This window comes from Nicotiana tabacum, chromosome 21 (genome assembly GCF_000715075.1).
Source record: "Nicotiana tabacum cultivar K326 chromosome 21, ASM71507v2, whole genome shotgun sequence".
Lineage (NCBI taxonomy): Eukaryota > Viridiplantae > Streptophyta > Magnoliopsida > Solanales > Solanaceae > Nicotiana > Nicotiana tabacum.
In genome coordinates, this window is record NC_134100.1 from 6016106 (window position 1) to 6088194 (window position 72089).

General features: G+C 37.3%; 2 protein-coding genes across 3 annotated transcripts; one reads left to right on the top strand and one right to left on the bottom strand.

Moving 5' to 3' along the window:
* Positions 1–13855: 13855 nt before the first annotated feature.
* Positions 13856–17094, top strand: LOC107772402 (putative cyclin-D6-1). 2 transcript variants are annotated; one of them, XM_016591902.2, is made up of 6 exons: positions 13856–14144; positions 14229–14315; positions 14446–14541; positions 14628–14832; positions 14927–15057; positions 16451–17094. In XM_016591902.2, the coding sequence occupies exons 1-6, from the start codon at positions 13977–13979 to the stop codon at positions 16643–16645; spliced, it is 882 nt and encodes a 293-aa protein (XP_016447388.1). In that variant the 5' UTR covers positions 13856–13976; the 3' UTR covers positions 16646–17094. The 2 variants fall into 2 exon arrangements, with proteins under 2 accessions (XP_016447388.1, XP_016447389.1); XM_016591903.2 differs by having other exon boundaries at positions 14449–14541.
* A 526-nt stretch (positions 17095–17620) lies between these two features.
* On the bottom strand, positions 17621–19448 carry LOC107772403 (berberine bridge enzyme-like 22). Its single transcript, XM_016591904.2, has one exon. The coding sequence runs from the start codon at positions 19314–19316 to the stop codon at positions 17685–17687; it is 1632 nt and encodes a 543-aa protein (XP_016447390.2). The 5' UTR covers positions 19317–19448; the 3' UTR covers positions 17621–17684.
* Between the last annotated feature and the right edge of the window lie 52641 nt (positions 19449–72089).

Below are 72089 nucleotides of genomic sequence, written 5' to 3' on the forward strand. Positions count from 1 at the left end.
TTCTCTGGCAACAGGTTATGTAAGTAGGTCAGTTGCATCTGATGCAGATAGTGACTCAAGTAATGAAATCTCTTCGGAAACTTCATCTGGTGGTGAACTCTGAGTGTCTGGTAAGTTCAGCTTCTCCAAAGTTGGAAAGATTGTTTCAACTCCTCCAGATTTTACTTCTTCAGATTCACCTGCACGTGAATTAATGTTATCCTGATTCATATGTAAAACAATGTCTTCTTGAGGCATAACGGGTATAGATTGTGAGTTAGGAATGTGTTCCTCCACTGAAATGGATTGTTGAAGGAACATATCATCTGCTTCAAGTCATGTATCCTTGAAAGGGAATCTGCCTTCTTGAAACACTACATCCCTGCTCACAATTTTTTTTATTCAAGATCATACAGTCTATATCCCTTTGGTGTCTCTGAATAGCCAATGAACACCGTCTTCCTAGATTTTGGTGCAACCTTGTCACCCTTGGGCAAGGTTGTGAAATGGCATTGATAACCAAATACTCTTGAGTGATCTATCTTAAGTTCCTTGCCATACAACAGTTCATATGGAGTTCTTCCTTTCAGGACTGTTGTAGGTAGTCTATTGATAACATAGACTACAGTTTTGACACAATTTCCCCAGAATCTTATAGGAACTCCACTTTGAAATTTCAAAGCTCTTGCAACCTCCAGAATGTGCCTATGCTTTATTTCTACAATTCCATTTTGTTGTGGTGTATAGGGGCAACTAGTTTGGTGACTAATGCCATAAGAAGATAACAAACTATCACATTTTGTATTGCAAAACTCTGTTCCATTGTCAGATATTAAGTACTTGATATTGGCACCAAAATGATTGTTTATTATCAACAGAATTTTTTTCAAAACCACACACACTTCACACTTTGACTGTATTAGACATGCTCATGTATATCTACTGTAATCATCTACTATTGTAACAACATACTGTTTCCTGCCACAAGTTGGAACTTTGTATGGTCCCCAAACATCTAAATGAAGAAGTTGAAAGACAACAGTTGAATTTGAAACACTAGTTGGAAACTGTAGCCTACATTGTTTTGCAAGAGGACATATATCACAATTTTCTGTTTTTATACTACTGATCTTATTCTTTAATGCTGACAAATGCTACAAAGACCTCATTTGAGCATGTCCCATTCTGTAATTCCGCAAGACAGTTTCTGCATTTTTCTTTGTAATTGTTCCTGCCACCAATGCCTTGTTTTCTGCTTCCCTTGACTTTATTATATACAATCTTTCATGTTCTCTACCAATTCCCAATACCTTGCCACTGTAAATCCTCTGCAATACACAGAAGTCAGGGAAAAAGGCAACTAAATAGCTGAGGTCTTTGGTGAGCTTTGACACTGATAGAAAATAAAGCTTAAAATTTGGCACATAGAGAACATTATTCACTTTCTGGTTTCCTAGAATCTTTGCATTTCCTGTATGTGTGATGTTTGAAGTTTTCCCTGTTGGCAACTGTACACTTCTATATCCATCTATGATTTTAAGAGTATCTAGCAAATCTTTATTACATGTTATATGATGAGTAGCACCTGTATCTACTATCCAATCATGTTCTGTGGCATCGGACATCAATGAAACAATACCTGCTATGTTTGCGAAACATTTTGCACCTGGAGGTTTATTCAGCAATCCTATCAGTTGCTCGTACTGCTCCTTTGTCAGGTAATGTCCATGAGGTTGAGCCTCAGAATTGCTGGTATCTTCTGCATTTGCATTGTTAACAAATGTTCTACCTCCACCTACAACTTGAGTCTTCTTCTTGCTCTTAAAATCTGTTGGATATCCCACTATTTTATAGCAATTTTTCTTTAGGTGACCTTTATAACCACAATGTTCACATATTATTCCAATTTTCTTAGATTTGTTGTACCGTGGCCTCCCTGCCATCATAGTCATTGGATCATTGTTCACATCAAATGCTCCTAAAGCCCTTTGACTTTCTTCCTGAGTCACTATAGCATAGGCTTCATTTATACTGACTACAGGTCTCTTCATTAATACATTACTTCTTACATTACTGTAACTCTCATTTAGACCCATAAGAAATTGTAACAGACGCTGTTGTGATAAATGTTCAAGAGAAGGTCTAGATTCTTCATAATCACAACCTTGTTTTGGTGCTAATATGTCTAATTCACTCCACAAATCATTCATTTTTAAGTAGTACGTGGTCACGGAATCTGTACCTTGTCTCATTGACGCAATCTTTGACCACAAATAATAGATCCTGGTTAGACTACATCTGTCAAACCTCCTTTTGAAGTCATTCCACACCTTCTTTGCACTCGATGCAAACATGATAATCAGAATTAACTCATTTGCAACTGTACTACCTATTCACGACAACACAATCGCATTACACTTTTCCCATTGCTCTGCTAACTAACCTCGATACATGCTTTTCGCACAACTTCCGTCTACAAATCCAAGCTTGCTCTTTCCCCTAAGGGCTAGCTTCATTGCCCTGCTTCACAGTGCATAGTTTTCTGGTCCTCTGAGCTTAATTGGCACTAGAACTAGTCCCAGAGCATTTGATGCCTGGAGAAACAACGGATGGTTGTGTTCCAGCTGTGTTACTTCGTTTCCTGCCATTGATACAGATTTTGAATCTCGTTGCTATCAATTTTCCAGTAGCTTTGTCAATTCGTCGGAATCTCGTCGTGAATTTCGTTGGAGAACACTCTAATTTCAAGAGCGCCGCTCTGATACCACGTTAACTAGTGAGCTTTGAGCTACACAGATCTAACAGCATGGAGATCTGACAATCACCATAGTCATCTAGGGCATGGAATCTGAGAGATGAAGAGACGAAGAAGAGACGAAGAAAATGAGCGTGTATTAGAAATGGATTGTGTTAGTTACATTTGCACTAATAGTACTTCTTATAACCAACTCTTACAAACTGAACTAATTGACCCCTCTAACTTTTCTATATTGCTAAACAGACCCCTAACTACTTGAAGCTACATTTCTCACTTCAATATGACTGAAATCGGACCGACTAAAATAACCGACTGATTTTGATCGATTTTTTGAATATTAATTTTAATTATTTTATATGAGTCGGTTTCTTAAAAAATAAATTTTGCGGGACACAAAATAGTTTCCCGTATTTTTGAGCAAAAAAAAAAAATCCGACCGAAGTTGGCCGGTTTCGTAAAAAAAAATTGAAAAAATAAAATATTTTAAAATACCGACCGACTTTGATCGGTTTTATGTTCGGATTTTTGACCGACCGACTTCGATCGATTTGCCCAGTTTTGATCGAATTTCTAGTGGTGATATATGCTAAATTTATTTTGGATGAATGAAGCGTACGAATAAAAAGCCTCTGCCCTTTATGCGCCCTGCTATGACAAGGAAAGAGTAACCATAATCTTTGCATCTTTCTCTATTCTAGGTCTCAATATTTTAGAATTTCTCTTAAAGATAACATCTGAGCTTCTTGTCTGTTAGTCAAAATAAGAAAATTCCAGTGCTATTTCCTTCGGATTATTAAATTTACAAGGGACCATAGTCTATCTATAGATTAAAGGGAATAAATATATATTTTCATGATTATAACAGCTCATGATGTGATTTAAATGCAGATTTTGACATGGGAAATTTCCGATATATGACACGACAACATGGTGGGATCCTAACCTGTCTGCCTTTCTGTATACTCTATCCCAAGTTTGTGATTAAATGCAGTATATTAATTGTACTCACGTTTGTCACACAGAGAAGAAACTATTCTCTGAATTAATTCCGTGTTTTTTTAGTCGTAGGACTATGACGATTGATTAATGGGGCAGAGAGCTATATGAGAATAGGACTTTCCACTCATCATGACCCACTCCATCCGAGAATCATGTGATTGGCCTTAGCGTTTCTTTACGATTGATGATTGTAGGCGGAGCTATAATTTTAAGTTTATGAGTTCTTAGGTAAGCGAATTCAGGATTTAAACTTTATGAGTTAAGATTTGCAATTCTATCACATCTCATCTAATTTAATGAGTTCAAAATGTACTATTTATATATATTTAATAACTTTTTAAGCAAAAATATAATATTTGAGCGAAAGCTATGAGCTCAGTTGAACCATAACCGCTACACTAGATATGACTTGAATCTTGATTTTATAAAAGACGGCTTACTTAGTTATGAATTTTTTAATACATATTAAGTAGATTTTTTTTTGACGAAATACATGATTTGGGCCAAAGCTCTTAGGTTCTATCGAAACTCGTACACACTACTATAGCACTCAGATTTTAGACAGAGTCCCATATCGGCAAAACACAAGAGGAATGCTGGGTATATAAGTTAACAAGTCTTAAACCCTAGTGATGTGTTTTAAACCCGTGAGGGCCTAGGCCCAAAACGGATAATATCACTAGCGGACTGGGCTGTTACATATGGTATCAGGGTCACTCTTGTGGTAAAAATTGCACGAGGCGCCCTATTTGGTCGCCCCCATTTAACCTATACCTATTTTTTTTTAAAAAAAGTTTTAACTTGTATCCACTTTTTAAACAACTTCAATCCCATTTCTCCTCTTCCTTCTCCTCCTCAAAATTATATCCGCCCTCAATCTCTTTCTGAAGTCGCACTGCACAAATTGTATTTCTGTCAGTGCAGAAGAAATAAATAAGAAAAAATAGGAATATACAGTGCAATTTCGCATCATAAATGCCTCTCCGAAGAATATCGAAGTCTTGTTGCTTGATTGAATGGTGGCAATAGATGATATGTTAAATGACGAAGCTACATATCTTATTTGATAATGCATGGCACTAGCAACATCATATTGGTTTATATAAATTATTAAAAAGTTTCTTGCTTTATCAAATATTGATTAACAGATCCTTTGGATGGTTTAGTTGTTGAACTAATCATCTAAATAATTGGTCCGATTAGACAGTTATAAGATGAGGTATCCTTGCTATTGAATGCTTTATGTAACAGTAAAGCAGCTATTTTCATGTTTTCGTGACAGTATCATTATGAAGGGAAGAAGACTCTAGAGCTGAAGTTAAACAAAAACTTCAGCTTCAGCTGAAGTTCGCCAGTTACAAAACAAAAACTTCATCTCTGAAGTTCGCCAGTTACAAAAACAAAAACTTCAGCAATTACAAACAAAAACTTCAGCAAATAGAGAACAAAACTTCAGCTACTATGCTTAAGTTCAGCAATTACAAACAAAAACTTCAGCACACTTGGTTCAGCACACTTGCTACTTCAGTCCCGTCTACTAGAATGCTGATGTTTTGCGTGATTGCCTTTGCTACTTCAGTCCCGTATGCTGAAGTTACGCGAAAAAGTGGGTACGCTTGCAATATATTTTTGCAAAGCGGACACAAGTTAAAACGTGACCCAAAAAGCGCGTATAGATGCAAATGCCCCCTCTTGTGGCAGGGGCGGCTCAACATTGTTGGTGGCCTAAAGCAAAAATTTGATAATAGGCCTTAATTTTTTTTTACAAAAATTATATATTTTTATTTGAAGTATATTTTTCTAACTTAATTAGATGAAAAATTATTAATAATTTTCTTTAATCGAGTTATTTTAATAATTCTTTTTCAACTGATAATACTGCTAATTTGATTCAGTTAGCTTCTCGTGAGACACTGTTGATCATATACAAGATTTTATCAATTTTAATTTGGTAAAACTTCTTTCCCGGATGCAATTATTATAGTATATTTTATTCTATAAGGAATATAAGCATTAAAAAAAATCAAGTCATGTTATCTTATTAAGTATATCAATTAGAGTTTTATCTTATACTTATAATATTTTCTTTAATTCTATATAATTTAAAAAATAAGCCTAAATTATCATGTCAGAGTGACTATTGTGTTTTAATCAAGGTTAAGTCAATATTTTTATATGCTTCGGGTTATTCAAACTCAAGGGTCAATACCAGTAACAAATAATTTTTTTTTTCCTTTTTGTAAAAAAAGTTATACCTTTTAACTTTAAGATAATCAATTTTTTTATATAAAAAATAATTCATAAAATTTGTGTCAATAAAAAATGGGGCTCCCCAAATTTGGGGGCCTAAAGCCACTGCTTGGGCTGCTTTACCCTTCAGCCGGCGTTGCTTGTGTCAGCCTTGCTGATGGTGGTTTAGAGTCCAACTGAGTTTAGGTAAATCTCGATTAGACGAGACAAACCTCAGTGAAAAAAGTGAATTTTTTTTACGGCCAAACGGGCCTTAACTCATTACATATTTAGAATTATGGAATCAAAATCAATTATTTTTAAAAATTTTAGTAATTTTTTACATATATTTCTATGTTTTGTATTGAGAACGTTGGGTTCATTATGAAACTGATACTCATGTTCTCCATCCGCCATTGAATAAAGATACATATACCTAAACAAATTGTTGTGCATGAGAATTGTTCGAGTTAGTAATACGAATTAATTAAATTATATGTAATGGTAGAGTAAAGTTTTATAATTAGTATAGATTAACATATTATAACATATTAGTCATTGTTTATATATGGTTATATTAATATATATCATAAAGATTTATCTGTAATAAACCTTATAAATAATCAATTATGTAGACATTTTCCGCAAATTCATTAGAGGCCGGATGAAGAACAATACATTATATTTCGTACACACGTTGTTTCAAGTGGTGTCATCCAACAATATTTTGATGAATTTTTTTATTAGATTGTATGTATTTAATTACGTTGATGAGTTCCTAAAATTTAGGAGTATATATATGCAGGACAATGCTTAAATAATACTCCTTCCGTTCGAGTTTATGTGAATTTATTTCCTTTTTGGTCCGTTCCAAAAAGAATGACCCTTTTTTAAATTTGGTAACAATTTAGCTTAAACTTACAATTCTACCCTTAATGAGAGGTTTTTATAACCATACAAATACTCTGGGCCCATTTTTGACTTGTTTAGGACCACAAATTCCAAAAGTCTTCATTTTTTCTTAAATTCCGTGTCCAGTCAAACATGTTCACATAAATTAAAACAGAGGGAGTAATGCAAAGTAGATATTATATTAGAAAAAGAAAAAAGCCTCATTAAACCTCACAATCTTAAAACTAAACTAGTGTACTAACTCAATAATGGAATAAGAGCGCGTTTGGCTTAGCTGATTTAAGTAGCTGATAAGTATTAGGTGCTGAAAAGTACTTTTAAGTGCTGAAGCTGATTTAAAAAATAAGCAGTTACATGTTTGGATAAAAGTGCTGAAATTAATAATAAACGGCTGAAGAATTGGGTATACGAAGAGTTTTGTTTAAAAAGAATTATTTTAGGGATAAAATAGTAAATATTTTGGTCAAACCTAAAGTGCTTATAAGTTGAAATTTGATAAGTTGGGGGAGACCAACTTATGGTTTTTGGCTTATAAGCATTTAACTTATAAGCACTTTTAATTTTACCAAACGCGTAGATAAGCCAAAAAGTGCTTATAAGCCAATTTGACCAGCTTATAAGCTTAGCCAAACACCCTCTAAATCGATATAGCTAGCTTGCATAAAATTTTGCATACGCCACTAATATTAATGGTCCTATGAAGAAGATTAAATATATATATGTTCACAGTTCTAGATTGGTTGCGCTAATAATCTTTAGCAAATTTCTACTGTATTAATTAAATATTGTGCCTATTAAACATCTCATAAAAAATTAAAAAAAGAGAATTTCTTTTAGAAATGAGCACATAGCACAGTAGAGATATATAGGTGTAGCATGTGAATTCTCTGCAAGAGAAGAATAGCATAGTGGAGAGAGCTGACTGAGCAAACAATGCATTAGATTGATCTAGACCAAAATAATATCTGAAAAAAATTAGAAGCAGCCAAGGGAGTTCTTCTCCTTAGATATTATTAAAAGAAATAGTAAGCCAACGGCTTTGGCTTCGACTAAATTCGGATTCGCATTGGAAAGTTTTATATTAGTCCCCAACTGAGACGACTTCATATCCAAACGTCAAACCCGAGACTTCTGGTTAAAGATGAACCATTCCACTGAACCACTCCACCACTACCTTTGTTGGTCACTAGAACTACTTTCTATTCCTCAATAAATATATTCTAGCTAGTAAGATATCTCCTATATTTAATTCTGCTAATGTCAGACTCTGATTCATCTATATGATTATTTCTTGTTTCTTGTTCTAAATTCTTTTTAATGTTAAGTAAAAGGTTTGCGGAGGACCCCATACAGTTCAATGTTCTTTGTTTTGACCATTACAACCTTTGCAATTCTTTCCTCTTATACATTCTTCAGTAGATCAATTGCAATGCATTACCGAAGATAACATATTTAGTATGGAGGCCATTATTGACACTAGGGCAAACATACGGGTCGGGTGGGATATGAGCGGGTCGAAAACGGTTAATTTAAAAACGGATAAATTATCCGGTTCGACCCATATTTAATATGGATAAAAAACGGGTTATCTGACGGATAATATGGTCATCCATATTATCCATGGCTTCTTGAATGTAATCACTCTTGGGAGATTCCTAGTCTCCCAACCTTGAGGAGCCCCCAATTTGAGGCTGTAGAAATGTAAAAGTTAAACCCATTAATTATTCATTGGTTATCCATTTTCTAAGTGGATAATATGGTCTTTATCTACATTCGATCCGTTTTTAAAATATTCATTATTCAACCCATTTCTAGTGGATAATATGGATGGATAACTATTTTCTTTTAACTATTTTGTCACCTTTATTGACACCACAGGGCTAAACTTTCTGCCTATAATTGTTAATTAATTAACTGTTTTTGTTTTCAAGCTTCTTTTTCCAATAGTTTCATTTTATAGAATATTATTTGATAAGGTAAAACGTTTAAGAAAAAAGAAAGAAAAACTCTTGATGCATATATACCAAAAGTACATTTAAAAGTTGTGGTTTAATTTAAACATGTCATCGTTTCTGTTGAATTAAAGGTAATTTAGAATTAGGGAGTACCATTTACTACTTATATGATACAAACTTAGCACCAAATTATCTCCTAAATATATTTTTCTTACGTATTCATAATTTTAGTCTAATCCTTCAATTATGTGAATGTAATTCAATTAGTTACCCGCACTAGTTTTGTCAAATTAAAGCTAGTTTCGATTGACAAGCGTATCTAACTCGAAAAACTTACACTAGTTTGCAAATTGGCTAAAATATAAAGTGAATATGGCGATAAGCTTTACCAACTAACATTTTAAAATATATTTACATGATTAGGTTGTTTAAATCTAACTACACCAAGCATATGTTGGAAACTTGAAAGAGATAGTAATAATATATTGAAATTAGTCCAAAAAAAAAAAAAAGAAGTTTAACGTGCAAATGCCTTTTTAAGTTTTTAGTCATATACATGTACGTGGGATCTATAATCTTGAAGATAAGATAGTTAAACACTTATCAAATCACCTAAAAATGTTTACAGGTAAACCTCATTTACAACACATAAAGGTTATTTGATGGTATAAAAATATCTTATATGGCAAAAAGAAAGGTCGTCTAATACACAAAAAATTTCGTATTTACGTACGATCCGGAGAAAAGCCGCGCCCCTAAGGATGTGATATAGATAAGCTATCCTAATGATATGTAAATATTAGTAGTTGCTTTTACGGCTCGAACCAGTGACTTATAAGTCACACAGACAACTTTACCGTTATTGCAAGGCTCCCCTTCGTAAAAATATCTTGTACTGAAATGTATATAACTTAAAACTCCTAATCTATTACTACGTACTACTCCCTTCGGTCCACTTTAATTAATTTTTTGGCATTTTTTTGTGTTGCACAATATTTAATTTTTTCAGATATTAAGAATGAATTAACTTATTTTTTTCAAGATTGCCCCTAGAGTAAAGAGCCTAGGAGGATTTGTTATATTTACAATGAACAAATTAAGGTAAATACGGTCAATTTTATTGTTAATTAATATTAAAAGGTAAACTTTTTAATATATTTGAAAACAACTAAAAAATCAATTAAAGTGATTCTTGCCCTCATTGGTTTTTCCTATTTTGAAGTCGTAGCTTCATAATATCGATCTGTACTAATTAGAAGCTGCCATAATATTAAATAGGATTAGAAGCTTCTAAATACTCCATTATTTTTAAAACAAACTAGTATTAGTACCTGCGCGATGCGCGGACAACAAACCGTATGAAATTATAATTTGAGTTATTTGAATTATATGCAAATATCTTAAAATATAATCTTTTTAGATTAAAATTATCTATAATTATTAAATATTATTTAAAAAGCAGGATATGAAATTATTTCTCATAGTGGTCAACTTATATTTTTCTATATTGTAACAACTAACAACCCGGCCCCTTGATTTTGGTACACTTGCATTTTATTTTGCTGTCAAATAGTAAAGTGATCTGCGTTGTTTGAGTATAGTAGATCATATTATTCTAACAAAAAATTTACCATTACTTTATTTTTCATCTCAAAATCAATAAGTCCTATTCATCACATTTCTGCGCAATTTCTTTTTGTTCTTTACTTATAGCTATTATATTATTTATTATTTACTATTGTTATACTATCATATGATTTTTTATTAGCTTACCAGCTGTCATAATATCTTTTTAATATTCATCAATAAATATAAGATCTTTTATTCTTGAAATTTAATATATTTTTACGCTTTTATCCTCTTACTCTAAACTATTTTATCATTTAAATAAATCTTTAATATTTTTAAGTATTATTTAATTTATTTATATTTAAATTAATTTAAAGTATAAGTATCATCACATCATCACTATTTTTTTTATACATTCTCTCCTTCTATTAAAATTTTAATAAGTTTTTTACATTAAAACCTATAACCAAAATAATATCATTTTATTTTAAGCTGTAACTTTGGATTAATCTAAAATACTAATACATAAGCTCTTAGATTATTGTGTTCAAATTTTTATTGTGTTTTCTTATAGTTATTTTTTGTATTATATGCAATTAAATTTTCTTTCTAATTTATATTTAAGATACAAATTTAATTTTTAATTTTCGTTAGTAAAATTACTTGCACTAGATATTTAATTTGTATTGTTAAAATTTTCATTTTCTTCTCATAATTTAATTTTTCCTAATAAGACTTCAATTTCGTGGTCTTATTCGTGTTTGAGTGTTCTTATCATAATTTAAAAAAAGTTTGATCCCAAATTCAAATTATCTTTTCCTTTTAATTATAATATTAAATGTTTAATATTTTCTTTAATTTTACCATTATGTTATCTAATATATAATATTATCAGGTTCTATGTGACTTTTCATTAACTTGTCACTTTATTTAATATCATTATCCACTACTATCCTTTGATGTAACATATATAGATATGTAAGTTTTTTAATCTTGAAATATATATTTATTTTATTAAAAATATTTCTCAATTGTTTTTAATTATTTAAATTTATTAGTCATATTTTTAAGTATTTTATATTTACTTTATTATTAATTTAAAACTAATATTTATAAATATTATCACATTATCTCTAACTTATTTGTGTTATTGAATGTTTATAATTTTTATTTTATCTGATAGACTTGAGTTATGTGGCCTTATCCACTTTGTGACCTTTTTTTATCATAAAAGGGAAAAATGCTTTCTCATCGCAATTTAAATAAGTTTTACCTTTATTTTTTCTTTATTTGAACCTTATTTTTTCTATTATATTATTCAAAATTTAATATTATTACATTATCGTGGCTTTTCATTTTGCTTGTTTGAATTTAGTATCCATTTCTATCACTCCCATTCTAATATAATACATATATATATATATATATATATATATATATATATATATATATATATATATATATATATATATATATATATATATATATATATATATATATATATATATATATATATATATATATATATATATATATATATATATATATATATATATATATATATATATATATATATATATTACAAAAAATATGTTATGCTTTTTAACTTAAACTACTGCACTTAATTCAAATATAAATTGTAAAAAATATTTTCTTAATTATTTGAACACATTATATCTAATTGTTATAGTAGTATTTCACTATCACTTTCTTTCTCTACATAATGTTTCCAAAAATTAAAAATTGTGAAATAAAATAAAATCAATCATGTTGATCGTAAATAATTATTAAATAGGATTTTTTATTTGTGGAAAGCTTTCAAAATCTATTTAGTATAAAATTATGAGTCAATCTAAATTGATTTCCTCCATAAACTAAATTTGATCAAATCTAATTTATCTTAATCCTTATTAAATTTGTCTAAATCTATTTAGAATATGCCACTTGGCTTAATCACAATTCTAATTATTTATGGTAACTTTATTCCTATATATATATATATATATATATATATATATATATATATATATATATATATATATATATAGAGAGAGAGAGAGAGAGAGAGAGAGAGAGAGAGAGAGAGAGAGAGTTTTATTTTTCCTAATAAGACTTCAATTTCGTGGCCTTATTCGTGTTTGGGTGTCATAATTTTAAAAAAGTTTGATCCCAAATTCAAATTATCTTTTCCTTTTAATTATATTATTAAATGTTTAATATTTTCTTTAATTTTACAATTATGTTATCTAATATATAGTATTATCAGGTTCTATGTGACTTTTCATTAACTTGTTACTTTATTTAATATCATTATCCACTACTATCCTTTGATGTAATATATATAGATATGTAAATTTTTTAATCTTGAAATATATATTTATTTTATTAAACATATTTCTCATTTTTTTAAATTATTTAAATTTAGTAATCATATTTTAAATATTTTATATTTACTTTATTATTATTTTAAAACTAATATTTTAAATATTCTCACATTATCTCTAACCTATTTGTACTATTGTATGTTTTTAATTTTTATTTTATCTAATAGACTTGAGTTATGTGGCCTTATCCACATTGTGACCTTTTTTTATCATAAAAGGGAAAATCTTTCTCATCGCAATTTAAATAAGTTTTACCTTTATTTTTATTTATTTGAACCTTATTTTTTCTATTATATTATTCAAAATTTAATATTATTACATTGTTGTGGCTTTTCATTTTGCTTGTTTGAATTTAGTATCCATTTTTATCACATCCATTCTAATATAATACATATAAAAATTTAAAATTATATATATATATATATATAAACCCAAATTCAAATATGCATATCCTTCTATGTTTTAAATTGAACCGCATTTTACAAAAATTATGTTATGCTTTTTAACTTAAACTATTGCACTGAATTTAAATATAAATTGTAAAAAATATTTTCTTAATTGTTTGAACACATTATATCTAATTGTTATAGTAGTATTTCACTATCACTTTCTTTCTCTACATAATGTTTCCAAAAATTAAAAATTGTGAAATAAAATAAAATCAATCATGTTGATCGTAAATAATTATTAAATAGGAATTTTTATTTTTGGAAAGCTTTCAAAATCTATTTAGTATAAAATTATGAGTCAATCTAAATTGATTTCCTCCATAAACTAAATTTGATCAAATCTAATTTATCTTAATCCTTATTAGATTTGTTTAAATCTATTTAGAATATGCCACTTGGCTTAACCACAGTGCTAATTATTTATGACAACTTTATTCCTTTAATATATATATATATATATATATATATATAGATTATGTATGTTGAAGCACAAGTTCTTGTAAAAATCATGTACCATGAGCTATAGTAATTGTACGTTTGTTTTGTTGGGTAGGACAAACGTGGCAGGAATTCAAAACCTTTAAAAGGGTATAAATAAGGAGGTTTGGTGAGAAGCCGAAGACATAAGTTTGTTTCTTTTATTCTAAAGCACAAAAAAGGCAAAGCTGCTCTGTTTCTGTTTTCATATTCTGAAACATTCACTTATGCTTCTCTAAATTCAACTGTTTGACCGAAAAGAAAAATGAAATTCGATCTCGAGAATCCATTAACGAGCTCAAAGGAACACGAAAACGACACCGTTTCAGCTCTCTTCGCCGCCCAGTCCGATCACATGCCTTCCTTTTTTTCATTCAAATCTACTGACATTCTCTTCTCTATTCGCCACCATGCCTTTTCTCTTATTTCTCAAGTAAATACAGCTCAAAATTTCTTTCTCTAGATTTTTTTTCTCCTTTTTATCTGCAAATAATTAATTTTGTGTTGATTTTTGCAGGCACGGTTTTCTTACAATTTAGATGAATTTTCTACATATCTCGCTGTCAATTACATTGATCGTTTCCTCTCCAAACAACCAGTTCCGGTAAATCAATTTCATATTCACATACAGAATATAAATGTCTGATGTGAATGTTATAATGAGAAATTGAAATGTGAAATTTACAATATGAAAATTGAAGATCTGATATGGAAATCCTGTTTACGTACCTCAGCAGAATAAGCCATGGATTCTACGGCTTCTCGTTATTGCTAGCCTATCACTCGCTGCTAAGATGAGAAGCATCAACTTGTCACTCTTCGATTTTCAGGTAATTAAACTGTCAATAATTATAAGATAAAGCAGTTTATCTTATGATAATTTAATCTGATTAATTCAGTGAAACAATTTGAACAGAGAGAAGACGTAGGTTTAATTTTTGATGTGGAATCCATTCAACGAATGGAGGTTTTGATTCTCACAACGCTTAACTGGCGATTACGATCTATCACGCCTTTTGCGTTTCTGGATTTTATCAACTCGTTGTTTGAACTCAGTGACTCGTCTCTGAGTCAAACTCTCAAAGACCGAGCTACAGATATTATCTTCAATTCTCATTACGGTATAATGTGAAATCTCTGTTTAATTCATATTAGGAATTTATTAGCTGTATTTTGATCTTTGTTTAGTAATGTTAATTTTTGCTTTAATTACAGAAGTTAAGCTTTTTGAGTACAAACCATCGATATTGGCAGCATGGGCGCTACTTTGTGCAGCTCAGGAGTTGATTCCGCAGCAATTTTCTTTTTTCTTGGATGCAGTTTCTAAATGCGAATATATAAATAAAGTAAGACTCTCTTCTCTATTTCACTTTATTTTTAACTTTTTAATGTGCTGTTTATGTTTAGGACTTAAATTGTGTAAACTGGAAAAGAAGGTCTATAACTAGGGGCGTTCATGGTTTGGATCGGTTTTTCCCTAAAAAATAATCAAATCAAATAAGTTGATTTTTCAAATATTAGAACCAAATCAAACCAATTAAATCGGTTTTTTCTCGATCCGGTTTATATCGGTTTTTCGGTTATTTGTCGATTTTTTTCTTAAATATAATACATATACTACCAAACACATTTCGGCGACCACATTTTTAACGTAACACTATCAAATCAATTGCCCTTTGAAAAATCTATTATTTACCAAGATATATTGATGATAATTGAATCAAATAGTGATGAATAATTTAAGGACTCAATTAAAAATATATTGTTTTTAACGTGAAATAGATTCTTACACTTAACAAAAGAAAACTACTAATCAAACTAGAATGTAAAGGTAAAGAACTGTACTAAAAGTGCAAACGATTAACATTTACTATAAAATTTTTAAAACTTTGTATAAAAGTATATATATATATATATATAGGTGTAAGTGTAATTCCAAATTTAAAATAGCTACTCTTATATTTGGTTTGGTTAGGTTATTTTTTTTATTAAAATCAAAACCAAACCAAATTTGATCGGTTTTTAAATTTCAAAACCAAAACCAAACCAAACTAAAAAGTATCGGTTTTTTGGTCGGTTTGGTTTGGTTTTCGGTTTGGTTTGATTTTTCAGATTTTTATGAACACCCCTATCTATAACCTGCTGCAACCTTAGAGGGAAAATGACAAAAATGGTCCCTTATGTTTGAGAATAGGTTAAATATAGTACCTTAAGTATGTACTGAACAATTTTAGTCATTTAAGTTTGTCTTCATCAAATATTTAACAATTTATGTTGGTTAGATTTGATGAAAACAGTGGAAGAAAGTATAACACAAAAATAGCAGAAACTACAAAAATTATACCTCAGGATAGTTCCCGCTAATTTTTTTTCCACAGTTCCCGTCAAATCTAACATATAAAGTTTGTTAAATATTTGACGAAGACCAGAATTGTTAACTTTTGACAAACTTAAAGTACCAAAACTGCTCATTACATACTTAAAAGATCACTTTAAACCTATCTTCAAACTTAAGGGGCTATTTTTGTCATTATTTTCGTAGACACAAATTAAATTTAACATAATTTTTTAAGTTACAGAATCATATTTTCACACCTATTTTATTTACTACTTATAGTTAATCTCTGATAATTGGTGATACTGTCACTGTATAAGAATTAACTTTTTTTCTATACTCTTTTTTTTTTGTCCTTCTCATAATATCATAATTCAGTCTGTATAATGTTTTAATATTTGTAGGAGGAACTTGTGAATTGTTGGGCTGTAATGCGGGATGCTACAATCAATGAAATGACCTCTAGCTCATTCACACCGAAAAGTGTGCTTGATTATGAAGATACAAGTCCTGAAAACGAGAACAACAGCAAGAGGCGAAGATTGAGTGATTTACGGAATGATCAAACGCTCCATATCTCTCAGCTTCAACACTGCTAAAAGATTGTCTATTGAACATATATTTCAGATTTGTGTTCAGTAAAAGCAGGGAGATGGGAACTGGCGCCAGGAAAAAGTTAATAGTGTTCGAGTGGGAGAGGGCATGGTCTGTTAAATGGACCTTGGGCTTAACTGAATCCGAAAAGCTAGCTCAAAGGGTGAGGATTGCCCAAACCATATAAAGAGTCCAAGGAACCCATCCATCTCCGATATGGGATTCCATTAGACGTACGTTGCTTTGGTGTGAATTTTAGTGGGGTTGTTTGATCTGGGTCGAAGAGATGTTTCTTTCATGTAATTAAAACAACTCTAGTAAACTCATAGTAATATATGCTTTTTGGGAGTAAACAATGTTCAATTTGGGACCGTTTATGTTCAATTTGGGACCGAGGCGTGGTTGTTATTGTTATAAACAATGTTAGTCTTGGTAAAATTTCTTTGCTTCTTCCCCTGTACGCGTCAATTAGTTACTCACTCATTCAAGCACACCCTAGTTTGTCATCTCCTTTTCCTGAATATCATGCCCAGGCTCTCTGATTGTTAAAGCTCAAAATATTACTATTTTTGTTTGAGTGGTTATAAAAATGACTCTACAAGAATTTCTTATATTTTAATTACAGATCTCCTATGAAAAAAGTCATATAACTAAAATAGTATTTGTAAATGGACTACACAAACAAATCTACCAAATTTTTATTGCCCATGTGCAACCAAACATCTTTAAATTGATGGTTTACACTACTTAAATTAGGTTAGGAAGGGAAAGAAATAGTAAAGAGAGAGAAGTAACAACATCAATAAGAAGAAAGGTGTGAGAAAATGATCTCATATGACCAGTTATAATTTGAATCGAAGAACATGACTCCACAAAGATTTCTCGTGTTTTATTTATCGATTACTTGTGTTTTATTTTGCTGATTTCCCACGACAAGAGCATATGATGAATAAGAACATTTGTAATGGTCCATTTAATCAATCTCCCAACAAGTGTAGTTATGTGGAAAGCTTGAAGTGAATTTTTACTCCATTTACCTATCTTTTAAGTTGATACACTAAAAGGTGGAATACTCTGTTCAAATCTGAAAAAATTGCCAGGATCCACTTTGCTCTTCACCTTTGCTAACCTCTCAAAGTTTTCATTGAAATACTTTGCACCCCAAACTTTAGCCTTTGAATAGCTATATACTCCATCATTGGTCCCAAAATCAAGATCTCTATAATTAAGATAAGCAGTTCTAGGACAATGTGACAGAAATGGCTTCATTTTCTCATTTAGTTCCCTCAACCATTTAATCTTCTTGCTAGCTATACTTTCACTATTATCACCCCAATTCACCATATACTGAATATTGAACAAATTTCCCTTCCTATGAGGGAATGGAAGTTCAAATTCTGAAATTTCATCCAATTTTCCACCCAACGGATCCAATATTATCATAGGCCTTTCTTCTTCTAAAAACATACCTTTTATCATTCCCCATACCTCTTCTTGCATTGGAGTTTTCACGAAATCAGACGTCGCCTTTTGGTAATTCTTGGTTTGTGATACCATATTGTTCACTAAAAAATCAATTGAATCGTTCGTTCTCTTAGATGCAAAATACAATGTTGCGCGAATCCAGGGTACTTCAAAGCATTCTTTCTTTATGCAAGGCAATTCACTGCAGTTCATCGTTGGATCTTGAAAACAATCTTTTGAGACTAACCCGAATTCGGGGAACGTTTGATTCAATAAAGGGGTTACCTCACTCGCTCTCCCAAGAAATAGACCTTGAAAAGAAACTTGGACTATTTTTTCATTTCCAAATCCCATATTTTGAATCAAAACCCTCATAAACAAATCTTTAGGAAATTTATGTGACACATTTTGCCATCTTTGGAGTAAATTTATAGTGTTACCTTCTAATTTTCTACGAACCGTGAAAGCAGTAACCTTAGGTGGAATACGTACCAATTTAATTTTCCAAGCTAAAATAACACCAAAACTTGATCCTCCTCCTCCTCTTATAGCCCAAAACATGTCTTCTCCCATTGATTTTTTATCAAGAATTCTTCCATTGACATCCATAACACGAGCATCGATAACATTATCCGCGGATAGGCCAAATTTCCTCATCAAAGTTCCAATTCCACCACCACTAATAATCCCACCACTACCAACACTAGGATATAATCCTCCCGGAAATGCAAGAATCTCACTTTTCTTGGCAATTTCATAATAAAGTTGCCCTAATGTCACACCTGTTTGAATCCAGGCCGTTTCTTCGTTTTTATCAATCTTGATATCATCAAGATTGATTAAATCGAGGATAACGAATTGGGTATTGGTAACCGAGCGAAAAGAGAGACCTTCATAGTCATGACCACCACTCTTGACTCTAATTTGTAAGCCAAATTTTTGGCTACAAAGAATAATAGGTTGGATTTCGGATTCGTTTTTAGGGGCAATAATTAAAATTGGATGTGCATATGAGGAATTTAGCCACCTGGGATTTTTCTGTGCATATTCAAGAAGAGATGAATATGTAGGTGAATTTGGAAAGTGTATATGTTTCTTGATATTGTCTGAAGAATGACTATAAATACACTGCAAAAACTCTTGTTGAGCATTAGTTTCTATTAATAACAAGAATGAAACTAACAAACATGAAAAAAGTTGAAGTCTTCCCATTTTTTTGGAAGAGTTAAAGTTACTAAGCTAAGCTGCTGTTAGAAAATTCAGTATAAGCAATTTTCTGCTTCCGCCTGAATTTGAAAGAACGAAGAAGTAAAAAAATGAGATGACTCTTTCTTGAACTATATCATAAATAGATCGATAATATATAGTGAGATGAATTACTACAAATTAAGGTTCCCATTAAAAGAGAGTTGAATAAAATAACTAGCAAAACGTTACGGTCAGACTTGAAATGAATAAACTATAAATAGGGTCAGTATTAACAGAGAATTGACTGAAAAATTTAGCAAAACATTACGGTCAAAACTTAAGTTCACATATATTATTCGTTATACTTTGGATTCAAATATGTTGGTTTAAATATACCCCTCTTCTATTAAGTTTGTGTAAGTTGGAGATCCAATCCTACATGACAGTGATATTTGATGGGGTGGATGCCACAAGGCATACCACCTCAGTTCCCCTAATCCATATATAAAAGACTAAAATTTAAAATACAATATTTTTCATGGTAGCGGTAATGGTGACAATAGTGGTGGAGGGGAACAAAATTTTGGCGGTAGGAAAAAATAGAAGGACCGATAAAATGGGTTAGGAGCGCTGAGGTGTCAAGCCATGTGACATCCACCTCATCAAATGTCAGTAACACGTAGGATTGGATGTCCACTTTGGACAAACTTAACGGAAAATGATATATTTGAACCAATAGTATAACGACAAAGGTATATTTGAACTCAAAGTATAACGAGGGGTAAATTTAAATTTTTTTTGATAGTACATGGATATATTTGACCTTTTTTCGAATTATGTTTATTTGAAATTTGGAAAATACAATATTAGGATGTGAACGTGAACCAATATGGTTTTGTCAGTATTATTGAAAAAGTAAAGATAATTAGACATAATATACTATTGAGCATGAGGACAATATTGATTATTGAGCTGGTAAGGTCCATTTTGATTTTGGCTGTGAGCTAAATCCTTTGACTTTTATTAATTGTAAGTATTTGCTCTACAGAATTTAGGACCTATTTTTGGTTGGCCATGTTGGATTTAAGCAATTTATATCTATTAGAAAATATCTAGCTCAAGGCCTCAAGTGAACTGTATTCCACTCTTTACTTTTCTTCTTCCTCGTGTCTTTGACTTGTATTAAATTATCTAATCTTAAATACTAGAAAATTTGAGATTTCATTTGAATAGTATTAGTAAATAGTAATCTATGATATTAAAAACATCAAACTGCGAGTTACGTTTGGACGATTTATGTTGAGAAGAGAATTCACCGTCAGATGTTCTTTAATTTTCATTATATCTTTAAAAACAAATTTGACTATAAGAAACAACAATGAAACTTAAACACTTCAAAACTTATACTTAGTATTTGTTTTAAGCAAGGGTTCTATTCGACAGCCATGACAAATTAAAGTCCTTAACCTAATTTATGCCAAACTGATCTACAAACACTTTGAAGCCAAAAAAATAAATAAATCACAAATAGCCTGATTTACAACCACTAATTAAATTAAAAATTAGTCACAATTTCAAAAGTAATTCAAACTTAGCCATTTTTTCATGTAAATCTAAACAAAAACATCCTTAAATATCCGAAAAAAATTTCAGTATAATATGTTAGAGTTCGGATTTTTTTACATATGAGATTCCAACATAGTGTGCTGAATTTTATAATATACTAGAAGTTTATAAGCAAAAACTCCATAATTTAGCATATTATGCTGAAACTTTCCGTGTTGCAGCTAGGATATTTTATCTAGATTTTGTTTCTGTATATATAGTGTTATTTTTAATGACTTTGCAAATGCCGACTATTTTTTATTTACCAATACGAAAACTGGCTAGCCCATGCTATTTGGATTAGATAACATTGGAGTAGAATATAGGAAACCTAGTTCATAATAGAGAATGACTAGTCTTTAATATTGCAACATGAAGGCTAATTAAACGTTGTAAGAGCTTCAACAAGCTCCTTCTCGAATATATTTGAAAATTTTACCTCTTATAGGTTATAACAAACTATTACATCCTATTTATTATAAACCAAAATAATTTTAAAATATTATTACTTATCGTTACCTTTTCTATTTTATAGCAAAATAGGTATTTATTTTATACCCTACCACTGAGGCTTGAAATACGCCCGTTATGCTCTTTCTCTCTTCTTGCGAGCAGGATTCTCAATCCTGTCTCTTCTCCCTCAAATTTCTCTCCCTTTTCCATCAAGGCAGCCATCGTATCAGCCATTTTTGGTGGCAATGGTGGACTTTCTAAAGCGAAGAGAATAGATCTGAAGTGAAAATGGAGTAGGCGAACAAATCTGGCCATGGCTACAGATTAAGTTTTTGGAAATCTGAAGCAGAGTCGCCGGAGAATATTTGAGGGCCGGATTTGTTCATCTCCATTTTTAGTTTTAATACAATATATACAGTATTTTGCTTGATCAGAAAATGCCATCTCCGGCGAACTTTCTTCTATTCTTTGCTATTGAGTCATACAATGATACTATACTTTGTACAAATACACTCAAATACACTATATTTTTGTATAAATATATTATATTTTTGCATATAGTTATGTATTTCGAAATGTTATAGTTTTTAAATATAGCCGAATATCACTATTTTGTGATTTTTTGTTGTTTGAATATAGTCGAATTGAATGCTGTGAATTGAATACAATGTATAATAGTGAATAATGAATATCAGTGAATTGAATACAATGTATACAGTCGAACTGAATAGAACAGTATATACTCTATTTCTTGATTTTTTGTTGTTTGAATACAACTAAATTCAATATAGTAAAATTAAATTGTCACGACCCAAAATCTAACCGTTGTGATGGGCCTATCGCGGAACTAGGCAAGCCACAACTCAACATCACATAGTAAAATCTTTGAACATAAGGACGAAAGAAATTTAATATTTAAGAAAAGCCTTTGAAAATACGATATAATCCATCCCAAAACCTGGGTGTCACAGAGTATATGAGCGTCTCAACGAGAATACACTCCATTAAGTGTCTAAGAAATAAAAATTGAATACAGATAGAGATAAAGAAGGAGAGTCAAGGCCGACAAACACCACACAACTACTTCGATAGTCTAAGGGATCTGGCTCCTTAATCAATAGCAGTCGTGACCAGAAATGCCTAGATCTGCACACGAGGAGCAGGGAGTAACGTGAGTACAACCAACTTAGTAAGTAACAAGTCCAACCTTTGGACTGAAAGGTAGTGATGAACTCAACCGACACAGTTAACAGTAGAAATACAGTGCAAAAAACGTAGGCATGCTTTCAAATTAAATAGATCTCTCAAAACAGCGAAATAGATCAGCTCTGAACAATAGGAAGAATATAACTCTTCCATTTCTACATGCCAATGCACATGCTGTATGTGATGCACCATGTTGTCTGCCTAATGTGCTCAAACACTCAAATACTCAACCGTTCGATACTGTATTTTTCCCATACGGCCCAGGGAAGATCCATCCCGAAATATATACTTCACCGACCATCGGTCACCCAGTACCGAGGAAGGCCAATCCAGCCCTATGGAGAAGATCCATCTCCAGGTATCAAGTGCTTCGGACAAGATCCATGTCCATAGAAGATCCATCCCTCAATAATATAAACCGCGCTCACTAGAGGTGAGTATAGACTCTGGAGGGGCTCATTCAGCCCAAACGCAATCATAATATCAATATAACCGTTGCGGCGTGCAGCCCGACCCCTCACTCATAATCAGGCTTTCGACCTCACTCAATCATTAATCTCTCTAGTCTCACTTACGGGCTCACAATGTCATAAAAACTAGCCCGAAACAATGATACGATGTATCAATAATTAACAACTGAGACTAAGATATGATATGAAATGAATGAATATAACTGAGTACGAAATATCAATAAAATCAGTAAGGTAACAACAAGAAACAACCACTATGGGTACCAAAAGTACATGCATAAAGCCTAAACATGATATCTAGCATGATTGACAGCTCAATTACTTTATCACATGATGAAAACAGGGATATCAATAAGATTGAGTCACTATAGAGTGCCATGGAATCAACCAGGTCACAATTCTCACGGTGCATGCCCGCACGCCCGTCACTTGGCATGTGCATCACCTCAATACCAATCACATAACTCATAATTCGGGATTTCAAACCCTCAGAACCAAGTTTGAAAGTGTTACTTACCTCAATCCGAGTAGAACTCTACTCCAAAATGCCCTTGCCTCTCAAATCGATCTCCAAACGTCCCGAATCTAGCCACAAGTAGTACAATACAATCTATATAGGCTAAAGGGATCAATTCCACAATAATAGAACTATATTATAGCCAAAAATCCGAAATCGGTTCAAACCCAGCCCTCGGACCCACATCTCGAAATCCGACAAAAGTCACAAAACTCGAAAGCCCGTTCACTCACGAGTCTAACCATACCAAATTTACTCAAATTCGATAATAAAATCCCATTCAAAACCTCAAAACTCTAACTCAAGAACTCTTCCTCTTTTTCCCCAATTTTCCACCCCAAATCACAAATTAGATGATGGAATTAAAGACATAATCATGAAATTTAGCCAAAACCAAGTAAGAATCACTTACCCTAATCAACTCCTTGAAAATCCTTTCAAGAATTGCCCAAACCGTGGTCTCTAATTCAAAAATATGAAAAATGGGTTCAAACCATCGTTCTTGAAATTTAATACTGTTGCCGAGATGATTCGCTGACTCCTCACTTTGCGAAGGCGACCTCCCTTCCGCGACCGCATAGACCAAAAGACTGGGGTCCCCAGCTGCCTCACTCCTCTTCGCAAATGCGTTACACTTCTCGCATTTGTGATGCCTCCACTGACCACGCCTTCGCGAATGCGGGCCCCTCTTTGCGAACACGAAGAACAAACTTCCATCAGCCTCCAATTACACTTCGCGAACGCGAGACCTCCCTCGCGAACGCATAAGAGGAAACCAGATTGCCAAAAACCAGCAGATATCAGCCAAGAACTTAAGTCCAAAAATGATATGTTAACCACCGAAACTCACTCGCGGCCCCCGGGACTTCAACCAAACATATTAACAAGTCCCAAAATATCATATGAACTTAGTAGAATCACCTCAAACAACATCAAAAACACGAATTACACATGGATTCGAGCATAATGAACTTTGAAATTTCTAAATTCTACTAATGACGTCAAAACCTATCAAATCACGTCCGATTGACCTCAAATTTTGCACACAAGTCATAAATGATACCACGAACCTACTCCAACTTTCGAAAATCTAATCCGACCCTGATATCAAAAGGTTCACTTCCGATCAAACTTTCCAAAATTTCAACTTTCGCCAATTCAAGCCTAATTCTACTACGGGCCTCCAAATTACAATTCAGACGCGCTCCTAAGTCCAAAATACCTAACGGAGCTAACATAACCATAAAAATCCAAATCCGAGGTCATTTACACATAAATCAATATCCGGTCAACTTTTCCAACTTAAGCTTTCAAATAAGAGACTAAGTGTTTCAATTCATTCTGAAATCACTCCGGACTCGAACCAACTAACCCGATAAGTCATATAACAGTTGTAGAGCACAAAAGGAATAGAAAATAGGGGAATGGGGCTACAACTCTTGAAATGACCGGCCGAGCGGTTACATGAATATAATTCAATATTATGCTTTCCATTATTAAATACCTGTAATCACTATTTATAAATACATTCGTGCAAATACATGAAATACATAATTAAACAACTGTAATCCCTATTTTTTACGCATTACCTCACTATATTTATAAATACAGTCGCACAAATACATGGAATACAATGCAGTAGCAACAAAAATTTGTAGAATCAATTTTGTTGAGTTAAATTAGGAGTCATACATGCTAATTTATCCGAAAATTTTTCAAACATCTTTCATTTCCAAAAACTCCTATATATTCTAGAAAATAATTTTCTTCAAAAATTCATTTCTCGGGCTTGGAACATCGGAATTCGATTCGGGGCATATGCCCAAGTCCCAAATTTTTCTACGGACCCTACGAGACCGTCAGATCATGGATTCGGGTCCATTTACCAAGAATATTGACCAAAGTCAACTTTATTCAATTTTTAAAGCAAATTCCTTATTTTACTTAGTTTTCACATAAAAGCTTTTCGGAAACGCGTTCGGATTGTGCACGCAAATCAAGGTGAGACAAAAAGAGGTTTTTAAGGTCTCAAATCACAGAATTCACTTGCAAAACAAGTAAAACATATCGTTCGTCCTCGAACGAACATAGAAAGGAAGTACCTGAGTTGGAGAAAAGATGGGGATATCGGCTTTGCATGTTGGACTCGGACTTCCAGGTCGCTGCCTCAACAGGCTGACCTCTCCACTAAACACAAACAGAAAGGAACTCTTTGATCTCAACTGACGAACCTACCGGTCTAGAATAGCTATAGGCTCCTCCTCATAGGAAAAGTACTTGTCCAACTGGACAGTGCTGAAATCTAACACGTGGGATGGATCGCCGTGATACTTCCGAAGTATGGACATATAAAACACTGGATGCACGACTGATAAACTCGGCAGCAACACAAGTCTGTAAGCCACCTCTCCCACTCGATCAAGAATCTCAAAAGGACCAATGAATCTAGGGCTAAGCTTGCCCTTCTTTCCAAATCTCATCACGCCCTTCATAGACGATACCCAAAGCAACACCTGCTCGCCGACCACGAATGCCATATCACGAACCTTACGGTCAACATAACTCTTTTGCCTAGACTGAGCTGTACGAACCTATCCTGAATAATCCTGACCTTGTCCAAGACATCCTGCACTAGATCCGTACCCAACGACCGAGTCTTTCCCGGCTTAAACCATCTAACCGACACTGCCTACCATATAAAGCCTCATAAGGAACCATCTGGATGCTCGACTGGTAACTGTTGTTGTAGGCAAACTCCGCTTAAGGAAGAAATTGATCCCACGAGCCTCCAAAGTCAATAACACAAGCTCTGAGCATATGCTCCAAAATCTGAATAGTACGCTCGGACTGCCCATCCGTTTGAGGATGAAATGCTGTGCTCAACTTGACTCGTGTGCCCAACTCTCGCTGAACTGCCCTCCAGAAACGTGAGGTAAACTGTGTACCTCGGTTAGAAATGATAGACACAGGCACACCATGAAGACGAACAATCTCCCGGATATAGATCTCTGCCAGCCGCTCAGAAGAATAAGAGACTGCCACCAGAATGAGATGTGCTGACTTGGTTAGCCCATCAATAATAACCCACACTGCGTCCCACTTCTTCCGAGTCTGTGGGAGTCCAACAACGAAATCCATAATGATCCGCTCCCATTTTAACTCAGGAATCTCGATCTTCTAAAACAAACCACAAGGTCCCTGATGCTCATACTTTACCTGCTGACAATTCAAACATCGAGCCACATATGCAACAATATCCTTCTTCATCCTTCTCCACCAATAATGTTGCCGCAAATCTTGATACATCTTAGCGGTGCCCGGATGATTGAGTACCGGGAACTATGGGCCTCCTCTAAAATCAACTCTCGAAGTCCATCCACATTAGGCACACAAACTCGACCCTGCAACCTCAAAACTCCATCGTCTCCTAATGTAACCTGCTTGGCACCACCGTGCTATACCGTGTCCCTAAGGACACACAAATGAGGATCATCATACTGCCGATCTCGGATACGCTCCAATAACACACAACTGGGCTCAGAAACATCCAACCTCACGAACTGATTGGCCAAAGCCTGAACATCCCAAGCAAGCGATCTCTCACCGACCGGAATATATACAAGACTACCCATACTAGCTGACTTTCTACTCAAAGCATCGGCCACCACATTAGCCTCTCCCGGATGGTATAAGATTGTGATATCATAGTCTTTCAATAGCTCCAACCACCTTCTCTGCCTCAAATTTAGCTCCTTCTGCTTGAATAGGTATTGCAAACTCTTGTGACCCATGAACACCTCACATGACACGCCATACAAATAGTGCCTCCAAATCTTCAACGCGTGAACAATGGATGCTAACTCCAAATTATGAACAAGATAATTCTTCTCATGAATCTTCAACTGACGTGAAGCATAAGAAATGACCTTTCTATCCTACATCAACACCGCACCAAGTCCAATATGAGATGCGTTACAATAAACTGTATATGTCCCAGAACCTATGGGCAAAACCAACACCAAAGCTGTAGTCAAAGCTGTCTTGAGCTTCTGAAAGCTCGCCTCACATTCGTCCGACCACCTGAACTGGGCACCTTTTTGGGTCAACCTGGTCATCGAGGCTGCAATAGATGAAAACCCCTCCACAAACCGACGGTAATAACCCGCCAAACCTAAGAAGCTCCGGATCTCTGTAGCTGATGCAAGTCTAGGATAGTTCTTGACTGCCTCTATCTTCTTTGGATCCACCTGAATACCCTCTGCTTAAACTATGTGACCCAAGAATGCAACCAAACTCAACCAGAACTCACACTTCGAAAACTTGGCATACAACTGACTATCTCTCAAAGTCTGAAGAACAACCCTCAAATGCTGCTCATGCTCCTCCCAGCTACGGGAATAGATCAAAATATCATCAATGAAGACTATCACGAACGAATCCAAGTAAGGCTTGAACACTCGGTTCATCAAATCCATAAAAGCTGCTGGGGCATTTGTCAACCTAAATGTCATCACTAAGAACTCATAATGCCTATACCGAGTGTGAAAAGCTATATTAGGGACATCGGATACCCTAATCCTCAACTGATGGTAGCCAGATCTCAAGTCAATCTTTGAAAATACCTTGGCACCCTGAAGCTGATCAAACAAATCATCAATCCTCGGTAATGGATACTTATTCTTGATTGTAAACTTGTTCAACTACCAGTAATCTATACACATCCTCATCGATCCATCCTTCTTCTTAACAAACAACACCGGTTCACCCCAAGGCGAGACACTAGGTCTAATAAAGCCCTTATCAAGCAAGTTGCGCCCTTATCAAGCAAGTCTTGCAACTGCTCCTTCAACTCTTTCAACTCAGGAGGGGCCATACGATATGACAGAATAGAAATGGGCTGAGTGCCTAGAGCCAAATTAATGCAGAAGTCAATATCCCTGTCGGGTGGCATACCCGGCAGGTATGAAGGAAATACCTCAGGAAACTGACGAACAACAGGCATAGAATCCATAGAAGGAACCTCAGCACTAGACTCATGAACATATACCAAATATGCCAAACACCTCTTCTCGACCATATGCCGAGCCTACATATATGAGATAACACTACAGGTAGAATGACTAGGAGTCTCTCTCCACTCTAAATGAGGTAAACCCGGCAAGGCTAAGTGTGATGACCCGATGTTGATACCCAATTTTTTCCTATATTTTTTATATGCATAAATACCTTTAAAATAGCATATATATGCATATATAAGCATGAATAAGGTTTTTATGATTTTCCTATAATTTTAAAGATTTTTAATTGATTTATTTCCTCCCCTTTTACTCATAAAATCTCCAATAATTATCCCTCAAATTATTGATAGGATGATTTAGTTATTTAAATTCTATATTTATGCCAAAATATTGTTAAAATATTTTTAGTGCATTTTTATAATTATATTTTGTATTTTTAAAGCTAAATTGCATATAATTACAATACTAGCCTTATTAATGTATAATTACATTTATATGCATAAAATTGATCTTATATATTTTTAAAATGTTAGATATCTATTTTAAATCATTTTAGTACATAAAATTGTTTTTCAAAAATTATTCATTATTTATTATAAATTATATAGGGAAAATTGGCTATTTAAAATATAGCCAGATTACATTTCAATTTTAGCCTTAATTTAAAACCAACCCCAGCCCAATTTTGTATTAAAACTACCCGACCCAAACCCTAAACCCGCCTACCCGACCCAGAATCAATTGAATCATGGCCATTGATCTAAGAGATCAACGACCCGTATTAACCCCTTCCTTTTTTATTCCAAACGACCCCCAATCCTATCTCATTCTCCCAAATCCGCCGCCTCTATATTCTCTGATCTCCTCTCCTCTCTCAGCAACTCATCCTAACCTTAGCCCTTTCAACCGCCGACCTCTCTTCTCCGGTCTTCTCCAGTGATCTCCCATCAACTCCTAAGCCTCCAATGGCTCCTCTAACGCCATGCTTGACTTCTCTAAGGTCTTCAAGGGCCCATGGACACACCGAATTGCACCTAGGGTTCGTCACTTGTCTGTTCTTGGCTACTCCTATGTGATTTCGAGCAAAATCACATTGTATTTGTTACGATCTTTGGGATTCTAGACAAGTTCTTTCATCTCCATTTGGGTTTCTTCTGAAACCTTAATTTTCTCCTACATCTCTTAGATCTGTACAATTTTAACATGATTTGAGTTGTCTTCTTTGATATTTTACAATATCCTTGGAACTCGTTTTCAAGTGTTTTTGTTTTCTTCTAAAATTAGGATTTTCGGAACTTCTTCTAAAACTTCGTTTAAACTGATTCTTTGTGTTTTAAACTTCTATCTCTTGCATATTTCGACTGATTCTATGATTTTACTACAGTTTCAACTCACATATGTTGAAAGCCCTAATTTTCTAGATTTCTTCATTTGGTTTTGTGTATTCGCATGATTGTTCATTTCTTGTTTGGGTTTCTGTGACTATCTTGCTTCGAATATGTTCTTGCTGAGTTGTTAGCCTAACTTATATCACCTCTATGTGCTTATGTTCATCTTGACTATTCAGACTTGCCTATTTTTATCGATACTGCTTAACCCGCATATTTGTTATGTCTGATTATTCTTATCTTACTCTATTTATATGCTGAATACTGAATCGTGACTTCCTCTTTGATTGATTCTGGATTCCCTATTTTATGGTTTCTTTGAAAGACCTTTATTTAAACCCTCAATTTATACCTCTTCTATTCAAATTAGCTGATTCGCCTACCTTGTCTGTTGTGGTACTTTATTCTTACTGACTATTTCCTTAATTAGAGTTTTTGAACTTAGCCCTAATTGTTTACCCTATACTTACTGAATTTGATTCTTTCCTTATTAGTCATACACTGATTTCTTTCCTTATCTGTTACTTGCTCTTACCGTTTGAATTGATTCCCTTAACTTAAGGGAGTACTTGTCCTGATTTTTCTTTTATTGGTTCTAAGTTCCATAATTACTATGCTACTATGATTCTTGCCTTATTTTACCTAATTTTTTAACTACTATATATACATACTCTCTCATTAACACAAACACACGAACACTTTGGTTCAAAAGCTCTCTCTCACACTTAAACTTTCTTCTCTCTCTTTTGTGCTACTTGCTATTATTTTGAGTTAGCCGGCTGCAAGCCAAGGCTAACTATTGTGCTCTCCTGCTCTTTCACTTTTGTTTACTGTCTTCTTTACTGGTATGTTCTAATTTCAATTCAAGTTCCAAAAATAATATGGTTCTTTTATTGCTTCCGTCATCCTGTTTCTAATTTGCTTTTACTTATGATTTTGATGTGAAACTTGCAGTTGATATGATTGCATGATTACCATGTTATGTACTCCCCTTCCTTAAAATCAGTATAAACATGTTACCCCCCAATATGTAATCTGTCTCCATGTGATTTTGCTCTATCTGGTTTCTGGTATGAGTCTCCATATGAAGTAGTCTACACTCCTAAACTTGTATGGTTCTAGGATTGATATGAAATCATATGGATCCTATACTAAACCCCCTTAAGCATTGCTGGTTCTATGACTATGTCTGATCAGTTGTGTCTAAGAACGTCTGTACCAATTCCTAAGACCTTTGCCTGTTATGTGTTTACAATCGTGTGTTTTATGTATCCCCAATCCCCATTACCCTTGTGTGTAGGTTTGTGCCTTCTGTTTTGGTCTTGTGAGTATTGCTAATGTGGTTTTGGACTCCATGTTTGATTTGCTATTGTCTAATCATGTAACTTATCTCTTTTTAAAGTTGTTTTACTGCATGACTCCCTCTTTTACTCTACAAACTATTTCTAGCAAATCTTTTTTAATACCGTTTTTGTGATGACTCATCACTTGTTTTTTATGAATTCTACGTTCCGAGGCCTTAAAGACCATTTTTAGCATCACCTCGATTTGCATGCGCAATCCGGGCGCGTAGTCGAAAAGCTTAAATGTGAAAATATGTGAAAAATGATAAATTTTGACTATAAAATGAATTAATTTGACTTCGGTCAACGTTCTGAGCAAACGGACCCAGACCCGTGATTTGACGGTCCCGGAGGGTTTGTAGGAAAATATGGGACTTGGGCATATGCCCGAAATCGAATTCCGAGGTCCCAAGCCCGAGAAATGAATTTTTGAAAGAAATTGTTTTTTGAAAAATATAAAGGTTTTTGAAAGTGAAATGTTATGCGAAACCCGTGGTATCGGGCCCGTATTATGGTTCCGGAGCCCTGTACGGGTTCAATATGATTTATATGTGTTGAAGGTGAAGTTTGGTATGAAACGAAATCCATTCGACGTGATTCGAACCTTAAATGCAAAAATTTGATGTTTAAAGAAGTTTTGAGAAATTTCATTGATCTTGAGGTTTAATTCGATATTCATGATGTTATTTTGGTGATTTGATTACATGAATAAGTTTGTAGAATGTTTTTGAGTTAGTGTGCACACTTGGTTTGGAGTTCCGAGGGCTCGGGTAAGTTTCGGGTAGGTTCTGGGATGTCTTAGGCTTAAAAACATAGTTGTTGCAGGTTCAGAGAAGTGGAAGGCCTCTGAATAAACCCGTGCGGTCCGCACAAAAAGGAATGCTACCGCGGAGGGGCTTGTGCGGCAGCACTGTATTTTGTGCGAACCGCGGTGAGGGCTTTGCGGCCGCACTAGATTCTGTGCGGTCCGCGGTGAAGAAACATTTCACTGGTCCGACTTCGGAAGCCTATATCTTTTGATCTACAAGGAATTTTGAGATGATTCAAAAATGAAAGTTGTCACTGCAGTCCACACAGAGGCTGTGCGGTCGCAGTTGATCCGCACAAGGGGTCTGAGAGGGGTATATTAAGACGGGATTTTCAGTTATTTTTCTTTTTTCAGAACCCCAAAAACATAAGAGGCGATTTTTCAAACAACCTTTCTTCTCCAAAACATTGGTAAGTGATTGTTAGCTCTTTTTCTTCACTCCTTAACATCTTTTAACATGGTTTCAACTCAAAATCAAGGATTTTCATGGGAAAATTGGGTGTTTTGGGTAGAACCTAGTTTTTCAAAAATTGGGGATTTGGACCTCGATTTGAGGTCCGATTTAAAAAAAAATTATATATTTGAGTTCGTGGGGGAATGGGTAATCAGGATTTGGTTCAAACCTAGGGGGTTTTGACCATGTGGGCCCGGGGGCGATTTTTGACTTTTTGGGTAAAACCTTGGAAAATTCATTTTCATGTATTCAAATTGATTTATTTAGCATTAATTGATGTAATTAAGTAACTTGTGACTAGATACGAGCGAATTGGTGGTGGAATCAAGGGGTAAAGCTATAATTGAATCGTGAATTGTGTTCGTGGCATCGAGGTAAGTGTTTGGTCTAACCTTAGCTTGAGGGATTAGGAGTTGAGTCCTGTTTTCTATGTGATAAATGTTGAGTACGACGTATAGGCATGGTGATGAGTATCTATACGTTTGTGTCAAGCATGACCGTGAATCTTATATTGTGATTTTCATGACTTCGTTGTATTATCCAAGCTTTAGAGTTGATTTCTATTTGTTGTGAAAAGTTTGTGGAAGGAATTGTGACCTTTGAACATCAGGGAGCATTGGCACAAGTTATATTACGAATTGTGAAAGTATATGAGTTGATTGAACCCTTTGGAGCATTGGCTCAAGTGGTAAAGTGAGTTGTGAAATAAGAGTGAATAAGAGAAAGAAGTTATTAAATTGTTCCCTTGCTGGGATATTGTTGCTTTATTGGTTATCTCCCTTGCCGGGATATTGATATTATTGATGTTGTTCCCTTACCGGAACTTAATTGTTGAATTATTGTTCCCTTGCTAGGATCCCTATTATAATTTTTTGTTCCCTTGTCCTATTGTTTGTGATTATTGTTTGGGTGAGGAAGAGTGTTAAAGCACGAAGTGTGATGCCGTGTATTGTTTGTTTTGTGAGGAATGAGTGTAAAACACGAAGGGTGATGCTGTGTATTATTGTGAGGAAAGTGTGTAAAGCACGAAGGGTGATGCCGTGCCGCATGATGTACCATTCCGTGCTAATTTTATTGATTATATGGTGAGGAAAGAGAGTAAAAGCATGAAGGGTGATGTCGTGCACATTTTTATTATATGATTGCCTTGGTGAGGACGAGAGTAAAAGCACGAAGGGTGATGCCATGCATTTGTTGATTTCTGATCCTTTGTTTATATCCGAGTTATATTATTTCTTTCATTACTTGATGTCCTTCGATTCGGAATTGTTATCTCCCCCCACAACATGCTCCCCTCCCATATTGACTGGTTATTTCTATATTTTTTTCCGTTGTATATATTTAGAACTGCACAGGTTATGTGGTAGTCTAGTCCTAGCCTCATCTCTACTTCGCCGAGGTTAGGCTAGGCACTTACCAGCACATGAGGTCGGTTGTGCTGATACTACACTCTACACTATGTGCATATCCCGGAGTAGCTTTTGGACTGTAGTGTGGAGGTTACCTTCATTCCACGCGGAGATCTAAGGTAGACCTGCAGGCGTTTGCAGGCCCTGGCGTCTCCCTCTATCCCTATTTTTCCTATTTCAGTTTCCTTATATTCTGGAATAGTGTATTATTATTTCTTTAGACTTTGTATATAGTAAATCTTAGACCGTTTGTGACACTGTGACACCAGGTTTTGGGTAGTTGAGACTTAAGTAATTGTAATAGACGCAAATTTCAGATATTTAATTGTTATCTTCCGCTTAATTATTTAAAGTTCCGCTGTTTTCATGTTATCGCCTTGTATTTGTTAAAAAGAAGTAAATTGATAATGAAGTAAGTAGTTAAGGATTGGCTTGCCTAGCTCTCTTAGTAGGCGCCATAACGACTCCCGAGAGTGGGAAATCCGGGTCGTGACAAGTTGGTATCAGAGCTCTAGGTTACATGGGTCTCACAATTCACAGACAAGCTAAGTAGAGTATGAGGGATCGGTACAGAGACGTCTGTATTTATCCTCAGAGGCTACAGAGTTAGGAAAACTTCACCTTTATTCTTTTCTATCATGCAGTTTGGTTTCTCAATGCTAATTGAATTTCTACTCTGTTCTTTTGCAGATGGAGAGAACACGTGCTTCCTCATCCACTAAACAGCAGCTCGAGCCGGCAGAGGGCGAGGCCGAGGTAGTGCTGGAGGCCGAGGTAGGGGCAGAGCTCAGCCCTGAACAGCAGCACCAGTGGCAGAGCCTCAGGTTGATTTTGAGGAGGAGGTTCCGGCCCCAGCAGTTCCAGTGGGCCCAGCTCAGGTCCCAGAGGGGTTTATTGCTACCCAGTTCTTCAGGATGCTCTGGTCCGTCTAGTGGGCCTCATGGAGAGAGTCACCCGAGCAGGCTTGCTTCTTGTATCACCAACCGTCTCTTAGGGTGGAAGAGGATCCCAAACTCCTAATACTCGCACTCCAGAGCAGGTAGCTCCCCAGATTCAGACTCAAGTATTTCAGTCAGTTGGAGTAGTTCAATCGGGCGTGGTAGCTCAGACCGGTGATGGAGCAGCTATGTCTGCCGATGCTTTGTGGAGGTTGGATAGGTTCACCAAGCTCTTCACTACTACTTTTAGCGGTGATCTACTGAGGATCCCTAGGATTATCTAGACAGCTGTCACGAGGTTCTTAGGAATATGGGGATAGTTGAGACCAATGGGGTAGATTTTGCCACTTTTCGCTTGTCTAGATCCGCTAGACTTGGTGGAGAGATTACTGTTTGGTTAGATCAGCCGGATCGCCAGCTTTGACTTGGGAGCAGTTTACTCAGCTATTTCTGGAGAAATTTCTCCCTGTCACTCAAAGAGAGGCCTATCAGAGGCAGTTTGTGTGTCTCCAGCAGGGTTCCATGACTGTTACCTAGTATGAGACTAGATTTATCGACTTGGCTCACCATGCTCTTGTCATACTTCCTACTAAGAGAGAGATGGTGAGGAGGTTTATTGACGGTCTTATTCAGCCGATTCGCCTTCAGATGGCTAGGGAGGCTGGGAGTGAGATTACTTTTCAGGAGGCGGCCAATGTGGCCCGAAGAGTCGAGATGGTTCTGTTATAGGGAGGTGGTCATGGGTCAGACAAAAGGCCCCGTCATTCAGGCTGATTTAGTGGTACCTGTCTGGAGGTAGAGATTCATATGGTAGAGGCCATCCTCCTAGGCCTTTCAGTTAGCGCTCCAGGTTTCACATGGTACTTCAGGTGGTTGTGGTCCCCAGATGTAGTATTCTGATCAGAAGTCCTACAGTGCACCACCTGCTCCTATCAGTGCACCACCGCTTTAGAGATTTCGAGGTGGTCATTCAGGTCATCAAGGTCTGCAGTCTCAGTAGCCGAGGGCTTGTTACACTTATGGTGATATGGGTCACATTGCTAGGTTTTGCCCTCGAGCACTGAGTAGCTCTCAGCATCAGGGTTCCCGTGCTATGGTTCTGTCACCAGGTGTTCCACAGCCCGCCCAACCAGCTAGAGGTGGGGGTAGATGTGCTAGAGGTGGAGGTAGAGGTAGTAGAGGTGGAGCTCAGGCCGCTAGAGGTAGAGGCCAACCAGCAGCAGGCCATCCCAGAGATGTATTTTAGGGTGGTGGGGCCCGACACTAATGTTATGCTCTCCCAACTAGGCCCGAGGCTGAGGCTTCAGATGCAGTTATTACAGGTACAGTTCTGGTTTGTGATAGAGATGCTTCAGTGTTATTTGATCCAGGGTCTACATACTCGTATGTGTCATCTTATTTTGCACCGTATTTGGTCATGCCTAGTGATTCTTTGAGTGCTCCTATTTACGTGTCTACACAGGTGGGTGATTCTATTATGGTAGATCGAGTCCATCGTTCATGTATAGTCGTGATTGGGGGTCTTGAGACTCATGTAGATTTGCTTCTTCTGGACATGGTTGATTTTGATGTCATATTAGGGATGGACTGGTTATCACCTTACCACGCTGTCTTGGACTATCATGCCAAGACTGTGACCTTAGCCTTACCGGGTTTGCCTCATTTAGAGTAGAGAGGGACTCCTGGTTAGTCTACCCGTAGCGTTATCTCTTATGTGAAGGTTTGACGTATGGTCGAGAATGGGTGTTTGGCCTATTTGGCATACGTTCGTAATTCTAGTGCTAAGGTTCCTTCTATTGATTCTGTGCCCGTTGTTCGTGAGTTTCCTGAGGTTTTCCCTTCAGATCTGCCGGGTATGTGTTACCCAATTTTCCCTATGTATTTTTTATACTCAAAACACTTTCAAAATAGCATGTGTATGCATATATAAGCCTGCCCAAGAGTTTTGGTATTTTCCCTAATTTTTAAAAAATTTTAAAATCAATTTATTGTCTATTTTAGCAGTGCAAAACCCATAATTATTCCCAAAATCATCAATTTTGGTGAATAATTTATTTCATTCCCATATTTATACCAAAATATATTTAATATAATTTTTGCATATTTTTACAAATTTATTTGGTATGTTAAAAGCTAAATTGCATATAATTACAATTGTAGCCTACTTTAAGATTAATAACATTTTATAATTATAAAATTGGTTTCAATATTTTTAAATTAATATTTATATATTATTTTTTTGCTCAGTACTTTTAATTTCTTTCAAGATCATTTTACCATTTTTAAAAAATAAAAGGGAAAAACTGGCTATTTAAAATCTAGTCCATTTTTATTTCAATCATAGCCAAATTGATCCCCCCTAATTAACCCAATTCTGAAACCCAATTGGAACGGCCCAATTCTGATTTAAGCCAACCCCTTTACCCATTTATCCGACCTGCCCGGTTTTCTTTTAATCCCAGCCGTTGATCTTTTAGATCAACGACTCCCCTCATCCCCTTCCTTTTTAATTCAAACGACCCATTTACCCTACCTCATTCTCACCAACCGCCGCCTTTGCAACCCTCCGTCTCTGCAACCCTATACTATCTCAAACCCTAGCCTCCTCCTGCCTTGTTCCACCGTGTTTTCACCGGAATCCATGGCTTCTCAGGCCATGGACAACCTATATTCACCTCCTCCGGCTCTTGCATGCCTGATGCTCGAAGGTTCGAGGCCAGACCTCGAAGGTCTTCACTCAGACCTTCACCGATTCAAAGATTCCGGCCATCTCCGACTTTGCTCCTGTGGCTCTTGGTCTTCTGAGCCTGTTTCTGACCTCATCCGACTTAGATCGGACCCCTTTCCAAGCCTTTCTCTTTCCAGGGTTCCTCAGAAACCCTAGCTATTCGAGGTTTTCTCTGATTGTTCTTTTAAATCTATTCTATATCTGTGCTTTACCGGAGTTTTAAAATGCTTTCCCCAATTTTTCTTTCAAAAATTACTTCTTTCCGATCTAGGGCTTCTGAAAAGCTTAAATTTTTTTTCTGACTCTTCCCTTTCTTTTCTTTGAATGTATGTGTCTATACTATGTTCGTATGTTTTCTTTTCTACCACGCCTGTATTGTCCTTCTACTTTTCTTTTATACATGTTACTCATGTGCTCACATGATTATCCTTGTTATGTTTTCATTACTCTTCTACTATATGTGTTTACTGTTAAGTTCTTCGATTTTTGTTTGCTTTGCTGGACTCTGTTTGTGTTCTTGCTAAATGTGTTTCATCTACTGCTTCTTAAGTTTGTATCACTTTTTCTTCTGAACTTATTTAAGTTCTGAGTTTTTCTCAAAACGTGTTCTCCATGCTTTTGACTGTGTATCATGTCTATTTGTTTCTCATAAGTCTTTGGAAAAGACTCTTGAGCCTCTATTGAATGGTTTGCCTTCTCATCTCTATTGTCTGACTCAACTCGAAACCCTAAGGTTCGGGGATTTCTTGGCATTTTGATCTTTTGTGTGCGAGTTTAGTTCCACTTCGGGACCCTGGACTCTCAGACTCATTGTGAGTCTGCGAACTGGACTTATACCTCTTCTTGCTTATGATTATGAACCTTTCTTTGTTAAACTCTCTTCTAAATAATTTGACAAACCCCTCTGGTATTCACATATTTGTGTGCTTTATATATAAGGACTCTGCCTTCAAAAGTGTTTGACTGATTCTGAAATCCTCTAATGGAGTTTGATTGATTGTTACTGATTTTTCATTAATTGAACCTCTTTTGCCTTTTCCTGACTTGGTTCATTCGAATTGAATTATAATTTTGATTTCCCTGGCTGTTTGATTGATTCCCTTTCCTTATTTTTTCCAAGCCGCGTACTATTGAATTCTTTCCTTTAATAACTTCTCTGTATTTATCCCTTTTGTTCTACTTTGAAAAGGTTTTAATCAAAACTGCTTTCCTTAATTGGCTTTTACCCATTGAAATCAGAATCCCTTAACTAAAGGGAGATTGATTTCAATGTTATTTCCTTACCTTTTCTCACTTGTTTTCTGCACTATAAAAGGGGCACGACCCTTCTGCACTTTGATCATCCTTAACTTACAATTCAATACTTTTACAGCACACTTCGAATTGCATACTCTTACACACACACTCTCAATTCAGCACTTTACACACATAATCTCACAGCTCTCTTCTAAGATCTTCTGCCTATTTGTTGGCTTTACAAGACTACTGCTTTTCTTTTGTTGTTTCCCTGAAACTGGTATGTCCTTTATTTAATTTTCTACCTCACCCTTATGTGCTTCAGACTGTTGTTTACTCTACTGCCTATGTTCAGTAATTTGTATAAAATATTTTTCTTCCTTGCTTCTATTTCTGTTATGAATCCTCTACCCCTATCCCCTTCTCTGTGCTGAGTTAAGTTCTTGGCCTGACAATATCCTAATTACTGTCCAGGCCTTGGCTTGATCCACAATGGATCCTAACTCTCAATGCTTGACTAACAGGTTGGTCAGGGGTGTGCCAGCATCCCAATTGCTGGGCATGACCACTAGCTTGGCCTGTCTCTCTTTGATTCCCTTCCCCCTTGTGCACTTACACCGATTCCTAGAATCTTAAGTTCTGCCCCTCTCTCTTGAGCCTTGCTTTGGGACCTTGAATTCCCTCTAAACTTGGACATCTGAAAGCTGGCATTTCCACACTGCACTATAGTCTAAATCTGCAATATATTTGGGGTGTAAGCACTACCTGGAGTTCCGAAAACTCCTTGGATCTCTGAACCACCCCAGATAAGAGAAGGCTTTGGAAATCTGGATATCGGAAGTGGTTCAATCTCATATTGTTAGACACTAAGTCTGAATTAGGCTGCTCGGATGTAGCTGTGTTTTCTGATGTACTTTTAATTTCTGTCTTATTTTTTATTGGCCTGTAATAATTTGTATAAACTCATGGGGATTTAGTGAAAAAAGAGGGGGTTACTTTATGCACAAAGGGTAGAGATCATGCCTATAGGATTTAATTTTTGGTCTATGCCACTCTACACGTAGAAAGCATGTCTATAGGGATTAACTTCTAAACTTTCTGCAACTACGCATATAAATACCATGCTCATAAGGGTTTATATTTTCTACGCATAATGATACCATTAGGAAAACTATTGGTTTAATAACAAGGTTGCATATAGACACCATGTTTGTAAGACTCCTATTTTTTTTTTAAAAAAGTGTTAAAATCAGTTGACATATAGAAAGCATTTCTATAGGAATTTCGAATTTGAACTATCTCATTCTTGTGCAAGATAGCACCAACCGTTTAATTAATAAATACTTTTGGTAAAACTGGCAGTCTTCTGCGATTTTCTGAGCCTCGTAAGTTAACAAACATTTCCTAAACAAACTGGCATTTTTTCTAAAAACTCTCTTTTTATGATAAGTTCGTGAAATCTCTTTTACTAGTCTGCATACCTTTTTGAAGTTCCTTTCATTTCTTTTAGACCTCTTCAAAACAAAACACACTTTTCCTGAAACTCGTTTCATTCTGAAAAATTGATAACTCTTTATAATCAGTCTGGTTTTCGAAATCGTTAGTTCTGTCCAACACATAGCTAACGTGGTTCAGTCTTTGACGACTGCATTTGAGTAAGCCTAATGCGGACTTCCTGTCTAAAAATATGAGTTAAACCAGTCCGTTTATCGCTTTAATTTTAAAGACCAAACCAATACATGCAAGACATGCTAAACTCCATGGCTTATGTGTTTTAAGGAGGTTTACTTGAGCCGTATTTCCTTATTTTCTCTCCCCTCTATTGTATTGTGTGTTTTGATTGACGCCTTAGTATTTTGTCCTTTGAAGCTCTCCAAAGGCCCCAAATCCCTTCCCTTTTAGGATTAGTAGTCCTAAATGCCTCCGGGACTGATAGGATTGGGGGCGGGTAGTAGCATGCAATAAGTAAAGATAACATTCCACGCTTTAATACCTTAACGAGAGGGAAGGGTTGAATATGGATATGATGACCGGTGCACTAATATCATGTTCGACCCCTCTTCCGAGGAGTGATTGCTGGATATTGCATTGAAGTGATCCATATTAATTATAAACCTAGGACCCCCCTCTCTTTATTTGATTTCATCTTTTCTTGTAAAATTATTCAAATCTCTTTGTTTAAATTTCTGCCCTCTCTATATACTTTCAAAAGTTTTCAACCTAATTGCAATGTTATATGCGAGTCCTTATTTGAGCCTTGATTGTTTACTTGTAAAGTCACAATTGCAACATGGCCGGGACCACACTAGTGGATCTTGAGGGGTGCCTAACACCTTCCCCTCGAGATAATTTCTAGCCCTTATCCGAACTCTGGTTTTCCAACTCAAACTCTTCTAAAAAAGTGTCCTAATGCATTATAATCATTAGGTGGCGACTCTTCAAATTCCGAAACCCAATTCTTGAAAGGGAATAGAGTTGTCCTTCCCAATGTCGTATACCCGATTTCTGACCCCACGGTTAGAGAAAAAGGGGGCGTCGACAGCATGGCGACTCTGCTGGGGATCTCTTTAGGCTTTTACCATTGCATGTTGCTTGTGACTTTACTATCTCATTAATTGCTTTATTTACTGTCTTTTATTCTTTCACTACGAAACTGACTTGGCTTTTCATGTCTTTTCTTTCCTTTAGCTGCTTTCCTTTACTGCTTTATTTCAATACTATTGTAATTACTGCAATTATTGTAATCATTTATCTTATGAACGTGAAATTACATGTCAATTTGTTTCATTCTCGTAAACTGCATCTTCAACATCATATTCCACTCGTGCCAAACAAATACCATAGCAACGCTTATAATGAGTGGTTTTTCTCTTCCAATATTATCACCCTTTAAATTTGGCAAAGGCGTATTTGCGGTAAAACCAACGGTGCAGTCGATAGTTCCGTGTCTTTCCCTCTTGAGTTGTCCGCTCAAGGGTACCTGTCTAATACCCCGATAAAAACCTTACTCTGTTTAACTGTGCATGCATCATGGCCAAACCTAGCAGAGTCAGTTATGTTGTCCACATAATGACTCATTAAGATAGCCTTGTCCAAAGTCCATCGGGTTTCCCTGAAACCCAAATGGACACCTACATGTTCTGTGCATTTATTTAGAGAACTAAATGCTTTTTATGCTAATTATTGGTTTAAATAGTCGAGTCTGGCGGGGTAAGGGTCTAACACTCTATTTTGCAGAAAATAAGGCATGAAGTCCCCAGATTTGGCATGGTAACCAACATTCATCCAAGGCTGCTAAATTGGTGGGAAGATCTCCACTCCAGTGATCAGACACTCGTCCGCAAATACTTAGGGAATCTGCCTTCTCTTCTAGAAATCTAGCCGGACAACAAGCTTATAGAGGCTGCAACTCTGTTCTGGGATAGTGACAGGTCCGTGTTCTGCATCGGGGACCTTGAAATGACTCCTTTGCTCGAAGAAATAAGAGGCTTAGCTGGTATTCCTTGGGAGACTCCAGGTTTGCTTATGCTAGAGAATCGCAAGGGTAGGGGTTTCCTTAAGATGATGGGTCTGAAAAAGAACCCAGACTTAACCTGTTTGAAAGACTCCTACATCCCATTCGACTATCTGTACGAGAGGTACTGCCATAGCAAATCATACCGCACCTACTCAGATGAATTTTCCCTCACCTCACTGGGCATATTCACAGAAGGGTCTTCGTATTCATGTTTTGTTTCCTGGGGATGATAGTGTTCCCTATGAAGAAGGCTAGGATCCACACCAGACTGGCCATGGTAACCAAGACTCTGATGGAAGGAATTGGCGGATAGCCTTTCAGTATAGTGCCCATGATTGTTGCTGAGATATACCGGGCTCTAGACAATTGTCAGCGAAAGGCCAGTCATTTTGAGGGATGCAATTTATTACTTCAGCTCTGGCTTAGGGAGCACCTCCAGAAAGGAGAATACCGACAAGAGATCTTACACAGAGACTGGGATGATCACATTGCCTTCCACCAGCCAAGGTGTATGAATTATATGCCTAACATGTTCGCTCAGCCAGAGGATGCTGGAAGATGGGTGGAGTTATTTGAGAATCTAAAAGAAGACCAAGTACAGTGGATGGTTGAATGGTTCCCTACGGAAGAATTCATTATTCGATCCCGAGACGCATCATTTCACATACTCATTGGTCTAAGAGGAACTTATCCCTACATTCCCCTCCGAGCCATGAGGCAGGCTGGAAGAAATCAAATTATACCAAGGGTCGACAAAATGAGTCACTTTAGGGCTGATTTCTAGGACGATGATAGCCCTCACAAATGCCAAGCTCAACACATGTGGCATTGCAAGCTCGTTTTGGGGAAAGAATCTATTGAGCCAGACAGGTATCACGCTGGTTGCATGCCGCACTATTCGGATAGGTTGGAAGATAATCACAATGGTATGGGTCAGCCCGGGTTCATTCACGGACATAGAATCATCGACGAGAAAGCTGAAGCACGGGTTAAGTACAATCAACTGCGCAAGAGAATTCGAGAGTGTGAAAGTGAGCATCGGGAAATACAAGAAGCCCATCAGAAGTTGATCGAGGAATGGAGGGATATGGCTGTCAGCGCCAACAAGCGACTAGGATATTTGGAGCGGGGTCTAGTGGAGCTAGAAAGAAAGTTCCTCAAGAGGATTGAAGATTGTCGGAACGCTGAAGGGAATACAGGCGGACATTTGGCCCAAGCTTATCTGCTGCTAGGACTGCACGAGCTGGTGAAGCTGTTCGAGGGGGAAAAAGATACCGAATCTGGGGAAGGTCCTTCTGGGACCAAGTAGTTAGGAGTTTTTTATTTTGCTTTTAATGATGTAATAAGGCCGATGACCACTAGTGACATTTTATTTTCTGTTATTTAGCGTCGTTTTGGATTCGTCTTATTTTTATCAATAAAATGAGGCATTTAGCATTATAAGTTCTCCAAATTAATTTGTCGCTAGGCCTACCTCGGGCAGAACGAGGCACCCAAATTAGGACACAATTTATATTATTGCACAATGTGTTTAAATATTGCAATATTTTCTTCTCATAACCCGCACTAACTTCTTACCCTTTTTGTTTTTCTTTATTTTTTATTCCCCTCCCCAAAGGTTAGTTCATGCATTCTGGCACCATCATCATACAGTACGAGATCCAAGGGCCCTCCACCTTTTCCTCCTCCGAGTCCTATCCGGAACAAGAACAAAGGTAAAATGGGAGATTCAAGCGCCAGAAAGGAAATTGAAAGAATTGAGATTCCTCAGGGTAACCCGGTTGCTAAGGAAACTGCTGCCCAACTTGATCAGAAACTGTTGAAGTTCCAAGAAGAACTGGATCAAGTTCGGAACTTGGCAAATTGATCATTCACTCTCACCGCTCCTGATGTCAACTTTCCAAATGCTCAAAATCCCGCACCTCCACAGAACATCCCACAACCACAGATGCAACCCACTCATGCTCAACACTGTAACACATGCCACACTCCAAACAACACTCCACTACTCATTCCTGAACCACTGAACACCACAAACGACCACCTCCACAACACTCCCATCTACGTAGATACCATACCCCACTACACTCAACCAATCTCAAGTGCACCTGAGTTTGATGACAAGGACTCTCTTATCAGAAACTTGGCAGCAAAACTCAAGAAGTTGACCAGCCGAGTCCAGGGCATGGAAGGAAACAAAGGCATAGAGGGGCTGAATTATGAGGACATCTGCATTCAGCCAGATGTTGAGCTTCCGGAGGGATACAAACCTCCCAAGTTCGAAATGTTCGATGGCACGGGAGATCCTAGAGTCCATTTGAGGACATATTGTGATAAGCTGGTCGAAGTTGGAAGGAATGAGAAAATCCATATGAAACTCTTCATGAGAAGCCTGAAGGGGGATGTTTTATCCTGGTACATCAGTCAGGACCCCAAGAAATGGACAAGCTGGGTAGGTATGGCATCGGATTTCATGGATAGGTTCTGATTCAATACAGAGAATGCACCGGATGTATTCTACATCCAGAATCTGAGAAGAAGCCTACCGAGACATTCCGCGAGTATGCTACTCATTGGATATCAGAGGCTGCTAAGGTTAGGCCGGCCTTAGAAGAGGAACAAATGAACAAATTCTTAGTCCGAGCTCAGGACCCGCAATATTATGAGAGGTTGATGATGATCGAGGGCCAGAAATTCTCCGATATTATCAAGCTGGGAGAAAGAATTGAGGAAGGCATTAAGAATGGTATGGTTACTAATCTTGAAGCATTGCAGGCCACCAACAAGGCTTTACAGTCTGGTGGCACGTCCAAGAAGAAGGATGTCAATGCCATGATGGTCGTAGAGGGAGCCAAATCACCACTAAAATACCACACTTACCCGTCACCTCCACTTACATATCAGCCTATCCCGAATTACCAAGCATCCGCACCCTCTTACCAAAATCCACCACCCGTTTACCAATCATCTCCACCTCCCACATATCAACCCACTTCACCCCGATACTCTCAACCTGCACCTGTTTACCAATCTTATAATGCCCAACCCTCTCACTACCAATCACCTCCTACTCGAGAAAATTTCCCTAGACCCAAACCAAATTTTGACCGCAGACCTCCCAAACAATATACAGCCATCGCTGAGCCAATTGACCAGCTATATGAGAAACTTAAAGCTACTGGTTACGTCTCCCCTATCCCTGCCATAACTCCAGAAAATCCTTCCCAGTGGGTCAACCCTAATAAGACCTGCACGTACCACTCCGGCATGAAAGGTCACACCATTGACGAATGCCGCTCATTTAAGGACAAAATTCAAACCCTAATCGACAATAAGGTCATCGTATCAAAGGAGCCTGCTAATAATGTCCGAGACAACCCTCTTCCTGACCACAACGGTGGAAACATTCACATGATCGAGATCAAAGATGACTGGGACCCCAAGGGGTCGATATGACTTATTGCCGAGGATGATGAGCCAAAGAAACCAGCAGTCACACTTAACCCAATTGTTGTGCAGAACCAGCCCTCCAGGGGCGATGAAGTAAACATGTCTATACCTCTCGAATTTGAAGCACCTTCTTCTACGAAGGTGACCGAGCCAATTGAGGTTGAGTTTGGGGCTCCAAAGGCACCTGTACTCTTTGAAGTTGCTATGTTACTACCGAGGGTACCCATTCCTATAGCAATGTTAGACATAACACCGTTACACTCAAATGCCATACCATGGGATTACACAGCTGAAGCAAGAAGGAAAGGAAATACCAAGACGGGAGAAGCAATTGCTGCGCAAGGTATGACCAGAACAGGCAGGGTTTACACTCTAGAGCACCTAGCTGAGTCCAGTAAGCAAGCCTCGGAACGGACTACTGAAACTGGTGCTGATGATCTTTGGAGGAAAATACAAGCTAAGGAGTATTCGGTCGTTGAGCAGTTGAACAAAACACCAGCACAAATCTCCATCCTAGCTCTTCTACAGAGCTCTGACGTACACAAAAATGCCTTGATGAAGATATTGAGCGAAGCTTATGTGCCCAGCAACATAACTGGGGGCGAAATGGAAAATATGGTAGGACAAATACTGGAAAGCCACAAAATCACCTTCCACGAAGATGAGCTGCCGCCGAAAGGACTGAGTCACAACATGGCCCTACACATCACCGTGCAATGCGAGGATTACTTCGTCACTAGAGTCTTGATCGATGGAGGCTCTGTCCTCAACATCTGTCCGTTGATAACTCTCAGAACATTGGGAAAGAGCCTGCACAAGATCAAAGATGAGGACATCAATGTCAAAGCCTTCGATGGGTCCCAAAGGTCTACTATCAGAGAGATCAGCCTATGCTTGCAAATGGGGCCAACCTGGTTCGACGTTGACTTTCAAGTGATAGATGTCCCAGCATCCTACAATTTTCTGTTGGGACGACCATGGATCCACACCGTTGGAGCTGTAGCATCGACCCTGCATCAGGCAGTGAAGTTCGAATGGAATCACTAAGAGGTGATTATTCATGGCGATGGTAGCAACCATATATATAGTCGTCAGACCATCCCGATGATTGGAGGCAGAAGGAGAATAGGTGGAGAAACATACCACCACATTGAAAGAGTCAACGCTGTAGACATATATAAATGGTGGGATAACAAGATTGAAAGTATCCTAAATTGGTGTGGATACGAACCTGGAAAGGGACTCGATAAAAACCTTCAGGGAATCGCCAAACCCATCAAGCTGAAGAAACATGGCACTACATTTGGTTTGGGGTATGAGTACACTTGGGAGGAGTTCAATCACTGGTCGCCACCATGGCGCGGTCCCTAATAACCACTGGAGCATCCGATACCTCACCTGGAGCAGACTTTCCAGCAGGCAGATACTATATATGGGTCGGAGGAAGACGAATCATTGGCAGCCGTGAAAAATCTATTCCTGGAGGATGATGATATGGACTGTTGTGTTATTTTCGAGGAGGAAGGGGAGGAAGGCCCTTCTATACAAGTTGTGAACCGAGGAGATCACCTCAGCAATTAGTCAATCAGAACTACCAGGGCCCGAAAAGCTTCAGGATAGCAAGGCTAAACAAAAGCACCATGCATCACATTTTACTTTTTACTAGCTGATTTTATTTCCGCATTGTCTTTAATTCTGAAAAGAGCTCTGATATTCAAAACAATTATGAATTCAATCGAAGTATTTCAGTTTATTATATATCTCGCTCTAATTATTTTTTTCTATCATTCACTTTATTTTACACAACATTGCTATTACTTGCCTTGACGATGAACCAACGATTGTGACTTGCAATGAGACAATGCAACGAATGGATACAGATTCAGAAGAGGATGATATACCAGAAGTGGTCGTCAAAGGGGTTGAGAATTTTGAAAATAGGCCTAAGTCTAACTTGGACGAAACTGAGGTCGTTAATCTGGGAGATTCAGAGAATGTCAAAGAAATGCGCATCAGTGTTCACCTGTCACCATCAGAAAAGAAAGAGTACACGGAATTCCTAAAGGAGTATGAAGACATATTCGCCTGGTCGTATGATGATATGATTGGTCTCAGTACATCTATTGTAGCTCACAAACTGCCAACAGATCCAACATGTCCGCCGGTAAAGCAGAAGCTCAGGAAATTCAAGCTCGACATGAGTTTGAAAATCAAAGGGGAGGTTACCAAGCAAGTCAAAGCCAAGGTTCTCAGGGTAGTAGATTATCCGACATCGTTAGCTAACATCGTACCAGTGCCAAAAAAGGATGGGAAAGTTAGAGTTTGTGTTGACTACCGGGATCTTAATCGGGCCAGTCCTAGAGACGACTTCCCCTTGCCTAACATACACATTCTTATCGACAACTGCGCCAAGAATGAGTTGCAGTATTTTGTTGATTGTTTTGCTGGGTATCATCAGATATGTATGGATGAGGAAGATGCAGAGAAAACGGCTTTTATCACGCCATGGGGAATGTACTGTTACAAAATGATGCCATTTGGTTTGAAGAACGCTGGTGCCACCTACATGAAAGCCATGACTACCATCTTTCATGACATGATACACATGGAGATCGAGGTATATGTGGATGACGTCATCATCAAATCCAAGAAAGCCAGGGATCACATGGAAGACCTAAGAAAGTTCTTAAACAAACTGAGGAGGTACAATCTGAAACTGAATCCCGCCAAGTGTGCATTCGGGGTTCCTGCTGGAAAATTATTGGGTTTCATCGTGAGTCGTCGAAGAATAGAATTGGATCCATCAAAGGTCAAAGATATCCAAGAATTGCCACCGCCAAAGAACAAGAAGGACCTGATGAGTTTCCTGGGAAGACTCAACTATATCAGCCGGTTCATAGCTCAATCCACGGTCATTTGTGAACCTATCTTCAAAATGTTGAAGAAGGACGCTGCCACCAAATGGACTGATAATTGTCAGAAATCTTTTGACAGAATTAAGGACTACCTGTCAACACCGCCGATTTTGGTTCCACCTGATCCAGGAAGACCCATATTGCTTTACCTTGCGGTATTGGATAGAGCATTCGGTTGTGTTCTGGGATAACATGATGAAACAGGGAGAAAGGAGCAAGCCATCTACTATCTCAATAAGAAGTTCACACCGTACGAGGCCTGGTATTCTCTTTTAGAACGCACTTGTTGTGCTCTGACTTGGGTCGCGCAGAAGTTGAGGCATTACTTCTGTGCTTACACTACTTATCTCATATCCAGAATGGACCCTCTAAAGTATATCTTCCAGAAGCCCATGCCCACTAGCAAGCTCGCTAAGTGGCAGATCCTGCTATGTGAATTCGACATTGTTTACGTGACCCAGAAAGCAATCAAAGGGCAAGCCTTGGCGGACCATCTCGCCAAGAATCCCGTGGACGGAGAATACGAGCCCCTAAAAACGTATTTTCCCGATGAAGAGGTATCTTTCATAGGAGAAGATATTGCAGAATCCTATGATAGTTGGAGGTTATTTTTCGACGGAGCTGCAAATTTCAAAGGAGTTGGCATAGGAGCAGTCTTAGTATCAAAAACCTTCCAGCACTAGAGTTGAGGAAAAGGTTCACAAAGATAGAGTTTCAGCACGTCCCTAGAGTCTAGAACAAGTTTGCTGATGCATTAGCTACCTTATCGTCCATGATCTAGCATCTAGATACAAATTTCGTTGATCCCATCCTAGTAAATATTCATGATCAGCCGGATTATTGCACCCACATTGAGGAAGAAGCAGATGTAAAACCATGGTTCCATGACATCAAGGAGTATTTGACAACAGGGGAATACCCAGAACTTGCCAACACTACTCAGAAGCGCACACTTCGTAGGTTATCCAGCAACTTCTTTCACAGCGGAGGAATCCTGTACAGGAGGACTCCCAATTGGGTTTACTAAGGTGTGTAAAAGCAAAGGAAGCATCCAGGCTATTGGACGAAGTGCATGCTGGGACCTGTGGGCCGCACATGAATGGTTTTGTCTTAGCAAAGAAGGTACTCCGAGCAGGGTATTTTTGGATGACTATGGAAATAGACTATATCCGGTATGTTCGCAAATGCCATCGCTGTCAGATACATGCAGATATGATAAAAGTGCCTCCAAATGAGCTTACTGCAACGAGCTCACCATGGCCATTCGCCGCCTAGGGAATGGATGTTATCGGACCTATCGAGCCTGCCTCATCAAATGGGCACAGGTTCATCTTAGTAGCAATCGATTATTTTACCAAATGGGTCGAAGAAACATCATACAAGGCGGTCACTAAGAAGGTTGTGGCAAATTTCGTCCACGACCGCATCGTTTGTCGGTTCGGAATTCCAGAATCAATCATCACTGATAACGGTTCCAATCTCAACATTGACTTGATGAAAGCAATGTGTGAAACTTTCAAGATCAAACACAAGAACTCTATAGCCTATAGGCCTCAGATGAATGGAGCTGTGGAAGCCGCCAACAAGAATATCAAGAAGATACTAAGGAAGATGGTCGAAAGGCACAAACAATGGCATGATAAATTATCATTTGCCTTTTTGGGATACCGTACCATAGTCTGCACATCGACCGGAGCAACTCCCTACATGCTGGTTTATGGTACAGAGGCGGTCATCCCCGCCGAGGTAGAAATTTCTTCCTTAAGGATCATACAAGAAGTAGAGCTGGACGATGCAGAATAGGTAAAAGGTCGCTATGAGAAGTTAGCCTTATAGATGGAAAAAGGATGAATGCGATTTGCCACGGTCAGTTGTATCAGAACAGAATGTCCAAAGCCTTCAACAAAAGGGTTAAGCCAAGGAAGTTTACACTGGGGCAACTGGTGTTGAAGAAAATATTCCCACATCAAGATGAAACCAAGGGGAAGTTCTCTCCCAATTGGCAGGGTCCATACATGGTTTACCGGGTTCTAACTGGAGGAGCCCTTATTCTTGCAGAGATGGATGGAGAAGTGTGGCCGAAGCCAATCAATTCAGATGCAGTGAAACGATATTATGTGTAACCACTTATGATTCCCTTAATGATGTAATTTGAACTACACTTGACCTGATGCCCGTTTAAGAAGGGATACGTAGGAAGCCCTATGGGTTCGGTCATAATTTAATAAATAAAAAATTCCATTCACCCCCGCTATTGGAACTGGGGCAGAATTTTGAGGAGGACCCTCAAAATTCCGAAGTTAATTTCAGTCCATGCATCGCTAGAAGCGCCAACCTAGTAAACTGGGGTAGAATTTTGAGGAGGACCCTCAAAATTCCGAAGATGATTTTTTTTGTCATTCAGCACAACCGTCAGAAATGTCCGCTCAGCAAACTGGGGCAGAATTTTGAGGAGGACCCTCAAAATTCCAGAGCAAAAGAGGTTGCAATGTCTTGAACCACGTCGCAGTCGTTGGTTCATCTAAAGAAAACTATTTTTGATTATATATTTACTAAAGCATGCATAACTATTATCCTAATTGCTGTTGTTTAGCGATGCTACCCCAATGACACACAACGTCAAGAGCCCGGGGAAGACGAACTAACCTTCCCCTTACAGAACTCACGATTTTCTTTGGATGCAGGCTCTTGACTTGCAATATCGTCAGGTATATTTATGTACGCATACTTTCCCAAGAATGCAACTTCTCAGAATCATCACTTGCCCGCAATTGCTATCTGTACACAATCTCCCAAGTAGTCATATTGTCGTAATCGGCCATCAGCTAAGAGATCTTACTACTAATCATCCTTTTACATTCTTGCATTGCATAAGGCTACCTTTCTGCCTTCTAAGACTAAGCATTGTCTCCATCTGCATTTCTCTGCATTGCATAAGGCTACCTTTCTGCCTTCCGAGACTAAGCATTGTCTCCATCTGCATTTCTCTGCATTGCATAAGGCTACCTTTCTACCTTCCGAGACTAAGCATTGTCTCCATCTGCATTTCTCTGCATTGCATAAGGCTACCTTTCTGCCTTCCGAGACTAAGCATTGTCTCTATCCTGCATTTCTCTGCATTGCATAAGGCTACCTTTCTGCCTTCCGAGACTAAGCATTGTCTCCATCCTGCATTTTTATGCATTGCATAAGGCTACCTTTCTGCCTTCCGAGACTAAGAATTGTCTCCATCTGCATTTCTCTACATTGCATAAGGCTACCTTTCTGCCTTTCGAGACTAAGCCCTATCTCCATCTGCATTTTGCATAAGGCTACCTTTCTGCCTTTCGAGACTAAGCTCTGTCTCCATCTGCATTTTTTTGCATTGCATAAGGCTACTTTTCTGCCTTTCGAGGTTAAGCTCTACCTCCATCATCATCTGCATAAGGCTACCTTTCTGCCTTCCGAGACTAAGCTCTGTCTCCATCTGCGTTTCCCTGCATTGCATAAGGCTACCTTTTTACCTTTCGAGACTAAGCTCTGTCTCCATCCTGCATGGCTGAAATATCGCCAATTTATTTTCTTGCATGGCTGAAATATCACCACTTTATTATTCTTGCATGGCTGAAATATCGCCACCTTTTATTTACGTCTTGCATCGGCTGAAAGATCGCCACCTGCTGCATTTCATGGGCTGAAAGATCACCAAATTGTCCAAGGGCACCATTGTTCGGATGTACCATTTTCATAGCCCGAGAACGCCATGCCATGGCCTGAGGACCCAATTTTATCTTTTGCACATCATTATTCAAAGGCATCATGGTTCAGAGGCACCATTCTCATAGCCCGAGAACATCATTTCATAGCCTGTGAATCCTTTACCATACGCCTCATGGCCCAGGACGTCATGGTTCGAGGACGTCATCCTAACCGTCCGAGGACAACATTTATGGTCCAATGGGAATTTGCAACACGTTTAAATTTATGCACAATATGTGCTCGTATTGCTTACTTGCAGGTGCACCGGCTGGCAACGACCGTCTCAGCAGGAGCGATCCCGCTCCGGTTCCCGCAGTCTATCAGTTTTTCAGAAAACCTCTCTCAATCTAAAACATCGCGTCCGTCTGTTTCAAATCTCCATCGGCATATTCCGTCGATGGATCCTGAACTACATATGGCCTGATTCCTGTAAGACCAGGGATATGTAGGCAGATCAAGAGCCAAAGCTCGTTCAGAATTCTTTGCAAATCGTTTATTTCGGTCAAAAATCTTTACCCGACAACTCTTCATCCTCCTCGGGTAAAGAGGGGCAGCTGTTGATACCCAATTTTTCCCTATGTATTTTTTATACTCAAAACACTTTCAAAATAGCATGTATATGCATATATAAGCATGCCCAAGAGTTTTGGTATTTTCCCCTAATTTTATAAGATTTTTAAAATCAATTTATTGTCTATTTTAGTAGTGCAAAACCCATAATTATTCCCAAAATCATCAATTTTGGTGAATAATTTATTTTATTCCCATATTTACACCAAAATATAGTTAATATAAATTTTGCATATTTTTACAAATTTATTTGGTATGTTAAAAGCTAAATTGCATATAATTGCAATTGTAGCCTACTTTATGATTAATAGCATTTTATAATTGTAAAATTGGTTCCAATATTTTTAAATTAATATTTATATATTGTTTGTTGGTTCGGTTCCTTTAATTTGCTTTCAAGATCATTTTACCATTTTTAAAAAAATAAAAAGGGAAACACTGGATATTTAAAATCTGGCCCATTTTTATTTCAATCATAGCCAAATTGATCCCCCCTAATTGACCTAATTCTGAAACCCAATTGGACCGGCCCAATTCCGATTTAACCCAACCCCTTTACCCATTTATCCGACCCGCCCGATTTTCTTTTAATCCCACCCGTTGATCTTTTAGATCAACGGCTCCCCTCATCCCCTTCCTTCTTTAATTCAAACGACCCCTTTACCCTACCTCATTCTCACTAACCGCTACCTCTGCAACCCTCCACTATCTCAAACTCTCTCGAGGGTTCTCAAACCCTAGCCTCCTCTTGCCTTGTTCCACCGTGTTTTCACCGGAATCCATGGCTTCTCAGGCCATGGACAACCTACATTCACCTCCTCCGGATCTTGCATGCCTGTTTCTCGAAGGTTCGAGGCCAGACCTCGAAGGTCTTCACTCAGACCTTCACCGATTCGAAGATTCCGGCCATCTCCGACTTTGCTCCGGTGGCTCTTGGTCTTCTAAGCCTGTTTCTGACCTCATCCGACTTAGATCGGACCCCTTTCTAAGCCTTTCTCATTCTAGGGTTCCTCCGAAACCCTAGCTATTCGAGGTTTTCTCTGATTGTTCTTTTAAATCTATGCTATATCTGTGCTTTACTGGAGTTTTAAAACGCTTTCCCCAATTTTTCTTTCAAAAATTACTTCTTTTCGATCTAGGGTTTCTGAAAAGCTTAAAAGATTTTTCTGACTCTTCCTTTTCTTTTCTTTGTATGTATGTGTCTATACTATGTTCATATGTTTTCTTTTCTACCACGCCTGTATTGTCCTTCTACTTTTCTTTTATACATGTTACTCATGTGCTCACATGATTATCCTTGTTATGTTTTCATTACTCTTCTACTATATGTGTTTACTGTTAAGTTCTTCGATTTTTGTTTGCTTTACTGGACTCTGTTTGTGTTCTTGCTAAATGTGTTTTATCTACTGCTTCTTAAGTTTGTATCACTTTTTCTTCTGAACTTGTTTAAGTTCTGAGTTTTTCTCAAAACGTGTTCTCCATGCTTTTGACTGTGTATCATGTCTGTTTGTTTCTCATAAGTCTTTGGAAAAGACTCCTGAGCCTCTATTGAATGGTTTGCCTTCTCATCTCTATTGTCTGACTCAACTCGAAACCCTAAGGTTCGGGGATTTCTTGGCATTTTGATCTTTTGTGTGCGAGTTAGGTTCCACTTCGGGACCCTGGACTCTCAGACTCATTGTGAGTTTGCGAACTAGACTTATACCTCTTCTTGCTTATGATTCTGAACCTTTCTTTGCTAAACTCTCTTCTAAATAATTTGACAAACCCCTCTAGTATTCACATATTTGTGTGCTTTATATATAAGAATTCTGCCTTCAAAGGTTTTTGATTGATTCTGAAATCCTCTAATGGGGTTTGATTGATTGTTACTGATTTTTCTTTAATTGAACCTCCTTTGCCTTTTCCTGACTTGGTTCATTCGAATTGAATTATAATTTTGATTTCCCTGGCTGTTTGATTTATTCCCTTTCCTTATTTTTTCCAAGTCGTGTACTATTGAATTCTTTCCTTTAATAACTTCTCTGTATTTACCTCTTTTGTGCTACTTTTAAAAGGTTTTAATCAAAACTACTTTTCTTAATTGGATTTTACCCATTGAAATCAGAATCCCTTAAGTAAAGGGAGATTGATTTCAATGTTATTTCCTTACCTTTTCTCACTTGTTTTTTGCACTATAAAAGGGGCACGACCCTTCTGCACTTTGATCATCCTTAACTTACAATTCAATACTTTTACAACACACTTCGAATTGCATACTCTTACACACACACTCTCAATTCAGCACTTTACACACATAATCTCACAACTCTCTTCTAAGATCTTCTGCCTATTTGTTGGTTTTACAAGACTGCTGCTTTTCTTTTCTTGTTTCCCTGAAACTGGTATGTCCTTTATTTATTTTTTTGCCTCACCCTTATGTGCTTCAGACTGTTGTTTACTCTACTGCCTATGTTCAGTAATTTGTGTTAAATATTTTTCTTCCTTGCTTCTATTTCTGTTATGAATCCTCTACCCTTATCCCTTTCTATGTGTTGAGTTAAGTTCTTGGCCTGACAGTATCCTAATTACTGTCCAGGCCTTAACTTGATCCATAATGGATCCTATCTCTCAATGCTTGACTAACAAGATGGTTAGGGGTGTGCCAGCATCCCAATTGCTGGGCATGATCACTAGCTTGCTCTGTCTCTCTTTGATTCCCTTCCCCCTTGTGCACTTACACCTATTCCTAGAATTTTAAGTTCTTCCCCTCTCTCTTGAGCCTTGCTTTGGGACCTTGAGTTCCCTCTAAACATGGACATATGAGAGATGGCATTTCCACACTGCACTATAATCTAAATCTGCAATATATTTGGGGTTTAAGCACTGCCTGGAGTTCCAGAAACTCCTTGGATCTCTGAAACACCCCAGATAAGAGAAGTCTTTGGAAATCTGGATTTCGGAAGTGGTTCAATTTCATATTGTTAGACACTAAGTCTGAATTAGGTTGCTCGGATGTAGCTGTGATTTCTGATGTACTTTTAATTTCTGTCTTATTTTTTATTGGCCTGTAATAATTTGTATAAACTCATGGGGATTTAGTGAAAAGAGAGGGAGTTACTTTATGCACAAAGGGTAGAGATCATGCCTATAGGATTTAATTTTTGGTCTATGCAACTCTACACGTAGAAAGCATGTCTATAGGGATTAACTTCTAAACTTTCTGCAACTACGCATATAGATACCATGCTCATAAGGGTTTATATTTTCTGCGCATAATGATACCATTAGGCAAACTGTAGGTTTAACAACAATGTTGCATATAGACACCATGTTTGTAAGACTCCTGTTTTTTTTTAAAAAAAGTGTTAAAATCAGTTGACATATAGAAAACATGCCTATAGGAATTTCGAATTTGAACTATCTCATTCTTGTGCAAGACAACACCAACCGTTTAATTAATAAATACTTTTGGTAAATCCGACAGTCTTCTGCGATTTTCTGAGCCTCGTAAGTTAACAAACATTTCCTAAACAAACTGCCATTTTTCTAAAACTCTCTTTTTCTGATACGTTCGTGAAATCTCTTTTACTAGTTGGCATACCTTTTGAAGTTCCTTTCATTTATTTTAAACCTCTTTAAAACAGAACACACTTTTCCGAAACTCATTTCATTCTGAAAAACTGATAACTCTTTATAATCAGTCTGCTTTTCGAAATCGTTAGTTCTGTCCAACACATAGCTAAAGTGGTTCAGTCTTTGACGACTGCATTCGAGTAAGCCTAATGCGGACTTCCTGTCTAAAAATATGAGTTAAACCAATCCGTTTATCACTTTAATTTTAAAGACCAAACCAGTACGTGCAAGACATGCTAAAATCCATGGCTTATGTGATTTAAGGAGGTTTACTTGAGCCGTATTTCCTTATTTGCTCTCCCCACTTTTGTATTGTGTGTTTTGATTGATGCCTTAGTATTTTGTCCTTTGAAGCTCTCCAAAGGCCCCAAATCCCTTCTCTTTTAGGATTAGTAGTCCTAAATACCTCCGGGACTGATAGGATTGGGACGGGTACTGGCATGCAATAAGTAACGAAACTCTCCGCGCTTTAATACCTTAACGGGGTGGGAAGAGTAGAATATGGATATGATGACCGGTGCGCTAATATCATGTGCGACCCCTCTTTCGAGGAGTGATTGCTGGATATTGCATTGAAGTGATCCATATTAATTATAAACCTAGGACCCCCCTCTCTTTATTTGATTTCATCTTTTCTTGTAAAATTATTCAAATCTCTTTTTTTAAATTTCTGCCCTCTCTATATACTTTCAAAAGTTTTCAACCTAATTGCAATGTTCTATGCGAGTCCTTATTTGAGCCTTGATTGTTTACTTGTAAAGTCACAATTGCAACATGGTCGGGACCACACTAGTGGATCTTGAGGGGTTCCTAACACCTTCCCCTCGAGATAATTTCTAGCCCTTACCCGAACTCTGGTTTTCCAACTCAAACTCTTCTAAAAAAAGTGTCCTAATGCATTATAATCATTAGGTGGCAACTCTTCAAATTCCAAAACCCAATTCTCGAAAGGGAATAGAGTTGTTCTTCCCAATGTCGTATACCCGATTTTTGACCCCACAGTTAGAGAAAAAGGGGGCGTCGACAGTATGCCGCCCGACAGGGATATTGACTTTTGCATTGATTTGGCTCCAGGCACTCAACCCATTTCTATCCCTCCGTATAGCATAGCCCCGCCTTACATGAAAGGGTTGAAGGAGTAGTTGCAAGACTTGCTTGAGAAGGGTTTCATTAGACCTAGTGTTTCGCCTTGGGGTGCGCCAGTGTTGTTTGTTAAGAAGAAGGATGGATCGATGAGAATATGTATTGATTACCGGTAGTTGAACAAGGTTACAATCAAGAATAAGTATCCATTGCCGAGGATTGATGATTTGTTTGATCAGCTTCAGGGTGCCAGGGTATTTTCGAAGATTGATTTGAGATCTGGCTACCATCAGCTGAGGATTAGGGCATCTGATATCCCTAAGACAGCTTTCCGCACTCGGTACGGGCATTATGAGTTTTTGGTGATGTCATCCGGGTTGACAAATGCCCCAGCAACTTTTATGGATTTGATGAACTGAGTGTTCAGCCCTTACTTGAATTCATTTGTGATAGTCTTCATTGATGATATTTTGATATATTCCCATGGCCGGGAGGAGCATGAGCAACATCTTAGAGTGGTTCTCCATACCTTGAGGGATAGTCAGTTATATGCTAAATTCTCAAAGTGTGAGTTTTGGTTGAGATCAGTTGCATTTCTGGGTCATATTGTATCAGCAAAGGGTATTCAGGTTGATCCGAAGAAGATTGAGGCAGTCAAGAACTGGCCTAGACCAGCATCAACTATTGAGATTCGAAGTTTCTTGGGATTGGCAGGCTACTATCATCGGTTCGTGGAGGGGTTTTCATTTATCGCAGCCCCGATTACCAGATTGACCCAAAAGGGTGTCCAGTTCAGATGGTCGGATGAGTGTAAGGTGAGCTTTCATAATCTCAAGACAGCTTTGACTACGGCACCGGTGTTGGTTTTGCCCACAGGTTTAGGGCCTTATACAGTTTATTGTGATGCATCTCATATTGGGCTTGGTGCAGTGTTTATGCAGGGTGGCAAGGTCATTGCCTATGCTTCACGGCAGTTGAAGATTCATGAGAAGAACTATCCGATTCATGATTTGGAGTTGGCAGCCATTGTTCACGCATTGAAGATTTGGAGGCATTATCTGTATGGCGTGGCATGTGAGGTGTTCACGGATCACAAGAGTCTTCAGTATTTGTTCAAGCAAAAGGAGTTGAATTTGAGGCAGAGGAGGTGGTTGGAGTTGTTGAAAGATTATGATATCACTATCTTATATCATCCGGGGAAGGCAATGTGGTGGCCGCTGCTTTGAGTAAGAAGTCAGCCAGTATGGGCAGTCTTGTTTATATTCTGGTCGGTGAGAGACCGCTTGCTTTGGATGTTCAGGCTTTGGCCAATCAGTTCGTGAGGTTGGATGTTTCTGAGCCCAGCTGTATGTTATCTTGCACAGTCGCTCGCTCTTCATTATTGGAGCGTATCCGAGATAGGCATTATGATGATCCTCATTTGTGTGTCCTTAGAGACACAGTGCAGCACAGAGGTGCCAAGCAGGTTACCTTAGGTGATCATGGAGGTTTGAGTTTCCAGGGTCGAGTTTGTGTGCCAAATATGGATGGGCTTCAAGAGTTGATTTTAGAGGAGGCCCATAGTTCCCGGTACTCTATTCATCCGGGCGCCGCAAAAATGTTTTTATATGTATTTGTGGTAGCATTACTGGTGGCGGAGGATGAAGAAGGATATCGTTGCATATGTGGATCAGTGTTTGAATTGTAAGCAAGTTAAGTACGAGCATCAGAGTCCCGGTGGTTAGGGGTGGGCATAAAATCCAACAACAAACAAAAACCGAATTCCAAACCGAACCGAATTAATTCGGTATTTCAGTTTCAGATTTTTTTGGTATTTAGGTCTAATTTGGTACGGTCCTCGGTATTAAAATTCTAAAATTTTGGTATTTCGATATACCGAAATACCGATTTTTAAAATATATTTTCTTAATAACCCAGCCCACTACCCATCGCCCCAGCCCCAACGCCCAAGCCCAAACCTTTCTTTATTTAATTCCCAGCCCCAACCCACTCTAAAATCTAATTTCTAAGGGTCAGCTTGCTTAGCTGGTTAGGGAGGGACTTAGGTCTTAGGGCATTAGTATACATTTATCAATTTAGACTTAGGTAGAGTACAGTATAGTCTTGAGCGGCGATTTGGGCATTTGGCGATTTGGGCATTTGGTGATTTTCGACTTCCTGGCGATTTCCGACTTCCGAGCTCCGACTCCTCACTCCTTAGTCCTCACTCACGCTGTTGTTGTGACTTGCGAACTTGCGATAGTTTCAATTTTAAAAGGTATGTTTTTCCCTCTTTTCTTCTTGGATGAAATTCGTGGTTGTACAAAATATTTATATATGTTGTAAACCAGTTTTCTTTTCTTTCAAACTAATTAACAATTTACATATTTGGTTCTTGTAACTAATTGTGAATTTTAAAGCTTTTATCACGTAATGTTTTTCGTGTAGGCTGTGTTCAACTAGGAGTAATTTTCCGTTTCATTTTCAATTCATGGAAACTGGAAAGGAGCTATGATTGACTTTATTCTCATAGAAAATAAAGAGAAGACATTAATTGTCAAGTACTAAGTATACTTCCTTTAAATATGATGACAATAATAATAGCATATCACATGCTGCTATGGAAAAAAAACACAGAAGAATCCAAATTGTATGATTGATATTTGAGGGTAAGCAAACACATTATGATTTATTAAGTTCCCAAACTCTTCCTTAAAATAATCCAAACATGTTTAAGATATTAGTGAGTGAGGGGATCCAGAAAGAAGATTGGATCAGAAAGATAAATGGATTAACAATTTTGCTACAAAGTAAAGAACCTTTTAGCATATGTTGAATATTGATTGTTATCATAAAGAACTGCTAGTGTTACTGTTAGCATCTTTTAGCTGATTGTTAATTTATGTTTATATTTATTTAATTTTGTATAGATGGCAGATACAAGTAGAGTAAGTGATGTTGGTTCAAGGAAAGTTTACCTGTTCGGTAGATAGTAACACCAACACCATTGATACTCAAGATTCTAAGAAAAGGAAAGTCATGCAACCTAAGTCTGACGTTTGGAACCATTTTGATAAATTTGAGGTTAATGGGGTTGGAAAAGCACGGTGTCGATATTGTAAACAAGCTTATGCTTCTAATTCATCTAAGAATGGAACAACAGGATTGAAGAATCATTTGCTTAGATGCAAAGAATACCCACTTAACAAAGATAAATTTTTAATCTTGCCAAAATGATGAAGGATCAATTTGGAAATTTGATCAAAAAGTGGTTAGGAGGGCCTTAATTGAGATGATAGTTATTGATGAACTGCCATTAACTTTGTAGAAAATGAAGGCTTTATGAGAAACACTCAAGCACTATTTCGTCTTCCTTCTCATAGAACAATAGCAAGGGATTGTTATGAAGTTTATGGTGAATTGAAGCAAAATCTAAGAAGTTCTTTTAGAGAATCACAACCAAAAATTTGCCTCACAACAGACACATGGACTTCATTACAAAGAATAAATTATATGTGTTTGACAACCCACTTCATTGATAGGGATTGGAAGTTGCATAAAAGAATACTAAATTTTTGCCCTATCACTAGTCATAAGGGTGAAGAGATGGCTAAAGCTATTAGGGATTGTTTGCTTGAATGGAAATTAGACAAGGTTTTCACTATTGCCGTGGACAATGCTTCTTCAAATGATGTCACAGTCAAAGAATTGTCTAAACAGTTAGATATGTGGAAAACAAATATGATGAGTGGTAAACATCTTCATGTGAGATGCATGACTCATATACTAAATCTAATTGTGCAAGATGGTTCGAAAGAACTTGATGTTTCCGTGACACGTGTTAGAAATATTGTGAGGTATGTGAGATCTTCGCCTGCAAGGACCCTAAAGTTTAAACAGTGTTGTGCACATGTAAAGGTAGAATGTACCAAAACGTTGTGTTTGGATGTTCCTACTAGGTGGAATTCCACCTATTTGATGTTGGATATGGCACAACACTTTGAAAAGGCATTTGACAAGTTTCATCTTTTTGATGATGGATTTTCTACTTATCAATGTTCTCATCTTTGTGAAGATGGTAGTAGTGCAGGTCCTCTTGAATCTGATGATTGGGTGAATGTGATAGAGTTTCTTGCAAGATTTCACGAGCTAACTAAAAAAGTTTCAGGTTCACGTTATGTCACTTGTAATTCTCATTTTGAGGATGTATCTGAACTTTATTGTTATTTGAAAATGTGTTTAGCTAGTGAGGATGAGTATTTGAGAAAAATGGCTGAGCAAATGCAAGAAAAGTTCAAGAAGTATTGGTGTGAGCCTGAAAAGATGAATACAATGATTTTTATTGCTTCCGTCTTGGATCCACGTAACAAATTTGAATATGTTGAGGGAACACTTGAAGAACTTTTTGGGGAGGAAAAAGGAAAGAAAATAAATGTCGAGGTGTATGCTTATATGAATTCTTTGTTTGGAGAGTATCTTAAAAAGTATTCAACTGGATCTTGTCATCAATCTCCATCTAGTTCTACTTCATCTAACAACACATCTAATACATCTAGTGGGAGTGTTATAAGTGCATCAAAAATAAGGACTAAGCTTAGCTTGAAGAAACAAAAGGAAGACAATGGAAGTGGGGGTGCTAAATCAGAGTTGGATAAATACATTAGTGAAGAACAAGAGCCTTTTAGTGAAGAATTTGATATCATGAGTTGGTGGAAAACACATGCTCCTAGATTTCCTATTCTTTCGGAGTTGGCTCGTGATGTGTTGGCCATTCCAATTTCTAGTGTGGCATCGAAATGCGCATTTAGCACCAGTGGCCGTATTCTTGATTCATTTAGGAGTTCATTGACTCCTAAATGTGTGCAAGCTCTTATTTGTGTTCAAGATTGGCTTAGAGAAGAGAAGAATCCTATTAGTGTTGAAGAAGACTTGAAATATGTCACACCTCCTTTTTCCGCACTCGAGGGGGTGCAAGGGAGTTTTTTCCAATTAAAGGACAATCGAAACGGGATTGGTTTATTTGTTTCAGAGTCGCCACTTGGGAGATTTAGGGTGTCCCAAGTCACCAATTTTAATCCCGAATCGAGGAAAAGAATGACTCCATATTACAGTCTGCGTACCAGAAATCCGGATAAGGAATTCTGTTAACCCGGGAGAAGGTGTTAGGCATTCCCGAGTTCCGTGGTTCTAGCACGGTCGCTCAACTGTTATATTTGGCTTGATTATCTGATTTTATACGAATATGAACTTATGTGCCAATTTTAACTTTTTACCGCTTTATTATTATTATTTCAAAAAATGTGAACATCGCTTAAAACATGTCCTTGGACTGCGTCACATGAAATGCACCCACAATCCGGAACATATTTTATTTGATGTTTTGGGATTTGGATCTAGGTCGCATGAAATGCACACCCATGTTTTAAGAAAGTAGATTATTAAACACGCGCCTAAAGAGACTATCGTGTTGTTATTTTGGGAAGGCCACGAAATTCGCTAAGCGGCCCTCCTGAATTCTAAGTAAATTTAAAACAAGTATTTACTGAGGGCCCCGCAATTTGCATTTTTTGTTTGTCGAGGCTCGTCCCATTTATTATTTTAAAATAAATTTGCAACGTCATGGAAATGCATCTCAGACCACGTCACAGTCAATGTACCCGTGATTAGAGACACATTTCGATTTCGTTGAGATTTGGATTTGGGTCACATAAATGTGCACCCGAGTTTAGGGAGATAACATTATTAAAGGCGCGCCTAAAGCAACTAGCGCATTATTATTTTGGGTGGGGCCGTGAAATTTGCTAAACGGCCCGTCCCGAAATCTAAGTATTTAATGCATATATTTTGTGAGGGCTCCGCAATCTGTACATTTTTATTTGGCGAAGCTCGTCTCATTTTTATTTATTTATTTTTTTAAAAGAAAAAGGATAAGGCTAAAATAACTACATTTTGAATACTTTGCGAGGTAATGGGTTGTAAATTGAACTTATTTGATGAAGCGAGTATTTTTCCGCGGAATTAAAATTGCTACTATAATTTCAACATTACTACTACATATATAAACGATTATTAAGACAAACTAAAATAATTAACACCTTACAGAATGTGTACGAACACCTATTGTGACAAACATCAATAATCTAAACATGAAGAAAAAAAATGCCGAACAACCACTTGAAGTAACGAAACAAAGGAAAAGACATTCACGGCCACATTTCAATATCATACGGATTTAATTAACAGGAAATAGCAATTCACACACATCATACGTATATGTCTCGCTCGCATACTATCCGCATGAACTAGGACCGTATTTCGACAAACACATGTACATATTACTAAACAACAAATATGAAGGACACGGACAGAGATGACCTACTTGATATTATCGTCCGCTGCGTTGGACCTGCTACGAAACCTCGGACAACAACCTCGACGTACCGTACCTCGACGAACCAAAGACGACCTTGATGGAAATAGAAAGCTCGGACCCACAGCTGTCAACAACCAGGGACTGTTTGGTTGCTGCTGTATTTTTCCGGCGCAGCACTTGGTACGTGAAGCTGCAGCATGAGGGGTCGTTTGGGCGGTTGACGATGGTTAATGGGGGTGGTGTTTAGTGGTGTTGTTTGGACGAGAGGGAGTAGGGACTCGTAGGGTTTTGGGTGGTTTGTTGGCGGTGGTGATGGAGGAGGTTGAAGCGAGTAACAATAGTGGTTTCACGGTGGGAAGGTGACGGAGGGAGATGGAGACTGGTCTGACCACGGAGCTGAAGCAGTAGCGGCTTGGAGGAGTTGCTGCCCTCTAAAGTGCAACGGAAAAGGGTGGTCGACGGGTTTTGGTTACGACGGAAAACAGTGACGGGCCTGCTTGGTGGTGGTTCCGGCGTCGTTGGGGCGAAGGGTCTGGTTTTTCCGGTGGTTGACGATGGAGGAGTTGGGTTGGGTAGTGGTCGACGAGCAGTGGTCGACGAGCCTGTTTGCTAGGGTTTTCTTTTGTTTCTTCTTTCAAAGAGAAAGAAGACGATGTCCCGTTCCTTTTTCAAAAATTTTCAAAATCCTCTGTCCAAATTTTCCAAGTCTTTCCCCGTGCATTTGTATGGTTTTGCCCAGGGAAATGAGCCCCACGCGTGGTGGGGTTCGAGACTTGTGTCCCCCACGCGTGGTGGGGTTCCCCATGTGTCATGGACTCGGTTTATTATGGGCTAGGTCCGAAAATTAGGCCTAAAACCCGGGTAGTTTGAACCCGAATATTATTCTTTTGCCCGGATCCGAGAATAAGAACACGACGTTGCTTAACTAGTCCTATGTAAGCAAAATAGCTACCAAAATAAGACAAATATTTAACAAAACTACATCTTTTTAATATTTTTTCAAGATTAAAATAGCTACAAAATATTAATAAAACTATTTTTTTGTAATTTTATGTTTTTTAATAAAGACAAAATATAAAGTAATATTTTTGTATTTTTCCAAAATTAAAATGACTACAAAACATTAATAGAATTATATTTTTTGTAATTTTTGAAATTATATAAAGTACAAAAATAAAGTGTAATTTTTGTATTTTTCAAGTTTATGAGAGATACATAAACTAAAATTTATATATATTTTTTTTTGTAATTTTTCTTTTTGCAACGAAATAAAGTAAAAATAGTTAAAATAGCTATACTAGACCCAATTTCACATATTCACGCTAAAAATGTGAAAATTCTCGGGGAGGGTCAAAAATCAGGTGTCTACAGCTGCCCCTCTTTGACTGGAAACACGAAGAGTTTTCCGACAAAGAACGACTAGACATGTTTTTGACCCGACCATTACTTGGACGGACTACACTAAGGAAAGGAAGGGAATGTGACCGAGCCCTGGTATCTGAGCTGCCTACATATCCTTGGTTATACAGGAATCAGGCCACGTGTAGTTCGGGAATGAGAGAGATGGTAATACCGAGGTGAAGAGCCGATCGAGGTTCCGTTCCGTTTAGGTTCCGGTCCGCGGTCCTGTCATTACAACAAAAATGAAAACTGAAAAAGACTAACTAAGCCTATCAGCTACTAGATACAAAGATTCTTATCTCTAAGTCTTCTGAAACTTGATCTTGAGTCTTGAATGGTGCTTCATACAGACTTTGGATTTGAACCTTGATACTTGCTAGTTGTAGGCGCTAGTTCTTGAGCAGATCACATCTGTTCTCCACATCCGTGCTTCGGATTCATTTATTTTTTCTTTTTCTTTTTCTTTTTTTTTCTTTTTTTTTCTTTCTTTTTTTTTTTCCTTTTTGTTTTTGTGACTAGCTTTCGTTGACTATCTAAGACTGTTGACTCGCATTTTTGAGGCGAGCTTCTTGTTGTTTCTAACTTGGATTGAATGCTGGGGATTTTGTTGTAGCCTTCTACCTCCAATGGGTTACGGCTTGACCTTGAACGATGTTCCTCTGTTCTACAGGCGGACCCCTAACTTCTTCAATCTTTGACATATAACAACCTCCGCTCTACAGGCAGGCTCCTGACAACCAAAACAAACAACACAAATGAAATTTCCTAACATAGTTTGCACTAGGGAGGTTTGTGAGTCGTTAGCAAAATTGTAACCCACTGATACTGCTGATGCAGTGCTGAGAGTGAACTAAAGACTAGACTAGGATGTGCATCTCCTACGGGTAAAATCTCAATTTAGGAAGTGAGTCTCCTAAAATATAACCTGAAATGTATTCCCTTGTTATACAGGTGGGCGCCTAACTTCAATGCTTGAAATGTAAAGACTGAAATGTATTCCTCTCGTTATACAGGTGGGCGCCTGGAACATGAAATGCAAAGACTGAAATGTATTCCTCTCGTTATACAGGTGGAAGCCTGGGTTTAGGAAAATGACTCTTTTTTTTTCAAACGTTTTTTTTTCTTCTCTTTTTTTTTTCTTTTTTTATCCGGTATCTTAGGAGAAAGATTCATCAGACTAAGATTTTGATCCTAGGAGAAGGTTCGTCAGACTAGGTCTCTATCTTAGGAGAAAAATTCATCGGACTAAGATTTTGATCCTAGGAGAAGGTTCATCAGACTAGGTCTTGTTTTTTTGGTATCTTAGAAGAAAGATTCATCAGATTAAGATTTTGATCCTAGGAGAAGGTTCGTCAGACTAGGTCTGTATCTTAGGAGAAAAATTCGTCAGACTAAGATTTTGATCCTAGGAGAAGGTTCATCAGACTAGGTCTTTTTTTTTTATATAAACAACAACTTAGGAGGAAATGCATCTCCTATGGGTAACATAAACTTAGGAGGAAATGCATCTCCTATGGGTAAAAACAAACTTAGGAGGAAATGCATCTCCTATGGGTGAAACTAAAACAAACGTACGAGGAAATGCGTCTCCTATGGGTAAAACTAAAACAACCTTAGGAGGAAATGCATCTCCTATGAGGCGAAACTAAAACAATCTTAGGAGGAAATGCATCTCCTATGGGTAAAACTAAAACTTAGGAGGAAATGCATCTCCTATGGGTGCAACTAAAACGAACTTAGGAGGAAATGCATCTCCTATGGGTAGAACTCTAACGATTTCAAACTAGGAAGTGCGTCTCCTATTAATGAAACCTTCGCTTTCTCTTTTTTTTTTTTTGAATTATTTACTTACCTGTGTTGCCCTCCCTCGAAATTGTTGGGGATTATTTAGATGGGGATGGCTTTTTATTTCTTTTTTTTCATTATTATCTTTTTATTCTTCTTTTTTATTTTATTCTCTCTTTTTTTGCATAGCTTCTTCCTTCGAAGACTACCTCCCTTGAGAGTCGTTTTGCCTTTCCCCGAAAGGAACCGCTGAGGATACCGACTTTCCAACCCTGTGTTGGACTCCTCGCAACTGCTAGGGATAACACTGTTGGGGAATTATTTACTTACCTGTTGGGGGTAAAACGTTATCAGCTGGGGGTACCTGACTTCCAGAAAATTTTCTAAAATGGAAGGAAATTTTTTTGCCCCAGTTTGATAATATCCCTTGTGGCATGCCGTTCTGGCATCAATGCCATTTCCGTTACCTGCTTCAAATCAAACAAAATATTGTTAGTTTAAAACATGGTGGTTGGTTGTGATACTCCTACTGGGATGACTTTCCCTTTCTCTTTCCTTGCTCTGCGTCCAACAACTTGTTGGGGATGATATTATGTGCTGGGGATAATCCCTTCCTGCTGGGGATATCCCTCTTCTTTTGTGGCATAGCTTGGAAACTGGCATTTCCGAAGCCTTTTAGTCTAGCATGAATTTCCCCACATCATGTTCACTGCTTTCCTTGCTTTGTTCATAGGCCTTGGCTTTGAGGTTTATAACCTTGGTTTTGGCAAGGATATCCCTCTTGACGCTCGTCAATCCTTTTGTCAATTCCCTTTTGCTGGGGATATCTTTTTGACACTGGCCTCGCGCTTGTTCCTTGCTGACTATACCATTTGGATGTACTAGTCAGATCTCATCTTGAAAAGCTGATGGCATATTTGAAGTCATTTCATACTTGTTCTGACTAGACAGACTCTATCGGGGGGTTTTTCTATGAAAGGAGAAAGATAAGAGAAACAAAATAAAAGACAAAGGAAACAATGACTCTTTTACAAAAGAAACTATAAATAAAAATCTATCAAATGCAGATACCGACTCTAATGGCCATGACATCCGTATGTGGCCTATCCTCTACCGTCAATCATCTTTCAAGATCTTCAATGGGCGATTCCCCATCTGATTCTCAATCTTATTCGACTTGTAGTGCCCGAAGGGTTTTCACTATCACGTCTCTCTCATTTTTGGTTCTTTTCTCAGCTTTCATCGCCTTATGGTGCCTGTGAAGGTTTTCACCAATATGACTCTCTCGTTTTATATCTCTCTCCAGCTGAGGATTTGGAGTGTTGCTGGTATGACTCTTTCTGTTGGAGATTAGAGTCCTTTCTGCTGTGGAACAGAATGTTATGTTCGCCGGTAAGACTCTTCATTTGTCTGACTTGGCATTTTTTAAAGACTGATCAGAAGGTCTTTCTTTGGACCGTAATGTGGGTTTTGGATAGGCTAGAAAGAAAGGGTATAAAAGGCTCAAAAATACATTAATTTTTGGGTTATTAGTTACAACCTTCGGAATTAGATTTATTTACAACAAACGCAATTTTTGCCCCAGTTTCTTGCTTGGGGATATTTTAATTGATTTTTTTTCATTTTTCAAAACTATGACCGAGCCGTGAAGCGCCTACGTATCCTCTTTGAGGAATCAGGTCAAACGTAGTTCCCAATTCCTCTTTTCATTCCGACTTTCTTTTGTTGTTTTTTTTGTTATCATTTTTCTTTTTTTTTCCTCCTTCATTTTCTCTTTTTTCGTTTTGTTGTTGTTTTTTTTCCATGCCATATGCTTGAATTTTCTAGTCGTTTTTACTGATTCCGAACGAGGGGTACGAAAGAAAACAATAAGGCTCAAAAGGGGTTAACGAAGGATAAAGTGTTTAGGTAGCAGAACAAAATGCCTTCGTCATTCCAGTCTTCAAAACATGCCAAGTGCAAACAACACAATTGACCATAGGTTTATAGTCTCTTCGATGGTGTTGGTCTTGACAATCATATTCATATTTGCTTTTTCCATTTGTCAATTTCTAAAGCCGTTGGGCGACACTCTCACTTCATTATCTTGAACGGCCCTCATGCCAATTTGGTGAATCTTTACTTTTAACGGTTTTCTTTGTGTTTAACTTGCCCTAGTTCCACATGACTCGAGCTCCGAATAATCTCAAACCGTCCTTTTTTCTGTAAATGCTTTGATCACCTTCTTGGGGTTTTATGATTAACTTTTAAGATTAGGCCCAAACTGTGTGTGCATGTCATGTCACTAGAATCGGCATTGAACAAAATGGTAAAAGAACTAAACAAAAAGACGACTGGAAATAACAAAAGACCGGCTTTGTATTAGACTACCGGCGAAATGGTAAAAAAAACAAACCGGAATAAAATCCTAGACAACCTGGACAAAATTTACACAACCTGCTATGACAAAATGGAAAGATAAGTGGAAAGATATTGACACAAAACAATATTCGGATTATAACTTCTAAGAATAATCCGGACAACAGGAATGACAACAAAATAAGCCACCACCAGCTTCTCTTTTGCTAACCAAGGAACAGAGCGTCCTCCCACTTTAGCGAAACTGGCGTCTTAGCCGCTGAGCTTTGCATCAGTATTGCAAGACCATTGCCAACTTCAGTATCATCAACCTCCGTCAACAAGTTCCCAATAGGATTTGAGTGCTTCTGTTATCAGGCCTGATCCTCGCAGAGTGTGTATCATGAGACGCAAGTAAAAGATTCCGGGTGTCATTGTCCGGCTTACCACAAACCAACCACCTTAACTTTCTTTGCAAAAACAACAGGTTGGAATGGACTCAGTCAGTCCTCATTATTAACAACATTTTCCCCTTTTTTCTTTTTTTTTCGATTTTTTCTTTTTTTTTCATTCATTTTTTCCTTTTTTTTCATTTCTCTCTTTTTTTTTCTTTTTCATTCTTTTTTTTCATTCTCTTTTTTCATTTCTTTTTTTTGTTGTGCTTTTTTGCTTTTTTTTTTGTTGTGGTCGAATCTTATGGAGATTGCCTACGTATCATGACCCCGCATGAATCAGACCTTGCGTAGTTCGGACCAATAAAAGATAAACAATAATAAACACACATTTTTTTTTATTTTTTTTTATTTTTTTTTGGAATTTCCAACTTTCAAATTAAAACAAACTTGATTCTAAAAGTTTAAAAACTAACCATACTAACAGACTTTTGACAAGAGGCAACAAACGTCCTCGAAAATCAAACTCAAAACAAACGGCCAATTCCTTTCCGCGTTTGTCAAATGCAACCAAACGGTTATTTTTGCAAATGCGGCCCCTTCCAAATTTCATATAAATTTTGAGGCCGGGGAGGATTATTTTATGACACTTTACAAACTTGTCCGTTCTTTTACGAAAACAGCCTTTCGACAACTGAAAGATATTCTAAGGCTATTTCGACAAGAACGGTTTAAGACGCGGCCGAAGCTGGCTCGGCTTATTATGACAAAAGACAGTATTCACCTGACCGCTGACTCTTTGTTTTTTTTTCAACTTACAATAAAAGATTTGGTGTTGTAAACACGGCCCTTCAGCGCCTCGGGGACGAAGATTTATAAGGCTGTGTGGGTCAACTAAACCAACAATCCTAAACATGACCCAAAGGTGGCTGTTTATGCATAGTCAGCCTTCCGGCGTCCCTTTCGGGAACATTCGGCTATTTATGACAAAGCAGAATCACCTGGCTAATTTATGACTCTTTTTATCTTTTTTTTTTAATTTAGAAAAGTCAATATTGCAAACACGGCCTTTTAACGTCTCGGGGACGAAGATTTTTAAGGCTGTGTTGATCAATTGGACCAAGTCTTAAAAAATGACCCAAAGGTGGCTGTTTATGCAAAGTCAGCCTTCCGGCGTCCCTTTCGGGAACATTCGGCTATGTCTTGATAAAACAGCGTCACCCGACTTCTTTATGACGAAACTAAAATTTGTCATATATTTTTTTGTTTATTATTATTTATTTGTTTTTTTTGGCTTTTTAGCAAAAGGTGGGGTTGGACCCGATGAGGGTTGCCTACGTATCTCACATCCGGTGAGAATCAAACCCGCGTAGTTCGGGAAAATAAACTATTTTTGAGAAGACCCTTTTCCATTTTCTATTCTTTTTTTTATATATATAGTAAACAAACAAACTATCATTTCTCATTCATAACAAACAAACTAACTAACATAAAACATTCCTTCTTTTTTTTTTTGGTTGTTTTCTTATTCTAAAGAAAAAAGAAAATGTTTTTTTTTTGGAATTTTTACCTTTAATAAAAGAAATGTTTAAAAAAAATATTTTTTGAATTTTGAATTTTTAAAGAAAAATCAAAATATTTTAGGATTTTTTTTATTTTTATTTTTTTAAAAAAAAAATATTTTTTTGAATTTTGAATTTTCTTTTGAATTTTTTTTTGGATCATATATATATTTATTTTGGAACAAATAATAAAATCACGTTCAACGCCCGACTCTTTTTGTTTTTATTTTTGGCATTTTCACAGACAAACAAAATAAAATAAAATATTTTAAAAACCAGACTCTTTTTCATTTTCATTTAATGGCAAAACAAACTATTTTCTTTTCTATATTTTTTTTTAAAAAAGAAAAAACAAGACAAAACAATGATGATTTTTTCTACTTTTCCTTTGCTTTAATAAAACAAACAAATAAGACATATTTTTTTTATTTTATTTTCTCAAAATTTCGGCAGAGTTTCGACACTACTTCGGACATTGATTTCTTTTTTCTAACAATAAGTAGCCAC

What these genes read in the sequence shown, in the direction of transcription:
- LOC107772402 (XM_016591902.2), top strand. Translation starts at nt 13,977, where the DNA reads ATGAAATTCGATCTCGAGAATCCATTAACGAGCTCAAAGGAACACGAA. An exon ending in TATCTTCAATTCTCATTACG is followed by an intron (nt 14,833 to 14,926) that starts GTATAATGTGAA and finishes CTTTAATTACAG; the next exon opens with AAGTTAAGCTTTTTGAGTAC. An exon ending in AATGCGAATATATAAATAAA is followed by an intron (nt 15,058 to 16,450) that starts GTAAGACTCTCT and finishes TAATATTTGTAG; the next exon opens with GAGGAACTTGTGAATTGTTG.
- LOC107772403 (XM_016591904.2), bottom strand. Translation starts at nt 19,316, where the DNA reads ATGGGAAGACTTCAACTTTTTTCATGTTTGTTAGTTTCATTCTTGTTA.